We start from the raw sequence: 72,089 nt of genomic DNA, 5'->3' as shown, positions 1-72,089 counted from the left end.
TTCCGTTCGGATCATACATATACACTATGGGAGAATAAGCTATGAGATTGATTAACAGATATTGTTTGACAAATTTCTGAAACTTTAGGTGAGTGATGTTTTGGCACCCGTAGTATATGCTCCCGGTTTTTAAATTTTATTTTAAATACATTTTTAAAATATTTAAAAGTTCGAACATAAAATTTAATAGGTACATCTCGAAGTTCTACACGTTCATAAAGTGGTTCCACGGAAAACCGATATTTTTACTTTCGTGTGTAAGAAAGACAAAATTTTGGTGCAAAAAAAGGCAGTGTACGTGACGTTTTATCTTTTTCACACAAGTCATAAAAAGTGTTGGTTTTTTTTTGCAAAACTTGATGTAAGTACGTAGAATGTAGAATGTCGATAGGTAAGCGCGGAAATTTTTGTTCAATTTTTTTTGACATTTCAAAATATTTTTCCAGTGGCAAGAGCATATGCTCCTATGTGCCGAATTGAGTTTCTGAAACTTTAGTTCATATAGATTAGTAATTAAATTGTTTTACAAGGACATAACATGCAAGGATGAAGCAAGAGGAGACATGTTTATTTTGTGATGTCATTGCTATGGTAGTTTCCCAGAAACATCTTTGAGTTTAAGTTATTATTCTTATTGTGTTTAATAATAAATATTAAATCTTACTTATCAATGTCTCCGTCGCAAGGCCGTGGGGGCGATTGTTCTAGCCTAGGAGAAGGTTGTGGATGCGAACATAGAGGCAGCCATGTGGTCCATTGACTTCTAGGTTTGATGCCCTAATGGTGTTGCGAGACCATTTAAAATCAAAATAGATAAATTTAGGGTTCTTCCATGGTAATTTATTTATAGTTTTTTAATTGAATTACATTTTATTAAAAAGGTGCAACCTTATTTTATTTTTTGACATACATGTTGCTCTTGAACTATGTTTACATGTGGGGCAAGAAAAAAATTTGAGGAAACCTTATGCACCTCGGTGATGCAGATTTTTCTCCACTCCATGTAACGCACGAGCATGTTTGTTATATCTTGTAAACCAATATTATTGGTTGTTTCGCAGCAACGCGCGGGCACACTGCTAGTATTCTCTATTCATCGGATCCCAACAAACACACATGTAGCATTACAGATAGATGATCTTGATCATGATAGGCAGCTCACAAGATCAGACAATGATAGCACAATGAGGAGAAGACAACCATCTAGCTACTGCTATGGACCCATAGTCCAGGGGTGAACTACTCACACATCAATCCGGAGGCGACCATGGCGGTGTAGAGTCCTCCGGGAGATGATTCCCCTCTCCGGCAGGGTGCCGGAGGCGATCTTCCTGAATCCCCCGAGATGGGATTGGCGGCGGCGGCGTCTCAGTATGTTTTCTCGCATCGTGGCTCTTGGTACTGGGGGTTTCGCAACGGAGGCTATTTGTAGGCGGAAGGGTAGGTCAAAGGGCGTCACGAGGGGCCCACACCACAGGCCGGCGCGGCCAGGGCCTGGGCCGCGCCGCCCTGGTGTGTCGCCACCTCGTGGCCCCACTTCCTTTCCCACTCGGTCTTCTGGAAGCTTCGTGCAAAAATAGGACCCTGGGCGTTGATTTCGTCCAATTCCGAGAATATTTCCTTACTAGGATTTCTGAAACCAAAAACAGCAGAAAACAAAGAATCGGCTCTTCGGCATCTCGTTAATAGGTTAGTGCCGGAAAATGCATAATAATGACATATAATGTGTATAAAACATGTGAGTATCATCATAAAAGTAGCATGGAACATAAGAAATTATAGATACGTTTGAGACGTATCAAGCATCCCCAAGCTTAGTTCTTACTCGTCCCGAGTAGGTAAACGATAATAAAGATAATTTCTTAAGTGACAATGCTACCAACATAATCTTGATCAATACTATTGTAAGCACATGTTATGAATGCAGCGATCAAAACAATGGTAAATGACATGAGTAAACAACTGAATCATAAAGCAAAGACTTTTCATGAATAGTACTTAAAGACAAGCATCAATAAGTCTTGCATAAGAGTTAACTTATAAAGCAGTAATTCAAAGTGAAGGTATTGAAGCAACACAAAGGAAGATTAAGTTTCAGCGGTTGCTTTCAACTTGTAACATGTATATCTCATGGATATTGTCGACATAGAGTAATATAACAAGTGCAATATGCAAGTATGTAGGAATCAATGCACAGTTCACACAAGTGTTTGCTTCTTGAGGTAGAGAGAAATAGGTGAATTGACTCAACATAAAAGTAAAAGAATGGTCCTTCAAAGAGGAAAGCATCGATTGCTATATTTGTGCTAGAGCTTTTATTTTGAAAACGAGAAACAATTTTGTCAACGGTAGTAACAAAGCATATGAGTTATGTAAATTATATCCTACAAGTTGCAAGCCTCATGCATAGTATACTAATAGTGCCCGCACCTTGTCCTAATTAGCTTGGATTTACATGGATTATCATAGCATAGCACATGTTTCAACCAAGTGTCACAAAGGGGTACCTCTATGCCGCCTGTACAAAGGTCTAAGGAGAAAGCTCGCATTGGATTTCTCGCTTTTGGTTATTCTCAACTTAGACATCCATACCGGGACAACATAGACAACACATAATGGACTCCGCTTTTAATGCATAAGCATTCAACAACAGATAATATTCTCATAAGAGATTGAGGTTTGTTGTCCAAACTGAAACTTCCACCATGGATCATGGCTTTAGTTAGCGGCCCAATGTTCTTCTCTAACAATATGCATACTCAAACCATTTGATCATGATAAATCACTCTTACTTCAGACAAGACGAACATGCATAGCAACTCACATGATATTCAACAAAGAAATAGTTGATGGCGTCCCCAGGAACATGGTTATCGCACAACAAGCAACTTAATAAGAGATAAAGTGCATAAGTACATATTCAATACCACAATAGTTTTTAACCTATTTGTCCCATGAGCTATATATTGTAAAGGTAAAGAATGGAAATTTTAAAGGTAGCACTCAAGCAATGTACTTTGGAATGACGGAGAAATACCATGTGGTAGGTAGGTATGGTGGACACAAATGGCATAGTGGTTGGCTCAAGGATTTTGGATGCATGAGAAGTATTCCCTCTCGATACAAGGTTTAGGCTAGCAAGGTTATTTGAAACAAACACAAGGATGAACCGGTACAGCAAAACTCACATAAAAGATATATTGTAAACATTATAAGACTCTATACCGTCTTCCTTGTTGTTCAAACTCAATACTAGAAATTATCTAGACCTTAGAGAAACCAAACATGCAAATCAGATTTTAGCATGCTCTATGTATTTCTTCATTAATAGGTGCAAAGTATATGATGCAAGAGCTTAAACATGAGCACAACAATTGCCAAGTATCACATTATTCAAGATATTATACCAATTACCACATATATCATTTTCCAATTCCAACCATATAGCAATTTAACGAAGAAGAAACTTTCGCCATGAATACTATGAGTAAAGCCTAAGGACATATTTTTCCATATGCAATAGCGGAGCGTGTCTCTCTCCCATACAATAAATGCTAGGATCCATTTTATTCAAACAAAACAAAAACAAAAACAAACAGACGCTCCAAGTAAAGTACATAAGATGTGACGGAATAAAAATATAGTTTCAGGGGAGGAACCTGATAATGTTGTCGATGAAGAAGGGGATGCCTTGGGCATCCCCAAGCTTAGACGCTTGAGTCTTCTTGATATATGCAGGGGTGAACCACCGGGGCATCCCCAAGCTTAGATCTTTTACTCTCCTTGATCATGTTGTATCATCCTCCTCTCTTGATCCTTGAAAACTTCATCCACACCAAACTCAAAGCAAACTCATTAGAGGGTTAGTGCACAACTAAAATTCACATATTCAGAGGTGACACAATCATTCTTTATACTTCTGGACATTACACAAAACTACTGAAAGTCAATGGAACAAAGAAATCCATCTAACATAGCAAAACAGGCAATGCAAAATAAAAGGCAGAATCTGTCAAAACAGAACAGTTCGTAAAGACGAATTTTTAACAGGCACCAGACTTGCTCAGATGAGAAAACTTAAAACTAATGAAAGTTGTGTACATATCTGAGGATCACTCACGTAAATTGGCATAATTTTCTGACTTTCCTACAGAGAATTAGACCCAGATTCGTGACAGCAAAGAAAACTGTTTCTGCGCAGTAATCCAAATCTAGTATCATACTTTTATTAGAGACTTTACTTGGCACAACAATGCAATAAAACTAAGATAAGGAGAGGTTGCTACAGTAGTAAACAACTTCCAAGACTCAAATATAAAACAAAATTACTGTAGTAAAAACATGGGTTGTCTCCCATAAGCGCTTTTCTTTAACGCCTTTCAGCTAGGCGCAGAAAGTGTGTATCAAGTATTATCAAGAGATGAAGCATTGATATCATTAGCTCCCCCATCTGTAGTGGTACTAAGGGCTTTGTCAATTTTAGGCCTATAATAATATTTTTTTGGTTTAGGCACCTTAGAGACATACATAAACTTTTGCTCCTTACCCACATAAGCTTTCTCCCTATAATTAAGAGAAGAAAAAGTTGAACCCAAAATTCCCATAGCTTCTTCAAGTTTATTTATCCTATGGGTTTGATTATCATGAGTAGCACAAGTTTCTAAGATAGAAATTCTCTCATTAATTCCTCCTAGAGATTCATCAAGTTTATTAATGCTACTGAATAGTATTCCCAATTTAGTTTTAATACTCGGAAGGTTTTGCTCTATGGTCTCTATCTTTTTCATTATATCTTCAAGAGAGATTTCAGTTTTCACTTCATTAACAGGTGGTTTTCCAAATAGACTCTCAATAATGCAACTAGCTTCTAAAACAGGAGTACCTAGGAAATTACCTCCCGCGAGACAATCAAGAACATACCTATTCCAACTAGAGATACCAACATAAAAATTTCTGAGTAGGATAATAGTGGAGTGTTTCTTAGTGCACCTATTATGAGCATCACTAATTCTATACCGAGCATCTTTTAAACATTCTCCCCCTTGTTGTTTAAACGAACGAACTTCAACTTCAGGATTACTCATTTTAGTAATAGTAAATAAAGTAAACTAGATAAAGTAAATTCAAGTAACTAATTTTTTGTGTTTTTGATATAGCAAACAAGATAGTAAATAAAGTAAAACTAGCAACTAATTTTTTTGTGTTTTGATATAATGCAGCAAACAAAGTAGTAAATAAAATAAAGCAAGACAAAAACAAAGTAAAGAGATTGGATTGTGAAGACTCCCCTTGCAGCGTGTCTTGATCTCCCCGGCAACGGCGCCAGAAAAACTGCTTGATGGCGTGTAACTCACACGTTCGTTGGGAACCCCAAGAGGAAGGTATGATGTCGTATAGCAGCAGGTTTTCCCTCAGTAAGAAATCAAGGTTTATCGAACCAGTAGGAGCCAAGAAGCACGTTGAAGGTTGATGGCGGCGAGATGTAGTGCGGCGCAACACCAGAGATTCCGGCGCCAACGTGGAACCTGCACAACACAACCAAAGTACTTTGCCCCAACGAAACAGTGAGGTTGTCAATCTCACCGGCTTGCTGTAACAAAGGATTAGATGTATAGTGTGGATGATGATTGTTTGCAGAAAACAGTAGAAACGATTGCAAGAGATTGTATTCGATGTAAAAGAATGGACCGGGGTCCACAGTTCACTAGAGGTGTCTCTCCCATAAGAAATATAGCATATTGGGTAAACAAATTACAGTTGGGCAATTGACAAATAGAGAGGACATGACAATGCACATACATGACATGATGAGTATTGTGAGATTTAATTGGGCATTACGACAAAGTACATAGACCGCTATCCAGCATGCATCTATGCCTAAAAAGTCCACTTTCAGGTTATCATCCGAACCCCTTCCGGTATTAAGTTGCAAGCAACAGACAATTGCATTAAGTATGGTTCGTAATGTAATCAATAACTATATCCTCGAACATAGCATCAATGTTTTATCCCTACTGGCAACAGCACATCCACAACCTTAGAACTTTCTGTCACTGTCCCAGATTTAATGGAGGCATGAACCCACTATCGAGCATAAATACTCCCACTTGGAGTTACAAGCAATGACTTGGCCAGAGCCTCTACTAGCAACGGAGAGCATGCAAGATCATAAACAACACATAGGTAATAGATTGATAATCAACATAACATAGTATTCTCTATTCATCGGATCCCAACAAACACACATGTAGCATTACAGATAGATGATCTTGATCATGATAGGCAGCTCACAAGATCAGACAATGATAGCACAATGAGGAGAAGACAACCATCTAGCTACTGCTATGGACCCATAGTCCAGGGGTGAACTACTCACACATCAATCCCGAGGCGACCATGGCGGTGTAGAGTCCTCCGGGAGATGATTCCCCTCTCCGGCAGGGTGCCGGAGGCGATCTTCCTGAATCCCCCGAGATGGGATTGGCGGCGGCGGCGTCTCAGTATGTTTTCTCGTATCGTGGCTCTCGGTACTGGGGGTTTCGTGACGGAGGCTATTTGTAGGCGGAAGGGTAGGTCAAAGGGCGTCACGAGGGGCCCACACCACAGGCCGGCGCGGCCAGGGCCTGGGCCGCGCCGCCCTGGTGTGTCGCCACCTCGTGGCCCCACTTCCTTTCCCCCTCGGTCTTCTGGAAGCTTCGTGCAAAAATAGGACCCTGGGCGTTGATTTCGTCCAATTCCGAGAATATTTCCTTACTAGGATTTCTGAAACCAAAAACAGCAGAAACAAAGAATCGGCTCTTCGGCATCTCGTTAATAGGTTAGTGCCGGAAAATGCATAATAATGACATATAATGTGTATAAAACATGTGAGTATCATCATAAAAGTAGCATGGAACATAAGAAATTATAGATACGTTTGAGACGTATCACGCCTCCCAAGATCTCGATGCCTCCGCCGGCTGCTCCTACCGGCAAACCTGCTCCTGCTCCAATAAAGGCTTCAATGCCTCCACCGGCTGCCCCTACCGGCCAGCCTGCTTCTGCTCCCTCCTCCCTGGTGCTGCACACCAGCCGCGCCGCCTTGGTGGCCGGGGAAACGGCTTCAGCTCAGCTGGGCCGGATTACCGAGCTCCACCGCCAAGGAGCAGACCTTGGCCATCTGCTTGATTATGCTGAAAAGTGGAATCAGGCAGACCTGACGCTGGCGACGCGTGGCCTCGGCAAGGATAAGCTACCGGTGGTCGATCCTGCCGGCCCCCGCGGCACCGTGCAACATCTTGGCCGATTGCGGCGCGCTGTCAAGGAATTTGACACCGCGTGGCATGACGCCAACAACAATGTGCTAGTAAGTTGTACAAACCTCTTAACTTTTTAAATCTATGCCGGTTTTTACTCTTTCAAGATTATATATATCTTCCCAGTCCCCGAGTTTCGGGCTGAGAGCGCAGCTCGTAGCGCGAAACTTTATTGGAAACACAAGAAACCGACATAGCTAGTCCCCGAGTTTCGGGTTGAGAGCGCAGCTCTTAGCGTGAAACTCCTTTCGATACTGGCGTCTTGTTACCGGACTCTTCTTACTTTGAGCAGAGCACGCTGGACGCCCGGAATCACCTCTTTGAGGAGCTTCTATGGGAGCACCGGGAGCTCTCGGCGGCGCACAGCCAGTGCCAAGGTCAGCCTTTTCGTCTCTGGCTTTCTTTTACCGGTTTCTTCCTTCTGTAAATACTCATAAACTCTTTGTCCAACATCCGTTCCGGAAGCCACCGTGGAGGCCCTCACAGCCCAGATCGCCGTGCTCCAAGGTATCATAACCTTCCGGTTGCTTTGCATCTTTCTTTAATCTACCGGTTTCATCTTATTAACTGTCTTTCCTTCCGGTTTGTAGCTGAAAAGGAGCAGCTTGCTAAGGAGCACCAGGAAGCTCTGGACGCTCAGGCGGCTCACGCCGCCGCTGAGCTAAAGAGAAAGCTCATGGAAGCTGAGCTCCGGCATGCGCGGGAGCTGAAGGAGGCTGAGGCCAAGTTGGATGACTCCTTGAAGGATTTCACCAACTCCACCGCGGTGCTGCGGGCTGAGCTGGAGGAGCACACCAAGGCGCGGGAGGAGCAGAGCAAGGCGCGGGAGTTGGCCGAAAACCGGGTTCCGCCCTCCTCTTTGAGCAAAAGGAGTTCGACCGGCTGGTTGTGCAGACCGACGCGCTGGCCCTCAGTAAGCCTTTCTTCTTTCTCTGTTGCTTATAAGCTTGCATTTTCTGGAAACATGTCCTTATCCTCTTCTCTCTTTTCTTGTAGGGCTCTTCCCGAACTCCCAGGTCTATGCCAACAAGAAGGTGGCGGAGCACAGGGCGGAACTTCTGCAAACCAACTCGGACCTGCCCTGGGATCCATATGACCACCTGGTTGCACTTTCTGCCCGGGTTTAGCATATGCGCGCCGTGGACCGGCATCTGGTCGATCTTCCGGATCGCGCCATTGAGATCCTCAAGGAGCTGTGGCCTGGGGAGGAGATTTCGGCGAACATCACCCTCATATCTGATCGCCTCAGGGAGGCCTGCCGGAGGATCCGGGAGTGGAAATGGTCGGCAGCTCGTGCCGGAGCAGACGCAGCACTGCGCGTTGCCTGCTCCTGGTATGACGACTTGGATCTGGATGCCTTTCACACCCGTCGTGGTGATGCACCCACAGATACAGATCCAGCCAAGACTACCAAGCACCAGGACCGCGCCTACCGGATTGCGGAGTTTGCCCCCGTGCACGTCTTCATCCCCCTCCCCCCGATGTCAGAGATGCACTCTCCGACGACGAGGAAGAAGTCATCGAGGAGGAAGAGTTTGAAGGGGCCGGAGAAGGCGACACTCTTCCGGAAGAAGCCGCTGCTTCCCCGGAAGCTCCTGAGGCCGGTGCCCAGCCCCCTGCTATTTGAGTATCTCTCGTAACGTGTTTCACACCTTCTGCTCCTGTTGACTTGAAACAATGGTTATTAATTCCACCCCGGTATGCCGGGGTTCATGATGTAAGATAAAACTCAGCATCTCTTTTGCTTGCGACACAACTTTTATGCTTATACCGGTATGCTATACCGGTAAACTATCCAATTAAGCTCGTATGCTACTTTAGCACTTTGCTTATGGTTTGCTTTTTATCTTGCACTGTGAAGATTTCGAAATTGTTTCGGCATTCAATCCGTTGCACACTTGGTTCTTTTGCTTTGCCTCTGCCTACCCTCTGGGTTTTTTGGCGTATGAGTTACAAAGTTCTTTTTCCAAGCAAGCACTTTCTTGAACTTAGAAATAACTCAAAATTTTCACAAAAAACCGGCATAACCGGGGTTAGTTAAATTTTCCGGATTGTTTGTTCCCACTCCCTCTTTTCGTGGTTTACGTGCTTAGTTCCTACCGGTTTATCTTGCTTGCCATGAAGCTGGGTTTCGGACAGCAGCAGAGTCGAAGACTCCGGTAAGTTTAGCATGCTACTAAACCGGAAAGAAAAAATGTTCGGCAAGCAACCGGTAAACTGAAAAAATAAATAGATTACATGCAATTTCGATATAGGCAGTCCCCGAGATTCATTCGAGGTCCCGGCATCCTTTATTCATAGCCTATAAGGTACAAAAAAGAACTCCTTACAGCACAACTTCATGCATAGAAGGGGCGCAACAGGGCCACATTCCATGGGCGCTTAGTTTCCTCTCATGACCTGTCCGCCTTTCCCTTCTTTGGTTTCTGTGCATCAACAAGGTAGTATGCATCATTGTGTAGAGCCTTGCTCACAATGAAAGGTCCTTCCCACGGAGGTGAGAGTTTGTGGCGCCCCTCAGTGCGCTGCACTAGGCGTAGCACCAGGTCCCCTTTCTGGAACACTCTCGGTTTAACCTTGCGGCTATGGTAGCGTCTGAGGTTTTGCTGGTATATGGCTGTTCTTGCCAAAGCCAGCTCTCTTGCCTCTTCTAGCAAGTCCACATCATTTTCTCGGGCTTCTTTCACCTCTTCTTTAGTATACTGTTGAACTCTTGGCGAATCATGTATGATATCAGTTGGAATCACGGCTTCTGCATCGTAAACCATGAAGAATGGAGTGTACCCGGTAGACCGGTTCAGAGTCGTTCTTATGCTCCACAGTACTGATGGTAGTTCATCAAGCCAGCACCCCGGTGTCTTTTCAAGAGGTTCAATGAGCCTCGGTTTGATACCGGAAAGCACCAGTGCATTGGTTCTCTCCACTTGGCCATTGCCTTGCGGATGCGCAACCGAGCACAGATCCAACCGGATGTTGTTGTCCTCACAAAATCTTTTGAACTCACCTTGAGCAAAGTTTGTGCCATTGTCAGTGATAATGCTATGCGGGTACCCGTACCGCAAGATCACATCTTTTAAGAACTTCACCGACGTATGCCCATCACATTTTGCGATGGGTGATACGTCTCCGACGTATCGATAATTTCTTATGTTCCATGCTTGTTTTATGACAATACCTACATGTTTTATACATACTTTATGATGATTTTATGAGTTTTCCGGAACGAACCTATTGACGAGATGCCAACGGGCCAGTTGCTGCTTTCTGCTGTTTTTGGTTTCAGAAATCCTAGTAAGGAAATATTCTCGGAATCGGACGAAATCAACGCCCAGCATCTTAGAATTCCACGAAGCTTCCAGAACACCCGAGAGCCGCCAGAGCAGGGCCTTGTGGACCCCACACATGCAGGTGGCGCGGCCCAGGCCCTGGCCGCGCCACCCTAGCGTGTCACCGCCTCGTCAGCCCTCCGACTCCGCCTCTTCGCCTATTTAAAGGTCCCTGACCTAAAACTTCGATACGGGAAAGCCACGATACGGAAAACCTTCCAGAGCCGCCGCCATCGCAAAGCCAAGATCTGGGGGACAGGAGTCTCTGTTCCGGCACGCTGCCGGGACGGGGAAGTGCCCCCGGAAGGCATCTCCATCGACACCACCGCCATCTTCATCACCGCTGATGTCTCCCATGAGGAGGGAGTAGTTCTCCATCGAGGCTAAGGGGCTGTACCGGTAGCTATGTGGTTAATCTCTCTCCTATGTACTTCAATACAATAATCTCATGAGCTGCCTTACATGATTGAGATTCATATGATGATGCTTGTAATCTAGATGTCATTATGCTAGTCAAGTGGATTTTACTTATGTGATCTCCGGAGACTTCTTGTCCCACGTGTGTAAAGGTGATAGTGTGTGCACCGTGTGGGTCTCTTAGGCTATATTTCACAGAATACTTATTCACTGTTATGAATAGCATAGTGAAGTGCTTATTTATATCCCTTTATGATTGCAATGTGTTTTGTATCACTATTTATCTATGTGCTACTCTAGTGATGTTATTAAAGTACTCTATTCCTCCTGCACGGTGTAATGGTGACAGTGTGTGCATCGTGTAGTACTTGGCGTAGGTTATGATTGTGATCTCTTGTAGATTATGAAGTTAACTATTGCTATGATAGTATTGATGTGATCTATGCCTCCTTCATAGTGTGATGGTGACAGTGTGCATGCTATGTTAGTACTTGGTGTAGTTGTGTTGATCTATCATGCACTCTAAGGTTATTTAAACATGAATATCGAATATTGTGGAGCTTGTTAACTCCGGCATTGAGGGTTCGTGTAACCCTACACAATTAGTGGTGTTCATCATCCAACAAGAGAGTGTAGAGTATAGCATTTATCTATTCTGTTATGTGATCAATGTTGAGAGTGTCCACTAGTGAAAGTATAATCCCTAGGCCTTGTTTCCAAATACTGTAATCTCCGTTTATTTACTGTTCTGCTGCATGTTTACTTACTACACGCCAGCAAGCACTTTTCTGGTGCCGTTACTACTGCTCATATACATTCATACCACCTGTGTTTCACTATCTCTTCGCCAAACTAGTGCACCTATACATCTGACAAGTGTATTAGGTGTGTTGGGGACACAAGAGACTTCTTGTATTGTGGTTGCAGGGTTGCTTGAGAGGGATATCTTTGACCTCTTCCTCCCTGAGTTCGATAAACCTTGGGTGATCCACTTAAGGGAAACTTGCTGCTGTTCTACAAACCTCTGCTCTTGGAGGCCCAACACTGTCTACAGGAAAAGGAGGGGGCGTAGACATCAAGCACTTTTCTGGCGCCGTTGCCGGGGAGGAAAGGTAAAAGGTACTCACACGCTGGTCCCAGGTAACCAAACACTTTTCTGGTACCGTTGTGAGTGCTCGAAGCTATTTCCTTTAGATCCTGCAATTGCATCTTTTTGTTTCTTGTTTACACTAGTAAGGCATAATGGACAACAATGAGCTTCTTATTTTATTTCCTGAGTTAAGACATGGATTGTTTGATGTGAAAATTAAAAAACCTATGGAACCTTATTTGCATGCTAGTAGTAATGATATTAGTATGAACGCTTTGGACACCATTGTTGCTAATGATATGGACAATTCTAAGCTTGGGGAAGCTGGCTTTGATGAGCATGATATTTTTAGTCCCCCAAGAGGCGAAATTTTTCTTTGATGATACTTTGCCTCCTATTTATGATGATTATAATGATAGTAGTCTTTTGGTGCCACCTACTATGGAGGATAAATTTGATTATGATTACAATATGCCTCCTATATTTGATGATAGCTACTATGTTGAATTTGCTCCCACTACAATTAATAAGAATGACTATGCTTATGTTGGGAGTAGTAATTATTTTATGCATGAGACTCATGATAAGAATGTTTTACTTGATAGTTACATTGTTGAGTTTGCTCATGACACTACTGAAAGTTATTATGAGAGAGGAAAATACGGTTGTAGGAATTTTCATGTTACTAAAACACCTCTCTATATGCTGAAAATCTTGAAGCTGCACTTGTTTTATCTTTCTATGCTTGTTGCATTATGCTTCATGAACTTGTTTATTTACAAGATTCCCTTTCATAGGAAGCATGTTAGGCTTAAATTTGTTTTGAATTTGCCTCTTGATGCTCTCTTTTGCTTCAAATACTATTTCTTGCGAGTGCATCATTAAAACTGCTGAGCCCATCTTAATTGCTATAAAGAAAGAACTTCTTGAGAGATAACCCATGTGTTTATTTTACTACAGTACTTTGTTTTATATTTGAGCCTTGGAAGTTGTTACTACTGTAGCAACCTCTCCTTATCTTAGTTTTATTGCATTGTTGTGCCAAGTAAAGTCTTTGATAGTAAGGTTCATACTAGATTTGGATTACTGCGCAGAAACAGATTTCTTGCTGTCACGAATTTCGGTTGAATTCTCTGTAGGTAACTCATAAAATTCTGCCAATTTACGTGAGTGATCCTCAGATATGTACGCAACTTTCATTCAATTTGAGCATTTTCATCTGAGCAAGTCTGGTGCCTCTAAAAAATTCGTCTTTACGGACTGTTCTGTTTTGGCAGATTCTGCCTTTTATTTCACATTGCCTCTTTTGCTGTGTTGGATGGATTTCTTTGTTCCATTAACCTCCAGTAGCTTTGTGCAATGTCCAGAAGTGTTAAGAATGATTGTGTCACCTCTGAATATGTGAATTTTTAATTATGCACTAACCCTCTAATGAGTTTGTTTTGAGTTTGGTGTGGAGGAAGTTTTCAAGGGTCAAGAGAGGAGGATGATATAATATGATCAAGGAGAGTGAAAGCTCTAAGCTTGGGGATGCCCCGGTGGTTCATCCCTGCATATTTCAAGAAGACTCAAGCATCTAAGCTTGGGGATGCCCAAGGCATCCCCTTCTTCATCGACAACTTATCAGGTCACTTCTCTTGAAACTATATTTTTATTCGGTCACATCTTATGTACTTTACTTGGAGCGTATGTTTGTTTTTATTTTTGTTTTTCTTGAATAAATTCTTGTGTGGGAGAGAGACACGCTCCGCTAGTTCATATGAACACATGTGTTCTTAGCTTTACTTTTAATGTTCATGGCGAAGGTTGAAACTGCTTCGTTGATTGTTATATGGTTGGAAACGGGAAATGCTACATGTAGTAATTGGTATAATGTTTTGAACAATGTGATACTTGGCAATTGTTGTGCTCATGATTAAGCTCTAGCATCATATACTTTGCACCTATTAGTGAAGAAATAAATAGAGCTTGCTAAAATTTGGTTTGCATGATTGGTCTCTCTAAGGTCTAGATATTTTCTATTAAGGGTTTGAACAACAAGGAAGACAGTGTAGAATCTTATAATGCTTGCAATATGTTTTTATGTGAGTCTTGCTGCACTAGTTCATACTTGAGTTTGCTTCAAAATAACCTTGCTAGCCTAAGCCTTGTACTGAGAGGGAATACTTCTCGTGCATCCAAATCCTTGAGCCAAAAACTATGCCATTTGTGTCCACCATACCTACCTACTACATGGTATTTTTCCGCCATTCCAAAGTAAATTGCTTGAGTGTTACCTTTAAAATTCCGTTCTTTATCTTTGCAATATATAGCTCATGGGACAAATAGCTTAAAAACTATCGTGGTATTGAATATGTACTTATGCATCTTATCTCTTATAAGTTGCTTGTTGAGCGATAACCATGTTCATGGGGACGCCATCAACTATTTCTTTGTTGAGTATCATGTGAGTTGCTATGCATGTTCGTCTTGTCTGAAGTAAGGGTGATTTATCATGATCAAATGGTTTGAGTATACATATTGTTAGAGAAGAACATTGGGCCGCTAACTAAAGCCATGATCCATGGTGGAAGTTTCAGTTTGGACAACAAACCTCAATCTCTTATGAGAATATTATCTGCTGTTGAATGCTTATGCATTAAAGAGGAGTCCACTATCTGTTGTCTATGTTGTCCCGGTATGGATGTCTAAGTTGAGAATAATCAAAAGCGAGAAATCCAATGCGAGCTTTCTCCTTAGACCTTTGTACAGGCGGCATAGAGGTACCCCTTTGTGACACTTGGTTAAAACATATGTTATGCAATGATAATCCATGTGAATCCAAGCTAATTAGGACAAGGTGCGGGCACTATTGGTAATCTATGCATGAGGCTTGCAACTTGTAGGATATAATTTACATAACACATATGCTTTATTACTACCGTTGACAAAATTGTTTCTTGTTTTCAAAATAAAAGCTCTAGCACAAATATAGCAATCAATGCTTCCCTCTGCGAAGGGCCCTTCTTCTACTTTTATGTTGAGTCAGTTTACCTACTTCCTTCCACCTTAGAAGCAAACACTTGTGTTAACTGTGCATTGATTCTTACATGTTTACCTATTGCACTTGTTATATTACTTTATGTTGACAACTATCCATGAGATATACATGTTACAAGTTGAAAGCAACTGCTGAAACTTATATCTTCCTTTGTGTTGCTTCAATGCCTTTATTTAGAATCTATTGCTTTATGAGTTAACTCTTATGCAAGACTTATTGATGCTTGTCTTGAAAGTACTATTCATGAAAAGTCCTTGCTATATGATTCAGTTGTTTACTCATTATCTTTACCATTGCTTTGAATCACTTCATTCATGCTTTACAATAGTATGATTAAGATCATGTTGGTAGCATGTCACTTCAGAAATTATTTTTGTTATCGTTTACCTACTCGGGACGAGTAGGAACTAAGCTTGGGGATGCTGATACGTCTCCGACGTATCGATAATTTCTTATGTTCCATGCTTGTTTTATGACAATACCTACATGTTTTATACATACTTTATGATGATTTTATGCGTTTTCCGGAACTAACCTATTGACGAGATGCCAAAGGGCCAGTTGCTGTTTTCTGCTGTTTTTGGTTTCAGAAATCCTAGTAAGGAAATATTCTCAGAATCGGACGAAATCAACGCCCAGCATCTTAGAATTCCACGAAGCTTCCAGAACACCCGAGAGCCGCCAGAGGAGGGCCTTGTGGGCCCCACACATGCAGGTGGCGCGGCCCAGGCCCTGGCCCTGGCCGCGCCACCCTAGCGTGTCACCGCCTCGACAGCCCTCCGACTCCGCCTCTTCGCCTATTTAATGGTCCCTGACCTAAAACTTTGATACGGGAAAGCCACGATACGGAAAACCGTCCAGAGCCGCGGCCATCGCGAAGCCAACATCTGGGGGACAAGAGTCTCTGTTCCGGCACGCTGCCGGGACGGGGAAGTGCCCCCGGAAGGCATCTCCATCGACACCACCGCCATCTTCATCACCGCTGCTGTCTCCCATGAGGAGGGAGTAGTTCTCCATCGAGGCTAAGGGGCTGTACCGGTAGCTATGTGGTTAATCTCTCTCCTATGTACTTCAATACAATAATCTCATGAGCTGCCTTACATGATTGAGATTCATATGATGATGCTTGTAATCTAGATGTCATTATGCTAGTCAAGTGGATTTTACTTATGTGATCTCCGGAGACTCCTTGTCCCACGTGTGTAAAGGTGACAGTGTGTGCACCGTGTGGGTCTCTTAGGCTATATTTCACAGAATACTTATTCACTGTTATGAATAGCATAGTGAAGTGCTTATTTATATCCCTTTATGATTGCAATGTGTTTTGTATCACTATTTATCTATGTGCTACTCTAGTGATGTTATTAAATTACTCTATTCCTCCTGCACGGTGTAATGGTGACAGTGTGTGCATCGTGTAGTACTTGTCGTAGGTTATGATTGTGATCTCTTGTAGATTATGAAGTTAACTATTGCTATGATAGTATTGATGTGATCTATGCCTCCTTCATAGTGTGATGGTGACAGTGTGCATGCTATGTTAGTACTTGGTGTAGTTGTGTTGATCTATCATGCACTCTAAGGTTATTTAAACATGAATATCGAATATTGTGGAGCTTGTTAACTCCGGCATTGAGGGTTCGTGTAACCCTACACAATTAGTGGTGTTCATCATCCAACAAGAGAGTGTAGAGTATAGCATTTATCTATTCTGTTATGTGATCAATGTTGAGAGTGTCCACTAGTGAAAGTATAATCCCTAGGCCTTGTTTCCAAATACTGTAATCTCCGTTTATTTATTGTTCTGCTGCATGTTTACTTACTACACGCCAGCAAGCACTTTTCTGGTGCCGTTACTACTGCTCATATACATTCATACCACCTGTGTTTCACTATCTCTTCGCCGAACTAGTGCACCTATACATCTGACAAGTGTATTAGGTGTGTTGGGGACACAAGAGACTTCTTGTATTGTGGTTGCAGGGTTGCTTGAGAGGGATATCTTTGACCTCTTCCTCCCTGAGTTCGATAAACCTTGGGTTATCCACTTAAGGGAAACTTGTTGCTGTTCTACAAACCTCTGCTCTTGGAGGCCCAACACTGTCTACAGGAAAAGGAGGGGGCGTAGACATCAATGGGCTTCACCTCAAGCCACTTGGTGAACTTATCCACCATCACTAGGATGTGGGTAAAGCTGCTTCTTGCGGTTTTGAATGGGCCAACCATGTCAAGGCACCGAATAGCGAATGGCCAAGTTAATGGTATAGTTTTCAGGCCGAAAGCTAGGGTGTGGTTTTGCTTGGCGTACCTCTGGCACCCATTGCATTTTCGCACCAAACCCTCAGCATTTTCCAGCGCAGTGGGCCAGTAGAAGCCATGCCAGAACACTTTTGCGACTAGCGCCCTTGATGAAGCGTGGTGTCCACACTCTCCTTGGTGAATCTCCACCATCATTTCTTTTCCCTCTTCCGGTTCCACACATCTTTGAAGGACACCGGTAACACTTCTCTTGTACACTTCTCCATTGATGATGGTGTAGGCTTTGGACCTCCTCTGGATTCTTCTTGATTCATTTTCGTCAACCGGTAGGGTACCGTTGATCAGGAATTCCTTAATAGGGTCAACCCAAGTTGGTGCTTCCCGGACCAAGAATACCGGTAAGTCTATCTCCATATGGTCCACCAGCATAGCTTCTTCCGGCTTAGACTTTGCAGTCCCCGGGTTTACCGGAACAGTCCCCGGATTTCCTTCGTCGATGTCCATCGGCACAATGTGTGATTCCGGTACAATGTGTGACTCGGTTTAATTGATGGTGTCCTTAAGTGAGCCAAAGCTATTCCGGGAGGAATTTCTTGCCGGGAGGAGCCTAACTTTGAAAGCGTATCCGCGGCTTCATTTTCTGCACGCGGCACATGGTGAAACTCACATCCTTCAAAGAAGCCGGCAATCTTTTGCACATGGAACCGGTATGAGGCCATGTTGGCATCTTTTGCGTCCCAATCTCCGGAACATTGCTGCACCACAAGATCTGAATCACCATAGCAAATGATCCGGTGCGCACCGATTTCTTTTGCGACCTTGAGCCCATGGATCAGAGCCTCGTATTCAGCTACATTATTTGATGCTCTGAAGTGTACTTGCAGAACATACCGGAGATGATCTCCCTTTGGTGAAGTTAGGACCACGCCGGCACCTAGACCCTCTTTAAGCTTGGATCCGTCAAAGTGCATCTTCCAGTACTCTACTTTTTGTTCCGGTGGTTTGTATTGCATTTCCGCCCAATCAACCAAGAAATCAGCTAAGGCTTGCAATTTTATGGCATCTCTTCTTTCGTATTCCGGTACGTATGGTGATATTTGAATCGCCCACTTGGCAATCCTGCCGCTTGCATCCTTGTTACACATGATATCTGAAATGGGTGCCTCGCTCACCACCTTCATGGGGTGCTCCTCAAAGTAGTGCTTGAGCTTTGTGGCGGCCATGAACACGCCATAGGTCATTTTCTGGAAGTGAGGGTAGTTTTGTTTTGAGAGGGAGAGCACCTCGCTCAGGTAGTATACCGGTCGCTGCACGGCTTTACTTTCCTCTTCTCTTTCAACTACAACCACAACACTCACAACCCGGTTTGTTGCTGCTATGTATAACGACATGGGCTCCCTTTCCAAAGGCGAAGCCAGTATGGGTGCAATGGCTAGCATCGTTTTCAGCTCTTTGAACGCTGCGTCTGCCTGAGGGGTCCAGACGAAGTTATCGGATATTTTCATCAAAGCATAGAGAGGCAGAGCTTTTTCTCCCAACCTGCTTATGAACCGGCTTAGCGATGCCAAGCTTCCGGTAAACTTTTGCACATCTTTGAGATCGTGCGGTATGGTCATTCTTTCGATGGCTCGGATCTTTACCGGATTAACCTCTATTCCCCAGCTTGATACGAGAAAACCGAGCAACTTGCCGGCAGGGACACCAAAGGTGCATTTTGCCGGGTTGAGTTTCATCCGGAACCTTCTTAGGTTATCAAACGTTTGCCTCAAATCATCGATCAAGGTTTCCTTGACCTTAGTTTTTATCACGACGTCGTCCACATAGACTTGCACGTTTTTTCCGATTTGATCATACAAACACTTTTGCATACAGCGCTGGTACGTTGCACCAGCGTTGCGCAAACCGAATGGCATAGTGACATAGCAATAAGCTCCGTGCGGGGTAATAAACGCAGTCTTTATTTGGTCCTCCTTTTTCAGGGGAATTTGGTGGAAACCGGAATAAGCATCCAGAAAAGACAACAGTTCACAACCAGCTGTGGAATCAATCACTTGATCGATCCGGGGTAAAGGGAAAGGGTCTTTTGGGCAAGCCTTGTTCAGGTTGGTGTAGTCGATGCACATGTGCCACACCTTTGGAGCTTTGGCTTCAAGGTTCTCCTCTTTTTTCTTCTCGACCAACACCGGATTAGCTAGCCACTCGGTGTGCAGTACTTCCACAATGAAACCGGCAACCAGTAGCTTGGTTACTTCTTCCCCGATGATTTTTCTTCTGTCTTCAGCGAACCGGTGTAAAGGTTGTCTTACCGGCCTCGCATCTTTCCGGACATTCAGGCAGTGCTCAGCCAGCTCCCTCGGAACACCTACCAAGTCATCAGTAGACCAGGCGAAGATATTCCGATTCTCACGGAGGAAGCCGGTGAGCGCGCTTTCCTATGCCTCACTGAGGCCGGCACCGATACGAACGGTACGCTCAGGATAAGCCGGGTCCAGCACAATGTCTTTTGTTTTGTTGGTTGGCTTGAATGCCGGTGTGCCCAAGTTTCCACTCATTGCCGCTAAACTCAACTGTGAGGATTGAGCCAGTGCAACCGCAGTTTGCATTCTTTTCTTTTCCTCTGCGATTACCAGCGATTCGGCCATCCGGCGGAAGCGGTTTCCAGTGAGACTTTGTAGTTTCCCACAACGGTCAAGGGTCCACAAGGTGCCGGCATCTTCATCTTGAGATACGCCGTATGAGTTGAAGCCATAAAAACTGCCAATGCCGGTCTCCCCAGCAGTGCATGGTAAGGACTGTCCAGGTCCACTACTTCGAACAGAAGGTTTTCCACCCGGCAATTGTCACGTCCACCAAATGACACATCCACCCGGATTTTTCCCATGGGCGAACAGGACAACCCCGGAACGATTCCGTGGAAAGTTGTGTGCGTTGGCTGCAGCATGTTTTCGGTTATGCCAAGTGTGCGCATAGTGTGCCGGTACATGATGTTTATACTGCTCCCATTGTCTATCAGCACCTTGCTGAACTTGACACGAGCCGTTGGCCCATGCATGATAGGGTCCACAACAAGGGCGTAGCCACCCGGATTTGGCATTATTTTCGGGTGATCTTTGAACGACCAACTGATTTCTTGATCAGACCACAGCATGTACTTTGGTACCGCCGGCATTACCGCGTTTACCTCCATGGAACGACGTCGCAGGCTTTGCTTGTCTGTTGGCTCAGTAACGAACACAACACAGCACATGTCCGGATCCTGGTAAATGTTCCGGCCTAAAGGTGCCGGTGGAGGTGGTTGGCCATTGCCCTCTCCCACCTGATGAACTTGCTGCTGCGGCTGCCGGTTTGGCTGAGGCTGTACCGGTATGGCATTTGGCCCGGTAAGCGGGGGTGGCGGTGGTAGTCTCCCGGCATCTTTTGCCGCGCCTTGGCCCATCAATATTTTGGTCCAAGTGCAATCTTTTGTCAAATGGTTCGCGGGCCTTCCGGGGTTTGGTGTGTGCCACCGGCATGGCTGGTCCATAGCGGATTCCATGGTGTATCTCTCATCATTTTGCCATGGTTTCTTTTCAACCCATTGTTTTTTAGGACCCGCCCACGGCTGCAATCCGGTTTTTTGCCTTTGGCTACCGCTGGGGCCGGAATTTTCCTGCACCGCGGCTACTTGCTGCGGACCATACCTCCGATCCGGAAAATCTTCCCTTCGCTTGTTCTGCCGGTTATCCCAGTATTTCTCTTGGCGTTGCTGAGGCTGGTTTGTCTGTTCCGGCTCAGCTTGTACTGCCGGCTGCATTGGGTCTCCCAATGCGTAGCTATCTGCCACACGTATCATTTCGGCCAAAGTTGTTGGCATGTTTCTCTGTACCTTTTGCCACAGTGGTGAACCTCTTCTGCACCCATTGCAAAACCAAGCAATGGCTTGTGCCTCAATTACCCCTTCGCAGGAGTTTCTTGTGGAATTCCACTGGGTCAGGTAATCCCGGTCCGTTTCATTGGGGCGCTGCACGCACAGGGCGAGCTGCTGCGGCCTGTTTGGCCTCCGGTAAGTACTGCTGAAGTTACTCACAAAAGCTTCCTCAAAATCCAGCCAGCCATTTATGCTTCCTGCCGGTAGGTTGTTAAGCCAAATACGTGCCGGTCCTACCAGGAAGGATGGTACAATTCTCACGGCCCAACGCCGGTTTCCCCCACCGGTGACAGTTCCTCCGCCACCGGCAACATAGACTGCGGTTACGTAATCCGCAAGCCAATCTTCCGGCTTAGTGGTGCCATCGTATGTTTTTTGTATCACGGGGAAACGTGAAGTTGCGAACCGGTGGTTCCTCTTTCATGATTCGCGGGCCAAAGCACTTGGGACCCGGAGAACCTTCTGCCTCAACCATTTCCGATAAGTACACCCTATCCAACCTGTGCCTCGCATCCCGGTCTGGTAGGCATCTTTCTCCTAACCGGTTTCCCAGAGGACTCCGGTAGGCTGCAATTCTTTCAGTTGTTGAGTCAGCCTCGTCGTATCTTTCCGGTACCGTGGCTCTTTCCTGCCGGTACCTTGGCGGAAGCATTTCTTCCTCCACGTACGCTGCTTTTGGAGCGCGAAAATTTTGCCCACTTTACTCTCTCTAGCCGTTTCCGGCATAATCTTTTCCGGCGTGAGCCTTTCCGGCATAGCCGCCTGTTGCCCCTTGGTTTTTTCTACCGGCCTTGTATCGCCCGGCTTGTTGCTTTCCGGCAAGCACCGGATCATACACAGTCATTTGCTGCGCATTCACTTTTTCTTTTCTTTTGTCCGGATGGGGAGACGATGCCTGCCCATGGGACTTGCTTCCGGCATTCCTTGTTGAACGCACAGATTTCGAAGCTGCAGCCTTGTTTATCTTAGCTTGCTGCTTAGCGTTTTGCTGCTCAATCATATCAAGCAATTCTCTAACACGATCTTGCTGTTTTGCCAAAGCATCTTCGGTAAGCGAGTCACATAGCTCTACTGCAGCCCTAGCAGCTTTTAAGGTTTTATCCGGGCTACTGTACTTAGGTTTCTCTACAATGCTCAAAGATGCAGAGGCGCTTTTTCCGGTCAGAACTTCCTTACGCAAATCCTGATCTAGATTGCGAGCTCTAAGCCTGTTTTTTGGTTGCCTAGCCGGATGAGCGCTAACAGAAGCAAAGCCATGGGCAGCATTGTACTCACGCAAGGTTAGGTTCAGCTCGCGCTGCGCCCGTATGATGTCCACGCCGCCGGAGAGCAACTTCTGGCGCTGCGCCTTGATACGTCCAATTTGCATCACTATTTTATATCATAATTTGCTGTTATTCATTGATATATTTCATATTTGGAGATGATACTTATGTTATTTCATCTATTTTGCATGTTTCATGATTATTGGAGGATCACGCACCGGAGCCAGGATTCTGCTGGAAAAAGCACCGTCAGAATGCAATATTTCGGAAGATCAACAGCTGACGGAAATTATATGAAAAATCCTATTTTTCCAGATGACGAAGGGAGCCACAAGGGGGAGAAGAGGGGACCCGAGGTGGGCCCACCCCATAGGCCGGCGCGGCCCAAGGCCTGGCCGCGCCGCCCTGTGAGGAGGGGGCCCACAGCCCCCTCTCGCCTCCTTTTCTTCGCGTACGCCTTCGTCCCGAAAACCTAAGCCCCAGGGAAATAGTCGCAGAGCGTCACAGCCGCCTCTGCGAGGCGGAGAACACCAGAGAGAAAAGAGCTCTCCGGCAGGCTGAGTTCCGCCGGGGAAATTCCCTCCCGGAGGGGGAAATCGACGCCATCGTCACCGTCATCGAGCTGGACATCATCTCCATCACCATCATCATCATCTTCATCATCATCACCGCCGTCTCCACCGCTGCACATCGTCACCACTGTAGCAATTTGGGTTTGATCTTGATTGTTTGATAGGGGAAACTCTCCCGGTGTTGATTTCTACTTGTTATTGATGCTATTGAGTGAAACCGTTGAACCAAGGTTTATGTTCAGATTGTTATTCATCATCATATCACCTCTGATCATGTTCCATATGATGTCTCGTGAGTAGTTCGTTTAGTTCTTGAGGACATGGGTGAAGTCTAAATGTTAGTAGTGAAGTATGGTTGAGTAATATTCAATGTTATGATATTTAAGTTGTGGTGTTATTCTTCTAGTGGTGTCGTGTGAACGTCGACTACACGATACTTCACCTTTATGGGCCTAGGGGAATGCATCTTGTACTCGTTTGCCAATTGCGGGGTTGCCGGATTGACAGAAACCCGAGCCCCCGTTGGTATATCGATGCAGGAGGGATAGCAGGATCTCAGAGTTTAAGGCTGTGGTTAGATTTATCTTAATTACTTTCTTGTAGTTGCGGATGCTTGCAAGGGGTATAATTACAAGTATGTATTAGTCCTAGGAAGGGCGGTACATTAGCATAGGTTCACCCACACAACACTTATCAAAACAATGAAGATTAATTAGCCGTATGTAGCGAAAGCACTAGACTAAAATCCCGTGTGTCCTCAGGAACGTTTGGTTATTATAAGTAAACAAACCGGCTTGTCCTTTGTGCTAAAAAGGATTGGGCCACTCGCTGCAATTGTTACTCTCGCACTTTACTTACTCGTACTTTATTCATCTGTTACATCAAAACCCCCTGAATACTTGTCTGTGAGCATTTACAGTGAATCCTTCATCGAAACTGCTTGTCAACACCTTCTGCTCCTCGTTGGGATCGACATTCTTACTTATCGAAGATACTACGATACACCCCCTATACTTGTGGGTCATCAAGACTATTTTCTGGCGCCGTTGCCGGGGAGTGAAGCGCTATTGGTAAGTGGAATTGGTAAGGGAAACTTTTACTGTTAGTGCTGATTTTATTTCTTCCTGCTGCTATAATTCATTATGGAGAGATCTTCTCTCGAATGTTTGTTTGGAAAATCTACTACTACTGCAAAGGTAGTGGATAAGGCGCCAGGTGAGGAAGAGATACCATACAAAATACATATGAAAATTGTTGAACATGTAGTGGATAACCGTTATACAGGGGATGGAACTGTCCACCCTGGAGATCATTTACTGTTCTTACATGAATTATGCGGTTTATTCAAGTGTGCAGGTATTGCTATGGATGAAGTGAGGAAGAAACTATTCTCTATATCGCTGTCTGGTAAAGCGGCGCATTGGTATAAATTACTGGATAATGGGGATTCTCTTGAATGGAATGATATTGTGCCCCGGTTTTATTCTAAGTTCTATCCTCCAAGTGAAATTCATAAGGATCGGAATCGCATATATAATTTTTGGCCTCATGATGGAGAGAGTATTGCCCAAGCGTGGGGGAGATTGAAGTCTTTAATGCTCAAATGCCCCATTCATGAGCTTCCTGGTAATGTTATTATTGATAATTTCTATGCAAGACTTTCTTTTGAAAACAAGACCTTGCTGGATACTTCTTGTTCTGGATCATTCACGCGCAACAAAGAAGAGTTTAAAAGGGACCTTCTTAATCGGATCCAGGAAAATACTGAAGGATGGGAGAACGACAAAGATAGAGAATCAGGTATAAATTATGATTACAAATGCATTGAAGCTTTTATGGATACTGATAAATTTCGTAATATGAGTGCTACTTATGGTCTTGACTCTCAAGTTGCTGCAAATCTTTATAAAGCTTTTGCCTCTCATTATGAATTGCCTAAGAAGAATTTTGATAAGTTTCATGAACCGTATAAAGATAAAATTGATTCATCTATAAATAAATGTGTTGTAGTTGAAACTGTGGATCATGTTATTCCTGAAGCTTATATTGAAAAAACTCCTTTCCCTGCTAAAATGAAGGAGTACTCTGTTATAAATAGTGCGGTTCATAAAAGTGAAAAGAAACCTATAGAACCTGAAGAACAAATAAAAGTTGAACCTGCTGTTGCAATAGTTAAAGATCTTGTGACTGAAAATGTGGAGGATGGTCATATTATTTTTTGTGAAGATGCTTCTAATATTGTTTCACATCCTAATAAGTCTAAGAAAGCTAGTGTTCCTATGCTATCTGTTAGAATTGGAGATCATTGTTATTATGGTTTATGTGATATTGGTGCAAGCATTAGTGCTATTCCTTATGAGCTTTACACGGAGATTATGCACGAAATTGGTTCTTGTGAACTTGAAGATATTGATGTGGTAATTCGGCTGGCTAATAGATAGACTTTCTCTCCAATTGGTATTGTTCGAGATGTGGAAGTTTTATGCGGTAAGATTAAATATCCTGCTGACTTTTTGGTACTTGGTTCTGCTGCAAGTAAATATTGTCCTATCATTTTTGGTAGACCTTTTCTAAATACTTGTGGAGCTATTATAGATTGCAAGAAAGAGAAAATTTTGACTAAATTTGCTGGTGAATCTTATGAGTTTAACTTCTCTAAATTTACCAAAACTCCTTATAAAGCTGATTCACCTAATAATGATTTTAGAGTTGAACAGTGTGCATCTATTGCTCTCGCTCCTAATAACCCTTTGCAGCAACATTTCGAGAATTGTGAGAGTGAAGTTTTTAGGGAAGAAAGAAATGAGCTTGATGAAATTTTTCTCCGTCAACCTATTCTTAAGCATGATTTACCGGTAGAAGATCTGGGTACAACACCGCCACCAAAGGAAGATCCTATCTTTGATTTAAAACCATTACCTGATAATCTTAAATATGCTCATATTGATGATAAGAAAATATATCCTGTTATTATTAGTTCTAAGCTTACAGAGTTTGAAGAAGAAAGGTTATTGGAAATATTGAAGAAACACCGAGGTGCTATTGGTTACACTCTTGATGACTTGAAGGGGATTTCTCCCTCTATTTGCCAACACGCCATTAATATGGAAGATGATGCAAAGCCTGTTGTTGAACCTCAGCGTCGTTTAATTCCTAAGATGAAGGATGTGGTAAGAAATGAGGTATTAAGACTTCTTGAAGCTGGTATTATATATCCTATTGCTGATAGTAGATGGGTTAGTCCTGTGCATTGTGTTCCTAAAAAAGGAGGAATGACTGTTGTGCCTAATGATAATGATGAGATCATACCTCAAAGAGTAGTTGTAGGTTATAGAATGTGCATTGATTTTCGTAAAGTTAATAAAGTTACTAAGAAAGATCATTATCCTTTGCCTTTTATTGATCAAATGTTAGAAAGGTTATCCAAAAATACTCATTTTTGCTTTCTTGATGGTTATTCTGGGTTTTCACAAATTGCTGTTAAAACTAAGGATCAAGAGAAAACCACTTTCACTTGTCCCTATGGAACCTATGCTTATAGACGTATGCCTTTTGGTTTATGTAATGCTCCTGCTACTTTTCAAAGATGCATGTCTGCTATTTTTCATGGCTTTTGCGAGAGTATTGTAGAGGTATTCATGGATGATTTTTCTGTCTATGGGAATTCTTTTGATAATTGTTTGCGGAACCTTGATAAAGTTTTGCAGAGATGTGAAGAAACTAACCTTGTGCTTAATTGGGAGAAATGCCACTTTATGGTTAATGAAGGAATTGTATTGGGACATAAAATTTCCGAGAGAGGTATTGAAGTTGATAGAGCTAAAGTTGAAGCAATTGAGAAGATGCCCTATCCTAGGGATGTTAAAGGTATTCGTAGTGTTCTTGGTCATCTTTGGGTTTTATAGGAGGTTTATTAAAGACTTCTCTAAGATTTCAAAGCCTCTTACTAATCTTCTTCAAAAAGATGTACCTTTTGTTTTTGATGATGATTGTAAGGAAGCTTTTGAAACTCTAAAGAAAGCCTTAACAACTGCTCCTATAGTTGAACCTCCTGATTGGAACTTACCATTTGAAATTATGTGTGATGCTAGTGATTTTTTTGTAGGCGCTATTCTTGGACAGCGAGTAAATAAAAAATTGAATGTTATTCATTATGCTAGTAAAACTCTTGATGCTGCTCAAAGAAATTATGCTACTACTGAAAAAGAATTGTTAGCTGTAGTCTTTGCTTGTGATAAGTTTAGATCTTATATTGTTGATTCAAAAGTTACTATTCATACTAATCATGCTGCAATCAGATACCTTATGCAAAAGAAAGATGCTAAGCCAAGGCTTATTAGATGGGTGCTTTTGTTGCAAGAATTTGATTTACATATTGTAGATAGGAAAGGTGCTGATAATCCTGTTGCTGATAATTTGTCTAGATTGGAAAATATTGCTTATGATCCTGTTCCTGTCAATGATAGTTTTCCAAATGAACAATTGGCTGTAATAAAGGTGAGCTCGCGAGACAGTCCTTGGTATGCTGATTATGCTAACTTTATTGTTTCCAAGTACTTGCCTCCGACCTTTTCAGCTCAACAAAGGAGGAAATTCTTTTATGACTTGAGGCATTATTTCTGGGATGACCCACACTTATATAAAGAAGGAGTGGATGGTATTCTGCGAAGATGTGTTCCCGAATATGAACAGCAGGAGATATTGAGTAAATGTCATGGGAGTGCTTATGGAGGACATCACGCCGGAGATAGAACCGCGCAAAAGGTTCTACAATCAGGTTTTTATTGGCCAACTCTCTTCAAACATGCAAGGAAGTTTATTTTATCTTGTGATGAATGCCAAAGGGTTGGTAATATCTCCAGACGCAATGAAATGCCTATGAATTATACTCTTGTTATTGAACCGTTCGACTGTTGGGGATTTGACTTCATGAGACCTTTTCCCTCTTCACAAGGTAACACTCATATACTTGTTGCTGTTGATTATGTTACTAAATGGGTGGAAGCCATACCTACAAAAAGTGCTGATGGTGAGACCTCTTTAAGAATACTTTTAGATATTATTTTTCCTCGATTTGGAGTTCCTAGATATATTATGACTGATGGAGGTTCTCATTTTATTCATGGTGGTTTTAGAAAAACTCTTGCTAAATATGGCATTAATCATAGAATTGCTTCCGCTTATCATCCTCAAACTAGTGGGCAAGTAGAACTATCAAATAGAGAAATTACATCTATCTTGCAAAAGACTGTTAATAAAACTAGAAAGAATTGGGCTAGTAAATTGAAGGAAGCACTATGGGCTTATAGAACTGCTTATAAAAATCCCATGGGAATGTCACCTTATAAAATGGTTTATGGAAAAGCTTGTCATTTACCTTTAGAACTAGAGCACAAAGCTTATTGGGCTGTTAGAGAATTAAATAAAGATCCTAAACTAGCTAGTAATAAGAGGTTGCTGCAATTGAGTTCTCTAGATGAATGGAGAAGTGAAGCTTATGAAAATGCTAAACTCTTTAAAGAGAAAGTTAAAAAATGGCATGATAGAAGGATTATCAAAAGAGAATTTAATATTGGGGTTAAATTCCTACTGTATCGGTCTCGTCTCAGATTCTTTGCAGCGAAATTGCTCTCGAAATGGGAAGGACCATATGTTGTTGAGGAGGTGTATCGTTCAGGAGCAATAAAAATTAGCTCTCTCCAAGGCAATGTCACACAAGTGGTAAATGGACAAAGACTCAAGCATTATATCTCAGGTGATTCTTACAATGTAGATGTTGATGTTATTCGAGTGGAAACACCGGAGGCTTTCATCAAAGGACAAATTGACAGTCCGCCAGAACTCGACTTTGAATAGGTAACAGTACTGGTAATAAAAAGTTCGCGATTTACTTTCCAAACAATGTTTTTGCTGTTTTTGGAAAATATGAAAAATTACGAGATCGAAACGGAGTGGAGGAGACGCACGAGGGCGTGCCCCCATAGGCCGGCGCGGGCCCCAGCCAGGCTGCGCCGCCCTATGAGCTGGCCACCTCGTCGCCTCTTTCCGACTCTGGTTCGACCTGGTACTTTCCTTATGACATAAAAATTTATTCTATATAATCCCCCGGACCCCTGGAGGTTCGTATATCGTTTTATCGATGTGTTTTGTTTCGAGCTGTTTCTGCCAGGATCTGTTTTCAATCTAGAAGCACCATGGTCTCCAACAACAAAGGCAAGGGGCTTTCGGATGAAGATATTCAAGATCCCGAGTGGAAAGAGGTGGACGAGAGCGTCAAGGAAGAAGATGAAGAAGAAGTGGAGGAAGACTCGCGTGCGCACCCGCGTGCTACCATCGCAAGCATCAGGGTGGTGGAGAACCCTTTCAGTGCAAAGAGGAACGCAAGAATTCGCACCGGAGGAAAGGTTCCACGTCACTACCTAGCTCCAAAGACATCTCCTCCAGGCACCTACAACCCCTTCCGCAATCTAATTTACAATAATCAAATTGAAAGGACTCCCAAGGCAGCATTGCCTAGCAATTGGGATATAGATCGTTCTAACACTGCAGGAAGGATGAAGCCTGAAGCTGAAGAGTGGGGAAATAACTCCAAGAGTTGGGACTCGCCGTCGGACATACTTCTTAACCGCGTCGAGCATAATTCGGAGATGATCCGCAATCTCATGTACAAGATTGATGAGCTTCAGGAGCTTGTTGAGAAGCTTGTCAAGAATTCATCACCACCACCGCCGAAGGAGTAACTCATCATCGGTATTGGCATCCCCTTGGTTTGTTCCAAGCTTGGGGGAGTGCCGCGGTATCACATCATCACTATCTTTTACTTTTTACTATCAAGTAGTGTCATATCATGAGTAGGGAAGTTATCATATAAGATGGGTTGCAGTGTGGAAGTATCTCTCCTTTAGTTGGTTGTCTATGTATCCCTTGGTGTGAGTTATCGTTATGGAATATTAATGAGAAGTCTTATCATTTACATATTGCCCATATTATTTTAGTTTGCAATCCTTATTATATGATTGATCTTGTTATTAGTATTGGTACCACTTTGGGAGCACTAAATAAATCTATTTGGTTTTGGCAAACTTAGCATTGGTCAATAGCAACAAAACTTTGAGGTTTAAGTAGAAAAGAGAAATACATGTAGTTGTTTCATTATCTTTCTTTCTTGTTAGCTCATAGCTTATTATTTTGAAGTTAAAATTGTTGGTGCTTACAAGGAAGCTGCATGATTGTTTCTATCACATGTATATTTGTTTGTTTCCCTCGACTCTCATGCTTGCTAATTAACCTTGCTAGCAAAAGACCTGTACTGAGAGGGAATACTTCTCGTGCATACAAACCTTAACCCAAAACCTATGCCATTTGTGTCCACCATAACTACCTACTACATGGTATTTCCTGCCATTCCAAGTAAATACTTCGTGTGCTACCTTTAAAACAATTCAAAAATTTATTACCTCTTATTTGTGTCAATGTTTTATAGCTCATGAGGAAGTATGTGGTGTTTTATCTTTCAATCTTGTTGGGCAACTTTCACCAACGGACTAGTGGCTTCATCCGCTTATCCAATAATTTTGCAAAAAGAGCTGGCAATGGGATTCCCAGTCCCAAGTTAATTAACCTAAATAGACACTCCTCCATGGTATGTGATTGATGGACGGCACCCGAAGGATTCGGTTAGCCATGGCTTGTGTAAGCAAAGGTTGGGGGGAGTGTCATCATAATAAAACTAAAATAAAAAGGCACTCCTTCATGGTATGAGATTGTTGGCAGGCACCCGAGGATTCGGTTAGCCATGGTTTGTGTAAGCAAAGGTTGGAAGGAGTGCCAACCAAGAATAAAACTTTATGGGAGCCGCTCTTCGGGAATTTGTCTGGCAAGGGGGTTAGAGTACCCGCTACCAGTCGTTGACAACAACAAACACCTCTCAAAATGTTACTTTCATTCTCTTTATATGATTTCAAAACTGAAAAAACTCTAGCACATGATTTAATCCCTGCTTCCCTCTGCGAAGGGCCTGTCTTTTACTCTATGTTGAGTCAGTAAACCTATTTCCCTCCATCTTAAGCAAGCATTTGAGTTGTTGTGATCAAACCATTATATTGTGATTTGCTTCATCATGTCTTTTATTCTTCCTTGTTTAGTACAAGTTTTATCTGAATGAATATAGCTTTGCAAGTTATCAATGATCATGAGGAGGTTATTATGATTGAGTATGCAAGTTGTGCCATATAAACTTTAACATGAGATCGCTGCTCAATAGATAAGTATAATCTGTTAACTGTTCTTTGACCAAGAACGAAGTTTGCCATCACCAACTATGATTTCTTATGCACCTTTATTTGTGATTACCTTATACTTGTTTCAAGTTGAATTATATGAGAAAGTTGTTTACTAAAATATCTTGTGTGAATGAATGTGAAGCTTCTTGTCCGTATTTTATTTATCGACTCCTCACTCCATAAACATGTGGTCCTGTTTACCGAGTTCAGTTTCGCTTGGGGACAAGCGAAGTCTAAGCTTGGGGGGAGTTGATACGTCCAATTTGCATCACTATTTTATATCATAATTTGCTGTTATTCATTGATATATTTCATATTTGGAGATGATACTTATGTTATTTCATCTATTTTGCATGTTTCATGATTATTGGAGGATCACGCACCGGAGCCAGGATTCTGCTGGAAAAAGCACCGTCAGAATGCAATATTTCGGAAGATCAACAGCTGACGGAAATTATATGAAAAATCCTATTTTTCCAGATGACGAAGGGAGCCAGAAGGGGGAGAAGAGGGGACCCGAGGTGGGCCCACCCCATAGGCCGGCGCGGCCCAAGGCCTGGCCGCGCCGCCCTTTGAGGAGGGGGCCCACAGCCCCCTCTCGCCTCCTTTTCTTCGCGTACGCCTTCGTCCCGAAAACCTAAGCCCCAGGGAAATAGTCGCAGAGCGTCACAGCCGCCTCTGCGAGGCGGAGAACACCAGAGAGAAAAGAGCTCTCCGGCAGGCTGAGTTCCACCGGGGAAATTCCCTCCCGGAGGGGGAAATCGACGCCATCGTCACCGTCATCGAGCTGGACATCATCTCGATCACCATCATCATCATCTTCATCATCATCACCGCCGTCTCCACCGCTGCACATCGTCACCGCTGTAGCAATTTGGGTTTGATCTTGATTGTTTGATAGGGGAAACTCTCCCGGTGTTGATTTCTACTTGTTATTGATGCTATTGAGTGAAACCGTTGAACCAAGGTTTATGTTCAGATTGTTATTCATCATCATATCACCTCTGATCATGTTCCATATGATGTCTCGTGAGTAGTTCGTTTAGTTCTTGAGGACATGGGGGAAGTCTAAATGTTAGTAGTGAAGTATGGTTGAGTAATATTCAATGTTATGATATTTAAGTTGTGGTGTTATTCTTCTAGTGGTGTCGTGTGAACGTCGACTACACGATACTTCACCTTTATGGGCCTAGGGGAATGCATCTTGTACTCGTTTGCCAATTGCGGGGTTGCGGAGTGTGACAGAAACTGAGCCCGTTGGTATATCGATGCAGGAGGGATAGCAGGATCTCAGAGTTTAAGGCTGTGGTTAGATTTATCTTAATTACTTTCTTGTAGTTGCGGATGCTTGCAAGGGGTATAATCACAAGTATGTATTAGTCCTAGGAAGGGCGGTACATTAGCATAGGTTCACCCACACAACACTTATCAAAACAATGAAGATTAATTAGCCGTATGTAGCGAAAGCACTAGACTAAAATCCCTTGTGTCCTCGGGAACGTTTGGTTATTATAAGTAAACAAACCGGCTTGTCCTTTATGCTAAAAAGGATTGGGCCACTCGCTGCAATTGTTACTCTAGCACTTTACTTACTCGTACTTTATTCATCTGTTACATCAAAACCCCCTGAATACTTGTCTGTGAGCATTTACAGTGAATCCTTCATCGAAACTGCTTGTCAACACCTTCTGCTCCTCGTTGGTATCGACATTCTTACTTATCGAAGATACTACGATACACCCCCTATACTTGTGGGTCATCACGCCTCCAGCTCCGCCTGAGCCGTTGCCGGTTCGATGTTCTGCGCGATGGGCGTTGCCAGCACGTTCATGGCCGCTTGGAGAGGAGTTTCTGGTGGCGCTGTGGATGGACCCGGAGCCACCTGGTCGCGCTCGGTCGGCGGCTTGGCCGTGCGCGTGGACTTCGTCTGTCCAGCGGCTTCCGCCGCAGCTCCCTTGCCGGCGTCAGCCGCACCTACCATCAGCACCTCGACGCTGCCGGCGGTGTGGCCGCTGGGAAGCGCAGATCTTGGCGGGTCCGGAGCCACCAGCACCGGCGAGAGGCACTGGCGCTCGGGGACGGTGCCGTAGTAGACGCGGAAGCTCCCAAACTCGACGATGTTCTTCCTCTTGGGGTACTTACCTCCGTTGGCGAAGTAGCCCGTGTTGTCGTTGATGAAGTCCATGGAGAAGACGTTGTCGACGAGCGCGGTGACAACACGCTCGCCGTCGATGGTGAGGAGGCCCGCCCGAATATGAACTCCAGCAAGCGCGGCAGCTGGTCCCACGGTGGGCGCCAACTGTCGTCGTGGTGAACAGACAGATGCCATGGGATGGCTTATGTTGGGGCCGAATGTGCGCTACAGGATTCGGGGGAGGGTTTTGGTAAAGATGGATGGATTTCCGGATGAGTTTCTCAAGAACAGGGCCTTGGCCCGAGGAAGAAGAAGAACAGTGGGATTATTTCCTCCTCAGATCTTTCTATTGCTTGCTTGAACGATGTTACAGGTTTTCACTTACAGGACTCCGTCTTTTTTACCTGCCCGCGTAATGGGTGTGCCCCTCTCCTTTTACAGGGGAGAGGATGGCTTACAGGGGAAGAAAACCCTTGGAAACCCTAATGGCATCTTTGACTAGACAAACTACTTTATAAAGCTACTTTAGCTTCTAATGGCGGCGCCGATATCTTTAATCAGGGAGGCTGACGTCCTCCGGCACCTTTTACGTCATCATCTGCTTTTGGCGTCAGGGCTTCGATTAAAGCTGAAGTGCTTCGCTCATCTTTGTCTTCTAGCTCCACAGAGAATCTTTGACCAGCTTGGCCGACGTGCTACAGTGCAGCTTGTACCGGTGCTCCGGTAGCTTCTTAGCTGGTTCCGGTATACCCCTCCTGGGATACCGGTATGTTTTACCTTGCCGGCTCAAACCATCCGGAATAACCTTTAAACCGGTACTTTGATGGCTCAAACCATCCGGTTTGGCATGCCTTTGGCATACCGGGGGTCATTCCCCCAACATTATTGTTAACAGTAATGCGAACATTATCAATCCTCCCCAAAGGTTTCTTCATAGAATTATCAGCAAGATTAACATCCAAATAACAATTTTTCAATGGTGGCAAGTCAAGCATATTATAGATTTTCTTAGGCATAATAGAAATACTTGCACCAAGATCACATAAAGCATTACAATCAAAATCATTGACCTTCATCTTAATGATGGGCTCCCAACCATCTTCCAACTTCCTAGGAATAGAAGTTTCAAGTTCTAATTTATCTTCTCTAGCTTTAATGAGAGCATTTGTAATATGTTTTGTAAAGGCCAAATTTATAGCACTAGCATTAGGACTTCTAGCAAGTTTTTGTAAGAACTTTATAACTTCAGAGATGTGACAATCATCAAAATATAAACCATTATGATCTACAGCAATGGGATCACTGTCCCCAATGTTTTGAAAAATTTCAGCAGTTTTATCACAGACAGTTTCAGCAGTTTTAGCAGTTTCAGGCAGTTTTGCACGCTTTGCATTAGGAGTAGAAACATTGCCAAAACCAATTATTTTACCATTGATAGTAGGAGGTGTAGCAACATGTGAAGCATCAACATTACTAGTGGTGGTAATAGTCCAAACTTTAGCTACATCATTCTCTTTAGCATTTTCTTCTTTTTCCCACCTAGCATGCAATTCAGCCATCAATCTAATATTCTCATTAATTCGAAATTGGATGGAGTTTGCTGTAGCAAATGACTTAATATCTTTAGTTTCATTAGGCATAACTTTCAATTTTAAAAGATCAACATCAGCAGCAAGACTATCAACTTTAGAAGCAAGAATATCAATTTTACCAAGCTTTTCTTCAACAGTTTTGTTAAAAGCAGTTTGTGTACTAATAAATTCTTTAAGCATGGCTTCAAGACCAGAGGGTACACTCCTATTATTGTTGTAAGAATTACCATAAGAATTACCATAACCGTTACCATTATTAGAAGGATATGGCCTATAGTTGTTACCAGAGTTATTCCTATAAGCATTGTTGTTGAAATTATTATTTTTAATGAAGTTCACATCAACATGCTCTTCTTGAGCAACCAATGAAGCTAAAGGAACATTATTAGGATCAACATTAGATCTACCATTAACAAGCATAGACATAATAGCATCAATCTTATCACTCAAGGAGGACGTTTCTTCAACAGAATTTACCTTCTTACCTTGTGGAGCTCTTTCCGTGTGCCATTTAGAGTAATTAATCATCATATCATCAAGAAGCTTTGTTGCGGCGCCTAGAGTGATGGACATAAAAGTACCTCCAGCAGCTGAATCCAATAGGTTCCGCGAAGAAAAATTCAATCCTGCATAAAAGGTTTGGATGATCATCCAAGTAGTCAGTCCATGGGTAGGGCAATTTTTAACCAAAGACTTCATTCTTTCCCATGCTTGAGCAACATGCTCATTATCCAATTGCTTAAAATTCATTATGCTACTTCTTAAAGATATAATTTTAGCAGGAGGATAATATCTACCAATGAAAGCATCCTTACATTTAGTCCATGAATCAATACTATTCTTAGGCAAAGATAGCAACCAATCTTTAGCTCTTCCTCTCAAGGAGAAAGGAAACAATTTTAATTTTATAATGTCACCATCTACATCCTTATATTTTTGCATTTCACAAAGTTCAAAAAAATTATTAAGATGGGCAGCAGCATCATCAGAACTAACACCAGAAAATTGCTCTCTCATAACAAGATTCAGGAAAGCAGGTTTAATTTCAAAAAATTCTGTTGTAGTAGCAGGTGGAGCAATAGGTGTGCATATGAAATCATTATTATTTGTGTTAGTGAAGTCACACAACTTAGTATTTTCAGGAGTACCCATTTTAGCAATAGTAAATAAAGCAAACTAAATAAAGTAAATGCAAGTATCTAATTTTTTTTGTGTTCTTGATATAGAGAACGCAAACAAGACAGTAAATAAAGTAAAGCAAGTAACTAATTTTTTTTGTATTTTGATATAAGAAAGCAAACAAAGCAGTAAATAAAATAAAGTAAAGCAAGACAAAAACAAAGTAAAGAGATTGGAAGTGGGAGACTCCCCTTGCAGCGTGTCTTGATCTCCCCGGCAACGGCGCCAGAAATTTAGCTTGTTGATGCATAAAGCACACGCCCGTTGGGAACCCCAAGTGGAAGGTGTGATGCGTACAGCAGCAAGTTTCCCTCAGTAAGAAACCAAGTTTTATCGAACCAGTAGGAGTCAAGGAGCACGTGAAGGTTGTTGGTGACGGAGTGTAGTGCGGCGCAACACCAGGGATTCCGGCGCCAATGTGGAACCTGCACAACACAATCCAAATACTTTGCCCCAACTTAACAGTGAGGTTGTCAATCTCACCGGCTTGCTGTAAACAAAGGATTAAATGTATGGTGTGGAAAATGATGTTTGTTTGTGAAGAACAGTAAAGAACAATGTTTGCAGTAGATTGTATTCAGATGTAAAAGAATGGACCGGGGTCCACAGTTCACTAGTGGTGTCTCTCCAATAAGAAATAGCATGTTGGGTGAACAAATTACAGTTGGGCAATTGACAAATAGAGAGGGCATAACAATGCACATACATATCATGATGAGTAAAGTGAGATTCAATTGGGCATTATGACAAAGTACATAGACCGCTATCCAGCATGCATCTATGCCTAAAAAGTCCACCATCGGGTTAGCATCCGCACCCCTTCCAGTATTAAGTTACAAACAACAGCCAATTGCATTAAGTATGGTGCGTAATGTAATCAACACAAATATCCTTAGACAAAGCATTGATGTTTTATCCCTAGTGGCAACAGCACATCCACAACCTTAGAACTTTCTGTCACTATCCCAGATTTAATGGAGGCATGAACCCACTATCGAGCATAAATACTCCCTCTTGGAGTTACAAGTATATACTTGGCCAGAGCCTCTACTAGCAAAGGAGAGCATGCAAGATCATAAACAAAACATATATGATAGATTGATAATCAACTTGACATAGTATTCCATATTCATCGGATCCCAACAAATACAACATGTAGCATTACAAATAGATGATCTTGATCATGATAGGCAGCTCACAAGATCTAACATGATAGCACAATGAGGAGAAGACAACCATCTAGCTACTGCTATGGACCCATAGTCCAGGGGTAAACTACTCACACATCAATCCGGAGGCGATCATGGCGATGAAGAGTCCTCCGGCAGATGATTCCCCTCTCCGGCAGGGTGCCGGAGGCGATCTCCTGAATCCCCCGAGATGGGATTGGCGGCGCGCCGGCGGCATCTCCGGAAGGTTTTCCGTATCGTGGCTCTCAGTACAGGGGTTTTCGCAATGAAGGCTTTAAGTAGGCGGAAGGGCAGGGTTGGAGGCGGCGCAGGGGCCCCACACCATAGGCCGGCGCGGGCCCCATGCAGGCCGCCCGCCCTATGGGTACGGGCCCTCGTGGCCCCACTTCGTATGCTCTTCGGTCTTCTGGAAGCTTCGTGGAAAAATAAGACCCTGGGCGTTGATTTCGTCCAATTCCGAGAATATTTCCTTTGTAGGATTTCTGAAACCAAAAATAGCAGAAAACAGCAACTGGCTCTTCGGCATCTCGTCAATAGGTTAGTGCCGGAAAATGCATAATAATGACATAAAGTGTGTATAAAACATGTGAGTATCATCATAAAAGTAGCATGTAACATAAGAAATTATAGATACGTTTGAGACGTATCACCTATCATGATCAAGATCATCTTATTGTAATTCTACATGTTGTGTTTGTTGGGATCCAATGAATATGGAATACTATGTCAAGTTGATTATTGATCTATCATATATGTGTTGTTTATGATCTTGCATGCTCTCCGTTGCTAGTAGAGGCTCTGGCCAAGTTGATACTTGTAACTCCAAGAGGGGGTATTTATGCTCGATAGTGGGTTCATGCCTCCATTGAATCTGGGACAGTGACAGAAATTTCTAAGGTATGGATGTGCTGTTGCCACTAGGGATAAAACATCAATGCTTTGTCTAAGGGTATTTGTATTGTTTACATTACGCACAGTACTTAATGCAATTGTCTGTTGTTTGCAACTTAATACTGGAAGGGGTGCGGATGCTAACCCGAAGGTGGACTTTTTAGGCATAGATGTATGCTGGATAGCGGTCTATGTTCTTTGTCGTAATGCCCTAAGTAAAACTCATAGTAGTCATCATGATATTTATGTGCATTGCTATGCCCTCTCTATTTGTCAATTGCCCAACTGTAATTTGTTCACCCAACATGCTATTTATCTTATTGGAGAGACACCACTAGTGTACTGTGGACCCCGGTCCATTCTTTTACATCTGAAATACAATCTACTGCAATCATTGTTCTCTGTTTTTCTTTGCAAACAAATATCATTCTCCACACCATACGTTTAATCCTTTGTTTACAGCAAGCCGGTGAGATTGACAACCTCAGTGTTAAGTTGGGGCAAAGTATTTTGATTGTGTTGTGCAGGTTCCACGTTGGCGCCGGAATCCCTGGTGTTGCGCCGCACTACACTCCTCCACCAACAACCTTCATGTGGCATTCATCTCCTACTGGTTCGATAACTTTGGTTTCTTTCTGAGGGAAAACTTGCTGCTGTACGCATCACACCTTCCTCTTGGGGTTCCCAACGGACGTGTGCTTTACCGTCACAAGCAGCTCTTTTTCTGGCGCCGTTGCCGGGGAGATCAAGACACGCTGCAAGGGGAGTCTCTCACACCCAATCTCTTTACTTTGTTTATTGTCTTGCTTTATTTATTTTATTTTCTATCTTGTTTGCTTTCTTTATATCAAAAACACAAAAAAATTAGTTACTTGTTTTACTTTACTTAATTTAGTTTGCTTTACTTATTTTTATTACTATTAAAATGAGTACTCCTGAGAACACCAAGTTGTGTGATTTCACTAGCACGAATAATAATGATTTCATATGCACTCCTATTGCTCCACCTGCTACTACAGCAGAATTTTATGAAATTAAACCTGCTTTACTAAATCTTGTTATGAGAGAGCAATTTTCTGGTGTTAGTACTGATGATGCTGCTGCCGATCTTAATAATTTTGTTGAACATTGTGAAATGCAAAAGTATAAGGATGTAGATGGGGACATTATAAAACTGAAATTGTTTCCTTTCTCCTTAAGAGGAAGAGCTAAAGATTGGTTGCTATCTTTGCCTAAGAATAGTATTGATTCATGGACTCAATGTAAAGATGCTTTCATTGGAAGATATTATCCTCCTGCTAAAATTATATCTTTGAGAAGTAGCATTATGAATTTTAAGCAATTGGATAATGAACATGTTGCCCAAGCATGGGAAAGAATGAAATCCTTGCTAAAGAATTGCCCTACCCATGTACTGACTACTTGGATGATCATCCAAACCTTTTATGCAGGATTGAATTTTTCTTCGAGGAACCTATTGGATTCAGCTGCTGGAGGTACTTTTATGTCCATCACTTTGGGTGCTGCAACAAAGCTTCTTGATGATATGATGATCAACTACTCTGAATGGCACACTGAAAGGACTCCACAAGGTAAGAAGGTAAATTCTGTTGAAGAAACTTCCTCCTTGAGTGATAAGATTGATGTTATTATGGCTATGCTTGTTAATGGTAGATCTCATGCTGATCCTAATAATGTTCCTTTAGCTTCATTGGTTTCTCAAGAAGAGCATGTTGATGTGAACTTCATTAAAAGTAATAATTTCAACAACAATTCTTATAGGAATAATTTTGGTAACAACTATAGGCCATATCCTTCTAATAATGGTAATGGTTATGGTAATTCTGATGGTAATTCTTACAATAATAATAGGAGTGTACCCTCTGGTCTTGAAGTCATGCTTAAAGAATTTATTAGTACACAAACTGCTTTTAACAAATTTGTTGAAGAAAAGCTTGGTAAAATTGATGTTCTTGCTTCTAAGGTTGATAGTCTTGCTGCTGATGTTGATCTTTTAAAATTGAAAGTTATGCCTAATGAAGATAAAGATATTAACTCATTTGCTACAGCAAACGCTATCCAAGTTCGAATTAATGACAGTATTAGAATGATGGCTGAATTGCATGCTAGGTGGGAAAGAGAAGAAAAACTAGCTAAAGAGAATAATGTAGCTAAAGTTTGGACTATTACCACCACTAGTAATGTTGATGCTTCACATGTTGCTAAACCTCCTACTATCAATGGTAAAATAATTGGTGTTGGCAATGTTTCTACTTCTAATACAAAGCATGCAAAATTGCCTGAAACTATTTGTGATAAAAGTGCTGAAATTTTTCGGAGTATTGGGGACAATCCCATTGCTTTAGATCATAATGGTTTTGATTTTGATAATTGTCATACCTCTGAAGTTATTAAGTTCTTGCAAAAACTTGCCAGAAGTCCTAATGCTAGTGCTATAAATTTGGCCTTTACAAAACATATTACAAATGCTCTCATAAAAGCTAGAGAAGAGAAATTAGAACTTGAAGCTTCTATTCCTAGGAAGTTGGAAGATGGTTGGGAGCCCATCATTAATATGAAGGTCAATGATTTCGATTGTAACGCTTTATGTGATCTTGGTGCAAGTATTTCTGTTATGCCTAAGAAACTTTATGATATGCTTGACTTGCCACCTTTGAAATATTGTTATTTGGATGTTAATCTTGCTGATAATTCTATAAAGAAACCTTTGGGGAGGATTGATAATTTTCACATTACGGTTAACAATAACCTTGTCCCCATTGATTTTGTTGTCTTGGATATTGAATGCAATGCATCTTGTCCTATTATTTTGGGAAGACCATTTCTTCGAACTGTTGGTGCTATTATTGATATGAAAGAAGGAAATATTAAATATCAATTCCCTCTTAAGAAAGGTATGGAACACTTCCCTAGAAAGAGAATGAAGTTGCCTTTTGATTCTATAATTAGAACAAATTATGATGTTGATGCTTCTTCTCTTGATAATACTTGATTTACACTTTATGCGCCTAGCTGAAAGGCGTTAAAGAAAAGCGCTTATGGGAGACAACCCATTATTTTATTTCTGCTATTTTTGTTTTATATTTGAGTCAAGGTGCTTGTTACTACTGTAGCATTACCTTTGTATCTTTATTTTACCGCATTGTTGTGCCAAGTAAAGTCTTTGATACTAAGGTTGATACTGGATTGGGATTTCTGCGCGGAAACAGATTTCTAGCTGTCACGAATTTGAGTAGATCCCTCTGTAGGTAACTCAGAAAAATCTGTGAAAATTCGTGAGTAATCCTCAGATATGTACGCAACTTTCATTCAATTTGAGCTTCTTCATCTGAGCATGTTAAGTGCCTCTAAAAAATTCGTCTTTACGGACTGTTCTGTTTTGACAGATTCTGCCTTTTATTTCACATTGCCTCTTTTACTGTGTTGAGTGGATTTCTTTGCTCCATTAACTTTCAGTAGCCTTGTGTAATGTCCAGAAGTGTTGGGAATGATTGTATCCTCTCTGAACATGTGAATTTTTGATATGCACTAACCCTCTAATGAGATTGTTTTGAGGTTGGTGTGGAATAAGTTTTCAAGGGTCAAGAGAGGAGGATGATATAATACGATCAAGAAGAGTGAAAAGTCTAAGCTTGGGGATGCCCCCGTGGATCATCCTTGCATATTTCAAGAAGACTCAAGCATCTAAACTTGGGGATGCCCAAGGCATCCGCTTCTTCATCAACAACTTATCAGGTCACCTCTAGTGAAACTATATTTTTATTCCGTCACATCTTATGTGCTTTACTTGGAGCGTCTGTATGTTTTTATTTTTGTTTATGTTTGAATAAAATCGGATCCTAGCATTCCTTGTGTGGGAGAAAGACACGCTCCGCTGTTTCATATGAACACTGGTGTTCTTAGCTTTACTCTTAATGTTCATGGCGAAGGTTGAAAACCGCTTCGTTTATTGCTATTTGGTTGGAAACAGAAAATGCTTCATGTGGTAATTGGTATATGGTCTTGAATAATTTGGTACTTGGCAATTGTTTTGAGCTCTCAAATAGATCATGTTTAAGCTCTTGCATCATGTAGTTTGAACCTATTAGTGGAGAATTACTGTAGAGCTTGTTGAAATTTGGTTTGCATGATTGGTCTCTCTAAAGTCTAGATATTTTCTGGTAAAAGTATTTGAACAACAAGGAAGACAGTGTAGAGTCTTATAATGCTTGCTATATGTTCTTATGTAAGTTTTGCTGTACCGGTTCATACTTGTGTTTGCTTCAAACAACCTTGCTAGCCAAAGCCTTGTACTGAGAGGGAATGCTTCTCGTGCATCCAAAACCTTGAGCCAAAACTTATGCCATTTGTGTCCACCATAACTACCTACTATGTGGTATTTCTCTGCCATTCCAAAGTAAATTGCTTGCGTGCTACCGTTAAAACTTCATTCCTTGTCTTTGCAATATATAGCTCATGGGAAAGTAGCCTTAAAAACTATTGTGGTAAAGAATACGTCGCTTATGTATTTTAGTTCTTATAAGTTGCTTGTTGAGCGGTAACCATGTTTCTGGGGACGCCATCAACTGTTACACTTTTGTTGAATATCATGTGAGTTGCTATGCATGTTCGTCTTGTCTGAAGTAAGGGTGATTTTCCATGAGTTGAATGGTTTGAGTATGCATATTGTTAGAGAAGAACATTGGGCCGCCAACCAAAGCCATGTATCATGGTGGAAGTTTCAGCTTGGACATTAATCCTCAATCTCTTATAAGAATATTATCTGTTGTTGAATGCTTAAGCATTAAAGAGGCGTCCATTATCTATTTTCTATGTTGTCCCGGTATGGATGTCCTCAAGTTGAGATCTATCAAAAACGAGAAATCAAATGCGATCTATCTCCTTGGACCTTTGTACAGGTGACATAGAGGTACCCCTTTGTGACACTTGGTTGAAACATATGTAATGCAATGATAATCCATGGAAATCCGAGCTAATTAGGACAAGGTGCGAGCACTATTGGTATTCGATGCATGAGGCTTGCAACTTATAGGAGGTTTTATGCATAACACATATGAATTATTACTACCGTTGACAAAATTGTTTCTATGTTTTCAAAATAAAAAGCTCTAGCACATGAGTAATCCCTGCTTCCCTCTGCGAAGGGCCTTTCTTTTACTTTATGTTGAGTCAGTTTACCTACTTCTTTCTATCTTAGAAGCAAACACTTGTGTCAACTGTGTGCATTGATTCTTACATACTTGCTTATTTGCACTCATCATATTACTTTGTGTTGACAATTATCCATGAGATATACATGTTGAAAGTTGAAGCAACTGCTGAAACTTTTATCTTCCTTTGTGTTGCTTCAAAACCTTCTATTAAGAATTTATTGCTTTATGAGTTAACTCTTATGCAAGACTTATTGATGCTTGTCTTGAAAGTACTATTCATGAAAAGTCTTTGCTATATGATTCAGTTTTTTAGTCATTATCTTTACCATTGCTTTGAATCACTTCATTCATCTCATATGCTTTACAATAGTATTGATCAAGATTATGATAGTAGCATGTCACTTCATAAATTATCATTGTTATCATTTACCTACTCGAGGGCGAGTAGGAACTAAGCTTGGGGATGCTTGATACGTCTCAAACGTATCTATAATTTCTTATGTTCCATGCTAGTTTTATGACAATACTCACATGTTTTATATACACTTTATATCATTTTGATGCATTTTCCGGCACTAACCTATTAACAAGATGCCGAAGCGCCAGTTCCTGTTTTCTGCTGTTTTTGGTTTCAGAAATCCTACACAGGAAATATTCTTGGAATTGGACGAAACAAAAGCCCACGGTCTTATTTTCCACGGAGTGTTCCAGAACACCGAAGGAGAGACGGAGAGGGGCCACGAGGTGGCCACCCCACCTGGCGGCGCAGCCAAGAGGAGGGGCGTGCCGCCCTATGGGGGTGGGCCCCTCGTGCCTCCCCCGACTCTGCCCCTTCGCCTATTTAATCTCTCCGTCGCGAAAACCCTAGTACCGAGAGCCACGATACGAGAAAAGTTACTGGGACGCCGTCGCCGCCAATCCCATCTCGGGGGATTCTGAAGATCGCCTCCGGCACCCTGCCGGAGAGGGGAATCATCACCGGAGGGCTCTACACCACCATGCCCGCCTCCGGATTGATGCATGAGTAGTTCATCCTTGGACTATGGGTCCATAGCAGTAGCTAGATGGTTGTCTTCTCCTCTTGTGCTATCATGTTTAGATCTTGTGAGCTTCCTATCATGATCAAGATCATCTTATTGTAATGCTACATGTTGTGTTTGTTGGGATCCGATGAATATGGAATACTATGTCAAGTTGATTATTGATCTATCATATATGTGTTGTTTATGATCTTGCATGCTCTCCGTTGCTAGTAGAGGCTCTGGCCAAGTTGATACTTGTAACTCCAAGAGGGGGTATTTATACTCGATAGTGGGTTCATGCCTCCATTGAATCTGGGACAGTGACAGAAAGTTCTAAGGTTATGGATGTGCTGTTGCCACTAGGGATAAAACATCGATGCTTTGTCTAAGGATATTTGTATTGTTTACATTACGCACAGTACTTAATGCAATTGTCTGTTGTTTGCAACTTAATATTGGAAGGGGTGCGGATGCTAACCCGAAGGTGGACTTTTTAGGCCTAGATGTATGCTGGATAGCGGTCTATGTTCTTTGTCGTAATGCTCTAAGTAAAACTCATAGTAGTCATCATGGTATGTATGTGCATTGCTATGCCCTCTCTATTTGTCAATTTCCCAACTGTAATTTGTTCACCCAACATGCTAGTTATCTTATTGGAGAGACACCACTAGTGAACTGTGGACCCCGGTCCATTCTTTTACATCTGAAATACAATCTACTGCAATCATTGTTCTATGTTGTTCTTTCCAAACAAACATCATTCTCCACACCATACGTTTAATCCTTTGTTTACAGCAAGCCGGTGAGATTGACAACCTCACTGTTAAGTTGGGGCAAAGTATTTTGATTGTGTTGTGCAGGTTCCACGTTGGCGCCGGTATCCCTGGTGTTGCGTCGCACTACACTCCTCCACCAACAACCTTCACGTGGCCTTCATCTCCTACTGGTTCGATAACCTTGGTTTCTTTCTGAGGGAAAACTTGCTGTTGTACGCATCACACCTTCCTCTTGGGGTTCCCAACGGACGTGTGCTTTACCGTCACAAGAAACGGTGGTACGCGAGTTACCCAGCTTCGGAACACCTGCACGATGACAGGGCCTACTGCTACTTGTTTGGAATTATCTGGGCGCTTTCGCGTTGTTACAATGAGTTGTGGTTGTGCCCCTCAGGGCTCCCGGGATCCGGCTTATAAAGGCGTCCGGATCTAGGGTTTACACGAAGAATCCTAGCCGGAATACAAGATGCCTAACTACGGAATATTACATTGCCGTGCACGTCAAGGATCCACCTTTCCTTATGTGGTGTATTGGATCCAGATACTTCATGGGCCATCACGGATCCGACTTCCTGCAAGGTCGGTTGAGATCCGACTCCTGTTCCTGGGCTGGACTTCATCCATCTCCTATCAACAGCAACTGGGCCGCCCGACGGGCCATATGCCTCCATCACCATCTGTGGGACACCCGGGCTTGCCGGATCTACACCACGTCGTTGATATACCCATAAAGTATACCTAGAACAGTAGCCCCCGAAGTTCTTCAAGATTCATCATTCCTCCGCCTAACTTTGTCCAGATCCGAAGAGAATCTCGAAGAGCTTCCAAAACTTCATCGTTTTCGACTCCATTCAAACGAAAATCATTTGTTCTTCTGTAATGGTAACTTAGCAGATTTCTCGCCCACGTCACGCACAACTTCCGCTTTTCCCGCGCTAAATTTTCGGATCCGCGAATCTTCGGCCGGAAATTTCAGAGGCGCTCAGTTAGGTCACCACTGCGTTCATTTCACCGCTTTTGACCTAAGACACGTGGCAACTATCCAACGGTGTGACCGTTCCGTTTCCACCGTTGGATCCGGCTCACGAATCTCAGCGTGAAGTTTATAAGTACCCCCGCGCGCATGGGCACTTCCATTCTTTCACCGCCTGCACCACTTCGTCTTCCTCCTCCCGCCAGCGCCGCCCGGTAAATCTCAGTTCCGGTGAACTACTCCCCGAAAAACTTCAAGCGCCGCCGCTCCAAGGCCTCCCTCGATCTGAGTTGCTCACGGTTGATCGGGAAATCATCTCCGCCGCTGTTTCGTGGTCTCACCGGAGTCCTGTGCGTCACTTCCGCAGCCTTCACCTTCGCCGGTGTCACGGGGAACCGCGACGCCATTGCCGGTAAGTCCACCGGACTTGTAGAAGACAACTTAGCTTAGTTCCGGCTACTTAAACGTTTCACCATATGCATGCAGCCGGAAATATGTCCAGTAGCTCACCTAGGTTCACCGATAGTTCTCCGAATATCCCACAACCAAACTCCACAGAACCAAAGTTCATTGAGCCTATAACATTCCTTCTGCCCAACATTTCCGATATTAGATTAGCTTAACCTTTCTCCGCCTCTTCCAGCAATTTTCTCTGTCGGATCCCAACAGTAGAGGAGATCCATGCAGAGATAGAAGGGCAAGCTAGGATGGCTGCTAAGGTTCAGGAAGCTGAGCAGAAAAAGGGTTCGAAGGCCCGGATCTGCGAAGGTGAGAAGGGTCAGTGGTGGCCGAGTGAAGTCACTGATTCGGAGCTCAAAGCCTTCGACAAAGAATGGTTCATTGCTCCGGGCTCATGGAGTTTCCAAAAGGATTCAAGCACTCCGACCTTAGACTCCAACGAACACATCTTCACCAAAGCCTGGGTGGAGCGCGGCCTTTCTCTTCCCCCCTCCGAGTTCTTTTTATTAGTGCTTAGCACTTACAGCCTCCAGCCTCACAACATATGCCCCAATTCCTTTCTCCTTCTCTCCAATTTCGTGACTCTTTGCGAGGGTCACCTCGGCATCCGTCCAGATATCCGCCTTTGGAAATTCTTCTATCGAGTCAAAAAAGAGACCAAGGATAATTTCATGGTGAACTGCATGACATAGGCATCCCCAATGGGCCTGCGTAGCGTGGTATCGCCCATGAATGCGCTTTGCTACTTTTTTCCATATCAACAGATGCGAAGAAAAATCCTAACGGACGCGTTAGGTACCCGATAAAATATGACTGGAGTTCGGCATACAATACGACCTTAAGCGGCACATGTCGAATTACACCAGTATACCGGGGTCAAGTCCAGGGACTTGACCTTGAAGTAGGTTTTTGCGGGATTGCCACAAGAGTAGTTAACTCGTACCTGATCCGTCAGATGAACCAGACCCATTTACCATTATCCCTACACAATATATGACTGTTCTATGAAAATTATTTAGTAGCTCGAAGAAATTATGTGTTAATTGTAATGATGGAGATTTTACTCGATTCTACGATTCAAGCAAAATCTCGGGGGCTACTAACATAGGCATCCCCAATGGGCCTGCCGAAGAAGGTACCCGAGATTTATGGAAGGCCCATGACCCGAAGAATACAAAGCCCAGAAGCCCAATAAGGTGTTGATATGGAAGATAGAGATATATTAGGAATAAAGACTTGTAACTATATGGGACGAACTCAAAGAGTCTCCCGCTTTTTGTAACTTGTGCATTACGAAACCCTCGGCTCCGCCTCCTATGTAAGGGGGAGTCGAGGGAGAAAGAAAGGATCGATTCATCGTCAACACAACCCTAGCTTTTAGCAGTCGAGTACCTTTCCGGCTGAAACCTTCGAGATCTACTTGCCCTCTACTTTCCACGAAACCCTAGTCTACAGCTTGTAGGCATTGACAAGTCGATACCTTGTCAATTGGTGTTGACCGTGGGGATAAGAGGCGACAAGGAGCCGATCTCGATGGCACGTTCAACATCGTCGACATCTTTGGTGGCAAGCAATGCGGTGGACGGAGGTAAACATATCAAAACTAGTCTCGTTGATTTTGTTCCTCACTCTCCCGCCCGTATGGATGCATATGCCTATCTGGAGGAGCCATTGGAGATGACGTTCGGAAGTTTCCACTTCCGCGTTGGGAGAGAAGGATCACATCGCTTAGCGGCACCGATTCGTTCGGGACCGTTAGCGGTTGTTTCTGATCTCTCGGGATCATCCTCAACAACCAAGTCAAGCGACAACAAAATTTCATCGGCAAACTACGTCATTCCCGCCGCCGGCGAAAGCCTCGCCAACCTGTTCGGCGGGATATCTTTTGGGTCGTTCACGGACTCCGATCTGGACAGCGACTCGGAAAGCGTCGACAGCTTCAACTTCGTCGACAAATCTACCCCTATTCCGTGAAGTTTCTCCTTTTTTCTGGATACATGCTTGCATGTCGATTGTTGTGGCAGGTCTCTTGTAGGTGCCCCTGAAGTGTTTCTCGAAGGCAATCTTCAGGTCGAAGCAGCAAAAGATGGAGTTTTCCGGGAGGTCACTCAGCTAGGTATGAGCTGGACCAATAAGGTACAACTGAAGCATGCGGCAGGCTATTTTTTGGTTCCCTCGGGCCTTTTCGCTGCCATCATAGTGCTTCAGATTTTTGGGTAGCTTAAGGTTCAAAACTTTTGTCGTTGGTTCCTCTCGGATCATCCTGCCAAAGCATTTTGGGCCAATGTATTCGGATCTGTATTCGTTGAGACGTTCCCTTGTGTCATGCGGGCTGTTGCAGGGGGATTTCGAACGGGAGCGAGATCTCCGGCCTCCGCCTCCACCTCCTCCACTAGGTGGTGGGGAGGGAGATCTGCGAGGGGGCCGGTGGGACCGTTTGCTTCCGCCTTCAGATTCTCCGCGCCCTTCTTGATGCTGACTCCTGCTTCGGTGGCTACCTTCTCCATGATGGCGGTCGCCTCCCTCGTTCCGGCTTCTGCGGAGCTCAGGCTCACGTTCTTCGTTCCGGCTCCGACGAGGTTCCGGCGTGCGCTCCGTGTTCCGATTCCTCCAAGGAGGCACGTTGTCGCGGATATTGATTCCACCAGGCCCATGGGTTCTGGTGTTTCCGACTGGACTACGACGGCGAGGTGACGGGGGAGGACGCGGGTTCCGCGGTGGAGGTGATGAGTTCCGGTACTTGTCCCTACTAGTGTACATTGGATCCTTTCCCATATTTGGGTCCGTCAGAGGTGTCTTGGAGGGTACGGGGATCGGATTAGGATGTTCTTTGGTTCTCCTTCTGCGCTCCGTGGATCCAGTGCGCGATTCATCATCACGATGCTGCCTTCCGGAAGCGTCCTTCTGCACGGTGGATACACATAATTCCGGCTTGGATTCCAACCCGCGTGAAGTGTCTGCCTTACTATGTTGCTTCATTGCTGAAGCCACAAGTGTGCGGAGGTGAGCGATGTCGATTTCCTCATCTTTCTTGGCCAGGATCTCCGTGAAAGAATTTGAGGCTAGGGAAGAGACTGGGAAGGATTGCACACCTCATACGGGTGGCTTCATATCCATATGTATATATGCCAAAGATTTACAATGTACAAGGAAGGTTAGGTAGGATATTACCTTGATTAGCAAGGCACCTAAACCGGTCATAGAATCAATCTAAACAAGGCTAGACATATGAACGTATCTAAACTATCCAAAGTCTATCACCCTCCCTCAATCTCAACCGGCTCAATGAGGCTGAGATTGTGCTTACAATGCTGATATAAAGGCAAAGGCAAAGGCTTGGTGAAGATGTCCGCCAACTAATCCGTCGAGGAGATGAAGCGAATCTGAAGTTGCTTCCGAGACACACGTTCTCGAACAAAATGAAAGTCCACTTTGATGTACTTGGTCCTTGCATGAAAAACTGGATTCGACGGGAGATATGTTGCGCCAATGTTATCACACCACAAAATCGGAGATTGATCTTGTGACACACGGAGTTCCCGTAACAGGGACTAGATCCAGATGATCTCAGTTGTCGCATTAGCAAGAGCTTTGTACTCAGACTCCGTACTCGAGCGAGAAACTGTGGCTTGCTTGCGAGCACTCCAAGCGTTCAGATTACCCCCATAGAATATAGCATGTCCCCCGGTTGATCGCCGATCTTCCACACTGCCAGCCCAGTCAGCATCAGAGAAGGCAGAAAGTAATGTGGAGGGAGAAGCCTGGAGCCGAAGACCACCATCAATAGTGTGATGCACATAACGGAGGATCTGTTTCACCGCGGACCAATGAGGACTGCGAGGCTCATGCAGGAACTAGCACACCTTATTGACAACAAAGGAGAGATCAGGACGTGTAAGGGTGAGGTACTGAACACCACCAACTAAATTGTGATATCTGGTAGCCTCATCCGGAGAAAGGACATCACCATCAGTACTGGAGAGACACTCAGAAGCTGCCATGAGAGTATGAGCTGGACTACACTTGAGCATACCGGCACGAGCAAGAAGATCAAGAGCATACTTGCGCTGCCGAAGAAGGAGAGTCCCAGAAGTGCGAGAATCAACCTCAATGCCCAGAAAGTAGTGTAGAAGGCCAAGGTCTTGAACAGAGAACTCAGACCGTAGCTCACCAATCAAATTTGGGATAGCAGCCGCAGACGAACTGATGACTATGATATCATCTACATAGACCAGCAGGTAGACTGTAATATATGGTCGATGAAGAATGACCAAGAAAGTATCATCCGTCGAAGGAGAGAAGCCAAGTGTCCCAAGAACAGAGCTAAGACGTGCATGCCAAGCACGAGGCGCCTCTTTGAGGCCATAGAGAGACTTGACCAGTCAACAGTAATGCGAAGGATGAGCAGAATCCGTGAAACCAGGTGGTTGCTTCATATGACCTCTTCATCAAGAACCCCATTAAGAAATGCATTCTGGATGTCGAGCTGTCAAAGATGCCAACCACGAGCAAGAGCCAAGGACAGTAGCAGACGAATGGTGGCTGGCTTGACCACAGGGATGAATGTCTCATCAAAGTCAAGACCGTGCGGCTGCTTAAAGCCCTTGGCGACGAGACACGCATTGTAGCGCTCCACTGTACCATCAGAATGCATCTTGACTTTGAATACCAGCGAGAGTCGATCAGATTTACACCAGGGACAGGGGGACCAACTGCCATGTATCGTTGCGCAACACGGCAGAATACTCTTCCTCCATGGCTGCTCTCCAATGAGGAACATGAAATGCTGCATGGTGATCACGTGGGACAGCAGTAGCAGCAGATGCCAAGCAGACAACGATCCAGGAAATTGTTCCATCCATCCGCTGCTTCGGCTGAGAGATACCACGGCGAAGCCGTGTGACTAGGCCGGCGGGAGGAGTTGCCTCGACCGCAGGCGGCCCAGCAGCAGGAGGCGTGGATGAGCCTGGGTGGGCCGACTCGGAGGAGCCTGGCGCGGGGTCGTGGCTCGGAAAGCCTGGCTCGGGCCGGGCCGATGCGGAGCCGGGCGACGCAGAGCCCGGGGCGGAGCCGGGAGCCGCTGCATGGCCCATGCGCGCTACGTGAGGGCTCCCGTGATCGACGTGATCGTCGTGATCGCTGCCATTGTCCTGTTCGGGAGTTAAAATCTCCAACCGAGCAGCACGCCCATGACATTTACCATGATTAGCCAACAAAGGAGGAGCATATGCAATATCCACAAATTGGTCAGCAGAAAGTAAAGATGATTATGTGGGTATGTGAGATGATGTGGTGGGCATGTTGGCAAATGGAAAAGAAGACTCATCAAAGACAACGTCACGCGAGATGTACACCCTATTAGAGGGAACATGGAGACACTTGTACCCCTTGTGTAACGAACTATAACCCAAGAACACACATTTTTTTAGATCAAAATTCGAGCTTATGATTGCTGTAGGGACGAAGATGGGGCCAACATGCGCGACCAAAGACCTTAAAGAAGGTGTAGTCTAGAGTTACATGCAACAAATGTTCTATAGGTGGCCGCATATTAGTGGTGCGACTAGGGAGTCTATTGATGCGAAAACATGCAGTCGAGAAGGCATCACTCCAAAAGTGTAGAGGCAAGGATGCATGAGCAAGTAAAGTAAGCCCGATTTCGACAATGTGTTGATGTTTGCGCTCAGCAGTACCGTTTTGTTGGTGTGTGTAGGGGCAAGAGACTCAATGTGATATGCCAAGTCTCTGAAAGAAAGGGTGGAGTTTCTCATACTCGCCGCCCCAATCTGTTTGTACATGCACAATTTTCCGATCAAGAAGACGCTCAACAGGCTTTTGAAACTGATAAACACATTGTAGACATCAGATTTATGTTTGAGTAGATAGAGCCAAGTAAAGCGACTGTAAGCATCAATGAAACTCACATAAATTTTATGACCACTAATAGAGGTTCGGGCAGGACCCCATACATCCAAAAAAATGAGCTCTAAAGGTGTTGTGGTTACACGATTTGATAAAGGAAATGGCAATTGGTGACTTTTGCCTTGCTGACAAGCATCACAAATGGCTTTATTTGAACTTGACTCTAATGGTAACTCATGCTTATGGAGAACATGCTTGACAACAGGGGATGTAAGGTGGCCTAAGCGAGCATGCCACTGATCATGGGAGACGCGAATACTGCTGAGTGCTTGCTTGATGATAGCAGCATGAATTTGGTAGAGACCACCACGGCAACGACCTCTAAGCAGAATTTCCCTCGTGCCCCGGTGACATAGGAACCCCCAATGGGCCTGCCAAAGATGGTACCCGGGGTTTACTGAAGGCCCACGACTCGAAGAATATGAAGTTCGGAAGCCCAAGATAGTGTTAAGGAAAGCTAGAGTTGTATTAGGAAATATAGAATTGTAATCTTACGAGATGGGTTAGAAACCCTCCCGGACTCTGTAAGTTGTGTATTGTGAATCCCTCGGCTTCGCCTCCTATATAAGGGGGAGTCGAGGGACAAAGAAAGCATCGATTCATTGTCTCACGAAACCCTAGTTTTCATAATCGTCGAGTACTTTTCGGCTGAAACCTTCGAGATCTACTTGCCCTCTACTTCCAACTAAACCCTAGTCTACAATCTGTAGGCATTGATAAGTTAATCCCTTGTCATATGGCGCCTGATACGTCTCAAACGTATCTATAATTTCTTATGTTCCATGCTACTTTTATGATGATACTCACATGTTTTATACACATTATATGTCATTATTATGCATTTTCCGGCACTAACCTATTAACGAGATGCCGAAGAGCCAGTTGCTGTTTTCTGCTGTTTTTGGTTTCAGAAATCCTAGTAAGGAAATATTCTCAGAATTGGACGAAATCAACGCCCAGGGTCCTATTTTTGGACGAAGCTTCCAGAAGACCGAGGGGGAAAGGAAGTGGGGCCACGAGGTGGCCACACACCAGGGCGGCGCGGCCCAGGCCCTGGCCGCGCCGACCTATGGTGTGGGCCCCTCGTGACGCCCCCTGACCTACCCTTCCGCCTACAAATAGCCTTCGTCGCGAAACCCCCAGTACCGAGAGCCACGATACGAGAAAACATAGTGAGACGCCACCGCCGCCAATCCCATCTCGGGGGATTCTGGAGATCACCTCCGGCACCCTGCCGGAGAGGGGAATCATCTCCCGGAGGACTCTACACCGCCATGGTCGCCTCCGGATTGATGTGTGAGTAGTTCACCCCTGGACTATGGGTCCATAGCAGTAGCTAGATGGTTGTCTTCTCCCCATTGTGCTATCATTGTCTGATCTTGTGAGCTGCCTATCATGATCAAGATCATCTATCTGTAATGCTACATGTGTGTTTGTTGGGATCCGATGAATAGAGAATACTATGTTATGTTGATTATCAATCTATGTGTTGTTTATGATCTTGCATGCTCTCCGTTGTTAGTAGAGGCTCTGGCCAAGTCATTGCTAGTAACTCCAAGAGGGAGTATTTATGCTCGATAGTGGGTTCATGCCTCCATTAAATCTGGGACAGTGACAGAAAGTTCTAAGGTTGTGGATGTGATGTTGCTACTAGGGATAAAACATTGATGCTATGTTCGAGGATATAGTTATTGATTACATTACGCACCATACTTAATGCAATTGTCTGTTGCTTGCAACTTAATACCGGAAGGGGTTCGGATGATAACCTGAAAGTGGACTTTTTAGGCATAGATGCATGCTGGATAGCGGTCTATGTACTTTGTCATAATGCCCAATTGAATCTCACAATACTCATCATGTCATGTATGTGCATTGTCATGCCCTCTCTATTTGTCAATTGCCCAACTGTAATTTGTTTACCCAATATGCTATTTCTTATGGGAGAGACACCTCTAGTGAACTGTGGACCCCGGTCCATTCTTTTACATCGAATACAATCTACTGCAATACTGTTTCTACTGTTTTCTGCAAACAATCATCATCCACACTATACATCTAATCCTTTGTTACAGCAAGCCGGTGAGATTGACAACCTCACTGTTTCGTTGGGGCAAAGTACTTTGGTTGTGTTGTGCAGGTTCCACGTTGGCGCCGGAATCCCTGGTGTTGCGCCGCACTACATCTCGCCGCCATCAACCTTCAACGTGCTTCTTGGCTCCTACTGGTTCGATAACCTTGGTTTCTTACTGAGGGAAAACTTGCTACTGTGTGCAACATACCTTCCTCTTGGGGTTCCCAACGAACGTGTGTGTTACACGCCATCAAGCTCTTTTTCTGGCGCCGTTGCCGGGGAGATCAAGACACGCTGCAAGGGGAGTCTTCACAATCCAATCTCTTTACTTTGTTTTTGTCTTGCTTTATTTTATTTACTACTTTGTTTGCTGCATTATATCAAAATACAAAAAAATTAGTTGCTAGTTTTACTTTATTTACTGTCTTGCACTCTATATCAAAAACACAAAAAAATTAGTTACTTGCGTTTACTTTATCTAGTTTACTTTATTTACTGTTGCTAAAATGAATACTGCTGAGAATACTAAGTTGTGTGACTTCACAACTACAAATAATAATGATTTCTTATGCACACCTATTGCTCCACCCGCTACTACAGCGGAATTCTTTGAAATAAAACCTGCTTTACTGAATCTTGTTATGCGAGAGCAATTTTCTGGTGTTAGTTCTGATGATGCTGCTGCCCATCTCAATAATTTTGTTGAACTTTGTGAAATGCAAAAGTATAAAGCTGTAGATGGTGACATAATAAAATTAAAATTGTTCCCTTTCTCATTAAGAGGAAGAGCTAAAGATTGGTTGCTATCTCTGCCTAAGAATAGTATTGATTCATGGACTAAATGCAAGGATGCTTTTATTGGTAGATATTATCCCCCTGCTAAAATTATATCTTTGAGGAGTAGCATAATGAATTTTAAACAATTGGATACTGAGCATGTTGCACAAGCATGGGAAAGAATGTAATCTTTGGTTAAAAATTGCCCAACCCATGGACTGACTACTTGGATGATCATCCAAACCTTGTATGCAGGACTGAATTTTTCTTCGCGGAACCTATTGGATTCAGCTGCTGGAGGTACCTTTATGTCCATCACTCTTGGTGAAGCAACAAAGCTTCTTGATAATATGATGATTAATTACTCTGAATGGCACACGGAAAGAGCTCCACAAGGTAAGAAGGTAAATTCTGTCGAAGAAACCTCTTCCTTGAATGATAAGATTGATGCTATTATGTCTATGCTTGTGAATGATAGGACAAATATTGATCCTAATAATGTTCCATTAGCTTCATTGGTTGCACAAGAAGAACATGTTGATGTAAACTACATTAAAAATAATAATTTCAACAACAATGCTTACCGGAACAATTCTAGTAACAACTATAGGCCATATCCTTATAATAATGGCAACGGCTATAGTAATTCTTATGGGAATTCTTATAACAATAATAGGAATACACCCTCTGGTCTTGAAGCCATGCTTAAAGAATTTATTAGTACACAAACTGCTTTTAACAAATCTGTTGAAGAAAAGCTTGGGAAAATTGATATACTTGCTTCTAAAGTTGATAGTCTTGCTGCTGATGTTGATCTTTTGAAATTGAAAGTTATGCCTAATAGGGATAATGAAAATAAAATTGTTACTACAGCAAATGCCATCCAAGTTAGAATTAATGAGAATATAAGATTAATGGCTGAACTGCATGCTAGGTGGGAAAGAGAAGAAAATGAAAAACTAGCTAAAGAGAATAATGTAGCTAAAGTTTGGACTATTACCACCACTAGTAATGCTAATGCTCCACATGTTGCTGCACCTCCTACTATCAATGGTAAAATAATGGGTGTTGGCAATGTTTCTACTCCTAATGCAAAGCGAGCAAAACTGCCTGAAACTGCTAAAACTGCTGAAACTGCCTGTGATAAAACTGCTGAAATTTTTTCCAACATTGGGGATAATGATCCCATTGCTTTAGATCATAATGGTTTGGATTTTGATGATTGTCATATCTCTGAAGTTATAAAGTTCTTAAACTTGCTAAAAGTCCTAATGCTAGTGCTATAAATTTGGCTTTCACAAAACATATTACAAATGCTCTCATAAAAACTAGAGAAGAGAAATTAGAACGCGAAACTTCTATTCCTAGGAAGCTAGATGATGGTTGGGAGCCCATCATTAAGATGAAGGTCAATGACTTTGGTTGTAATGCTTTATGTGATCTTGGTGCAAGTATTTCTGTTATGCCTAAGAAAATTTATGATATGCTTGACTTGCCACCATTGAAAAATTGTTATTTGGATATTAATCTTGTTGATAATGCTATAAAGAAACCTTTGGGGAGAGTTGATAATGTTCACATTACCGTTAACAATAACCTTGTCCCCGTTGATTTTGTTGTCTTGGATATTGAATGCAATGCATCTTGTCCCATTATATTGGGAAGACCTTTTCTTCGAACTGTTGGTGCTACCATTGATATGAAGGAAGGTAATATTAAATATCAATTTCCTCTCAAGAAAGGTATGGAACACTTCCCTAGAAAGAGAATGAAGTTACCTTTTGATTCTATTATTAGAACAAATTATGATATTGATGCTTCATCTCTTGATAATACTTGATATACACTTTCTGCGCCTAGCTGAAAGGCGTTAAAGAAAAGCGCTTATGGGAGACAACCCATGTTTTTACTACAGTAATTTTGTTTTATATTTGAGTCTTGGAAGTTTTTTACTACTGTAGCAACCTCTCCTTATCTTAGTTTTATTGCATTGTTGTGCCAAGTAAAGTCTCTAATAGAAGTATGATACTAGATTTGGATTACTGCGCAGAAACAGTTTTCTTTGCTGTCACGAATTTGGGTCTAATTCTCTGTAGGTAATACATAAAATTATGCCAATTTACGTGAGTGATCCTCAGATATGTACGCAACTTTCATTAGTTTTAAGTTTTTTCATCTGAGCAAGTCTGGTGCATGTTAAAAATTCGTCTTTACGAACTGTTCTGTTTTGACAGATTCTGCCTTTTATTTTGCATTGCCTGTTTTATCATGCTTGATGGATTTTTCGATTCCATTGACTTTCAGTAGCTTTGTGCAATGTCCAGAAGTATAAAGAATGATTGTGTCACCTCTGAATATGTGAATTTTAATTGTGCACTAACCCTCTAATGAGTTGCTTTGAGTTTGGTGTGGAGGAAGTTTTCAAGGATCAAGAGAGGAGGATGATACAACATGATCAAGGAGAGTGAAAGCTCTAAGCTTGGGGATGCCCCGGTGGTTCACCCCTGCATATATCAAGAAGACTCAAGCGTCTAAGCTTGGGGATGCCCAAGGCATCCCCTTCTTCATCGACAACATTATCAGGTTCCTCCCCTGAAACTATATTTTTATTCCGTCACATCTTATGTACTTTGCTTGGAGCGTCTGTTTGTTTTCGTTTTTGTTTTGTTTGAATAAAATGGATCCTAGCATTCATTGTATGGGAGAGAGACACGCTCCGCTGTTGCATATGGACAAATATGTCCTTAGGCTTTACTCATAGTATTCATGGCAAAAGTTTCTTCTTCGTTAAATTGTTATATGGTTGGAATTGGAAAATGATATATGTGGTAATTGGTATAACATCTTGAATAATGTGATACTTGGCAATTGTTGTGCTCATGTTTAAGCTCTTGCATCATATACTTTGCACCCATTAATGAAGAAATACATAGAGCATGCTAAAATCTGATTTGCATGTTTGGTTTCTCTAAGGTCTAGATAATTTCTAGTATTGAGTTTGAACAACAAGGAAGACGGTATAGGGTCTTATAATGTTTACAATATGTCTTTTATGTGAGTTTTGCTGTACCGCTTCATCCTTGTGTTTGTTTCAAATAACCTTGCTAGCCTAAACCTTGTATCGAGAGGGAATACTTCTCATGCATCCAAAATCCTTGAGCCAACCACTATGCCATTTGTGTCCACCATACCTACCTACCACATGGTATTTCTCCGCCATTCCAAAGTAAATTGCTTGAGTGCTACCTTTAAAATTTCTATCCTCTACCTTTGCAATATATAGCTCATGGGACAAATAGCTTAAAAAACTATTGTAGTATTGAATATGTACTTATGCACTTTATCTCTTATTAAGTTGCTTGTTGTGCGATAACCATGTTCCTGGGGACGCCATCAACTATTTCTTTGTTGAATATCATGTGAGTTGCTATGCATGTTCATCTTGTCTGAAGTAAGAGTGATTTATCATGATCAAATGGTTTGAGTATGCATATTGTTAGAGAAGAACATTGGGCCACTAACTAAAGCCATGATCCATGGTGAAAGTTTCAGTTTGGACAACAAACCTCAATCTCTTATGAGAATATTATCTGTTGTTGAATGCTTATGCATTAAAAGAGGAGTCCATTATCTGTTATCTATGTTGTCCCGGTATGGATGTCTAAGTTGAGAATAACCAAAAGCGAGAAATCCAATGCGAGCTTTCTCCTTAGACCTTTGTACAGGCGGCATAGAGGTACCCCATTGTGACACTTGGTTGAAACATGTGCTATGCTATGATAATCCATGTAAATCCAAGCTAATTAGGACAAGGTGCGGGCACTATTAGTATACTATGCATGAGACTTGCAACTTGTAGGATATAATTTACATAACTCATATGCTTTATTACTACCGTTGACAAAATTGTTTCTTGTTTTCAAAATAAAAGCTCTAGCACAAATATAGCAATAGATGCTTTCCTCTTTGAAGGACCATTCTTTTACTTTTATGTTGAGTCAGTTCACCTATTTCTCTCCACCTTAAGAAGCAAACACTTGTGTGAACTGTGCATTGATTCCTACATACTTGCATATTGCACTTGTTATATTACTCTACATTGATAATATCCATGAGATATACATGTTACAAGTTGAAAGCAACCGCTGAAACTTAATCTTCCTTTGTGTTGCTTCAATGCTTTCTACTTTGAATTATTGCTTTATGAGTTAACTCTTATGCAAGACCTATTGATGCTTGTCTTTAAGTACTATTCATGAAAAGTCTTTGATTTATGATTCAGTTGTTTACTCATGTCATTTACCATTGTTTTGATCGCTGCATTCATTACATGTGCTTACAATAGTATGATCAAGATTATGTTGGTAGCATTATCACTTAAGAAATTATCTTTATTATCGTTTACCTACTCGGGACGAGTAGGAACTAAGCTTGGGGATGCTTGATACGTCTCAAACGTATCTATAATTTCTTATGTTCCATGCTACTTTTATGATGATACTCACATGTTTTATACACATTATATGTCATTATTATGCATTTTCCGGCACTAACCTATTAACGAGATGCCGAAGAGCCAGTTGCTATTTTCTGCTGTTTTTGGTTTCAGAAATCCTAGTAAGGAAATATTCTCGGAATTGGACGAAATCAACGGCCAGGGTCCTATTTTTGGACGAAGCTTCCAGAAGACCGAGGGGGAAAGGAAGTGGGGCCACGAGGTGGCCACACACCAGGGCGGCGCGGCCCTGGCCCTGGCTGCGCCGACCTATGGTGTGGGCCCCTCGTGACGCCCCCTGACCTACCCTTCCGCCTACAAATAGCCTTCGTCGCGAAACCCCCAGTACCGAGAGCCACGATACGAGAAAACATACTGAGACGCCGCCGCTGCCAATCCCATCTCGGGGGATTCTAGAGATCACCTCCGGCACCCTGCCGGAGAGGGGAATCATCTCCCGGAGGACTCTACACCGCCATGGTCGCCTCCGGATTGATGTGTGAGTAGTTCACCCCTGGACTATGGGTCCATAGCAGTAGCTAGATGGTTGTCTTCTCCCCATTGTGCTATCATTGTCTGATCTTGTGAGCTGCCTATCATGATCAAGATCATCTATCTGTAATGCTACATGTGTGTTTGTTGGGATCCGATGAATAGAGAATACTATGTTATGTTGATTATCAATCTATGTGTTGTTTATGATCTTGCATGCTCTCCGTTGTTAGTAGAGGCTCTGGCCAAGTCATTGCTAGTAACTCCAAGAGGGAGTATTTATGCTCGATAGTGGGTTCATGCCTCCATTAAATGCAGGACAGTGTGAGAAAGTTCTAAGGTTGTGGATGTGCTGTTGCTACTAGGGATAAAACATTGATGCTATGTTCGAGGATATAGTTATTGATTACATTACGCACCATACTTAATGCAATTGTCTGTTGCTTGCAACTTAATACCGGAAGGGGTTCGGATGATAACCTGAAAGTGGACTTTTTAGGCATAGATGCATGCTGGATAGCGGTCTATGTACTTTGTCGTAATGCCCAATTGAATCTCACAATACTCATCATGTCATGTATGTGCATTGTCATGCCCTCTCTATTTGTCAATTGCCCAACTGTAATTTGTTACCCAATATGCTATTTATTATGGGAGAGACACCTCTAGTGAACTGTGGACCCCGGTCCATTCTTTTACATCGAATACAATCTACTGCAATACTGTTTCTACTGTTTTCTGCAAACAATCATCATCCACACTATACATCTAATCCTTTGTTACAGCAAGCCGGTGAGATTGACAACCTCACTGTTTCGTTGGGGCAAAGTACTTTGGTTGTGTTGTGCAGGTTCCACGTTGGCGCCGGAATCCCTGGTGTTGCACCGCACTACATCTCGCCGCCATCAACCTTCAACGTGCTTCTTGGCTCCTACTGGTTCGATAACCTTGGTTTCTTACTGAGGGAAAACTTACTACTGTGTGCAACATACCTTCCTCTTGGGGTTCCCAACGAACGTGTGTGTTACACGCCATCAGCGCCGTCTGTGGGAATTAGAGGTGTCAAGGAGCTGATCTCGATGGCACGTTCAAGATCGTCGACTTCGTCAACTGCAAGCAACGCGATGGACAGAGGTAAACAGATCAAAACTGGTCTAGTCGATTTTGTTCCTCACCCGCCCTCCCGTTTGGATGCATATGCGTATCTGGAGGAGCCCATGGAGATGACGTTCGGAAAGTTCCACTTCCGCGTTGAGAAGGAAGGAGCGTATCGTCTCGAAATTCCGATCTCGTCGGGATTACCAGCGGTCGATCCCGATTTTTCAAGCTCGACATCGTATATCGAGTCAGGCGACGAGGAAACTTCATCGCCACGCTTCATCAGCACCAGGGCAAGTGAAAAACTCGCCAAGATCTTCAGCGACATGTCCTTCGAGTCGTCTGCGGACTCCAATATAAGCAGCGATTCTAATAGTGTCGACAGTTTCGACTTCAACGACAAATCCACCACTGTTGGAGAGGTCTTCGCCGGTCTATATGACGGTGTCACCAATCTCGATAAAATACAAAAAATAAAGTACCATCAGATCTATGCGATCGGGGAAACAAGCCGATCTCAGGAGGAGACGTCAGAGAACTTCGACGATGCGGGAAATCCGTATGTCGACCCTGCAGATCTCACGAGAGGTCTAGGAACAAAATATATCGGACCAGGAACACGAGAGATGGTACGATTTCCGCAGGCAGTGTGGGATCGAGTTGCAAGAGCTATTAATGGTACATAGCCAATGACCGTAACAGTGACACCTGAGGAGCTACAAGCATATCAATATAGGCTGGCACGCACCAGGCGAGAGCTCGAGAAACAGAAGATCGAGTTGGATAGAAGGCAAGAAGCAGCCTCAGCATCGAGCAGGGGAAGAGCGGAGCTGAGTCGACAATGAGGAACTTCGGGAAGCAGTCACAGGGAAGCTCGCAATAGAGCAAGGTCTCGACTAAACAACATACCCGAAGGAGAGAGGGAAAATCTAGTTCAAAACCTCGACATGTCCTTTATGTCGATAGACACAAGGGGGAACATTATCCCTAAGACACCAGAAGCTGGGTACATGGCGACGCAAGCTTTCATCCTCGCATCCAAGCCACCTCCCGGAGATCTAAGGGAAGCACTGTACAATATGGCTATGGCAGGAGATGGAGCCATGGGAACGGCGTTCATAAATTCGCCTCCCGAAGGATCAGCAAGGCAAAATAGTCCACGACCTACTGCAGTAGCACCAGGTCCCGAGAGGACAAGTGGAGCAAGAGACGCAGAAATTCAAGCAAGGGTAGATAGAGCACGACAAAATAGAAGGGAGCATCGGCATTCTCCAGAGATAGCAGAAGAGGATATGTGCGGGTTACCATGCTTTACAAGGAGGGTCCGAAAAACTCGAGTTCCTTCAGGGTTTAAGCTACCCGATAATTTCAAAAAATTCGATGGCCTGCAAGATCCCGAGGATTGGCTAGTCGATTATCTCGAGACGGTCAAGCTGATAGGCGGAACCAGAGCAACAGCCATGCAGAGCATCCAAGTACACCTGAGTGGAGCCGCAAGATCTTGGATAAAGAAGCTTCCTCCGGGTTCCATCGACAGTTGGGAGAGTTTTGAGGACATCTTCGTCAAGAATTTCCGATCCACCTGCGAAAAACTGCCTCACTAGAAGAGTTGAGGTCGTGTAGGCAAAAGCATGATGAATCAATGAGAAAGTACATCCAAAGGTGGAACATAATTAAAAACTCGGCGGAGAATATATCTGACGAGAGGGCAATAGATGCGTTCATGGTAGGAATTCGACGAGGAGATTTTGTCGAAGAATTGGGGAGAACCAACCCAAAAACAGTGTCCGCATTAATGGAGATAGCAAACAGATGGGCAGATGGAGAAGATGCTATCCACAACAAACGACATAGGTCACCGGAGGAGGACCGCAGTCGAAATTTTCAAAATAGACGATGATTTTCTCGACAGTTCTGGAGTTATGATGCTCCTGGCCAAATATCGGCTGGCTTTCGAGGAAGCGCTGGAGGAAACAATAGAGATGAATATCAAAGGAGTAGCGAGCAGCGAGGCGACAATAGAGATGACTCCCGAAATAACAGGCAAAATAGTGGATCAAGGTTCCAGAGACCGTATGTATCTCCCGAGGATATGATGAACGGGCCGTGTCAAATGCATTTCTATCTCGACAATAACGGGAAGAGGCAGTCAGGACATCTGCAGAAGGATTGTCGAAACTTTCAAGCAATGTTGAGGTTCGCAGGGCAAGCCAATGCTCAGGCAGCAAGTAGAAATCCTCAGGGACCTAGGAGTGAGATCCACTTACCACCTCCTCCCGCAATTACGGACGAAAATCGGCACCAGCTCAGAATTGCGGCAGCACCACACCCACCTCCATATGTCGACCCCAACTCCAATGGTGCGGTCTCGATGATTCAGAAAGCTAGGCCATCTAACAGGGCTCAGAAAGTAATCTCGCGACAAGTGTTCATGGCGGGAGAAGATGCCTCCACCAACGATTGAGTACCTAAATTGGTCGGGACAGGACATTGGTTTCACAATAGCGGATCACCCGCAGCAAGTTCCTCGACCAGGACAGTCAGCACTTATCTTACCAGCAGTGATCGCAGGATTCGACGTATCTCGAGTATTCATAGATGGAGGCAGCAGTCTAAACCTTATGTATGCAGATACACTAAGGAAGATGAACATATCCCTGGCAAACCTAAAACCTACGGACACACGTTTCCATGGTATCACGCCAGATAAGCCAAGCTATCCGCTGGGGAAGATCAATCTCGACGTTCAGTTTGGAACCCGAGAAAATTACAGAATAGAAAGGCTGGAGTTCGAAGTTGTGGATTTCCCGTCGCAATACCACGCTTTGTTGGGACGACCAGCGTATGCCAGGTTTATGGCGGTACCACACTACACGTACTTGTTATGGAGGTTACCTGGACCTAAGGGACCAATTACAGTCAAAGGCAGTTTTGCGTTAGCTGATAAGTGCGACAAGGATTTCCATCGACTGTCAGAAACTTTCGGGATGCAGGCAGAATATATGGCGTCAAGGCTAACAACTGATTATGATGTGTTGCCAGATGCAGGAAGGCCACTCAGGGAGCCAACCTTTAGCACCACCAAGAATTCTAAGGAAGTGCAGATTCACCCGACAGATCCAAAGAAAACAACGTCCATTGCAACAGATATGGACCTCGCATAGGAAAGCACGCTCGTTGAGTTCCTCCGTGAGAACTGGAAATCTTTGCATGGTGTCCAGCTGACATGCCAGGAGTACCCAGGGAACTTGCCGAGCACCACCTAAATTTGGTCCCAATAGCGAGACCAATTAAACAACCTTTGCGGCGTTTCTCGGAACCAAACCGCAAAGCTATGCTGTCGGAGATTGATCGACTCAGAGAAGCTGGTTTCATCAAAGAGCTACATACAGAGGCCACGTGGGTGGCTAACCCAGTGCTGGTCCCGAAGAAAAACACGAAAGTCCTTCGCATGTGCGTCGACTTCACGTGTCTCAATAAACATTATCCAAAGGATCACTTTCCCCTCCCAAGGATCGATCAAATTATCGACTCCACGGCAGGATGCGAACGTCTTTCCTTCCTGGACGCATATTCTGGTTATAACCAGATCAGATTAAAGAAGACGATGAGGTTAAGACAGCGTTCATAACACCTTATGGCGTGTTTTGCTACAAAACAATGCCCTTTGGTTTGAAAAACGCGGGAGCAACATATCAGCGGATGATGCAGAAGTTCCTTGCAACACAGATTGGGAAAAACGTACAAGTGTACATCGACGATGTCGTCATAACAACAAATAAGGGATCAACATTGATCGAGGACCTAAAGGAAACTTTCGACAACCTAGACAAATTCTGCCTCAAGCTGAACCTGACAAAGTGCTCCTTTGGCGTTCCTGCGGGAGAACTTCTCGGGTTCCTATTATCAGCAAGAGGGATCAAAGCCAATCCAGAAAAAATTCAAGCTATCGTAACAATGAGGAAGCCGACAAAGTTGAAAGAAATACAACAACTAACTGGGCGAGTTGCAGCTTTAAGCAGATTCGTCGCCAGGTTAGGAGAAAAGGCATTGCCGTTCTACGCGTTGATCAAGCAGGGAGAGAAGTTTCAATGGAACGACGAGGCAGACAGAGCTTTCGAGGATCTCAAGCGCACAATCTCGACACCACCAATCTTGGTGGCGCCTAAGGAGAAGGAACCCCTGTTGTTATACATTGTAGCCACGCCTCAGGTGGTCAGCACAGCACTCGTAGTCAAAAGAGAGGAAGAAGGAAAACTCCATGGAGTTCAGAGGCCGGTATATTTCATCAGTGAGGTTCTATCGCCTTCAAAACAGTGGTATCCGCAGTACCAAAAGCTAGCATATGGAGTGTTTACAATCGCAAGAAAATTGAGGCACTATTTTTCGGCACACCCGATAATAGTGGTCAATGAGGCGCCCTTATCCAATATATTAAACAATCCAGAAGCTACAGGTCATGTCTCCCTTTGGGGAATAGAACTTTCCCCTCGGGACATCACGTATGAAAAAAGAAAAGCAATAAAGTCGGAGATTCTACCAGACTTCATCGCAGAGTGGATGGAGCTGCAAAATACGGGACCCCCGAATTTATCGAGAACCTGGACTATCAACTTTGACGGGTCCAAGAGATTAGAGGGAGCTGGAGCAGGCGTGATATTAATATCGCCTGAATGCGACAAATTAAAGTATGTCTTGCGGATGACGTTTCCAAACGCGTCTAACAATGGGGCAAAATACGAAGCTCTCATACACGGGATGAAGATGGCGAAAGCTTGTGGCGCAACTCGACTAAAAATCTTTGGCGACTCACAATCAGCAAGTCATGAATCAATGTGATGCAGTCAATGATAGTATGATAGCGTACAAGGAAGTATATAACGAGCTAGAGAAGCTGTTTGATGGATGCGAGGTAAATCACATCAGCAGGTTGAGTAATGATGAAGCCGATGTTCTTGCAAACATTGGGTCGCAGTGTCTCGCAATTCCACCAGGCGTATTCTGGGAGGAGATAGCTGAGAGATCTACAAAGTCGAAGAAACCAAAAAAGAAGGAGAAGGACAAGAAACCCTGGGGGCTACAAAAGAAGCACCGGAAGAAGAAGAGCAATCAGACCTAGTAATGATGGTGCAAGTTCCATGGATGCAAACATACATATCATACATCTTAAGAAAAGAGATACCCGACGATCCAGTTGAAGCAAGGTGAGTTATCAGACGTTCTAAAGCCTTTACTGTGGTCAAAGGGAAGTTATACAAACAAAGTATTTCGGGAGTGTTACAAAGGTGCGTCACACCCGAAGAAGGGAGGATAATTCTGAAGGATGTACACGAAGGAATATGTGGTCATCACGCGAGCAGTAGAGCTATAGCAGCCAAGGTTTTCAGAGCAGGATTTTATTGGTTGACAGCAATCGAGGATGCGAAAGAAATAGTTCGTACCTGCGACGCGTGCCAGAGATTTGCCGCAAAACCTCATTCTCCGGCATCAGAACTAATGCCAATACCACTGTCTTGGCCCTTTGCTCAGTGGGGTCTTGATATGGTGGGAAAGTTACACAAAGCCTCGCCAGGAGGATATGAGTATATGCTCGTCGCTGTCGACAAGTTCACAAAGTGGATAGAAACAAAGCCGATAAATTCACCAGACGGAGCATCTATGGTTAAGTTCGTGAAAAGTATTGTCTTCAGGTTTGGAGTACCTCATAGCATCGTCACAGACAATGGTAGCAATTTCACATCCAAGGAGTTCAAAGACTATTGTGCAGAAGTAGGCATCAAACTACACTTTGCGTTGGTTGCGCACCCGCACCAATGGCCAAGTCGAGAAAGCCAACGGTATCATCTGCAATGGTATCAAGAAGCGCCTGTTAGCACCATTGGAAAAAGCTCGACATACTTGGCCAGAGGAGTTGCCTAGTATGTTATGAAGTATCCGAACAACACCAAATACAACGACACAGGAAACTCCGTTTTTTCTGGTCCATGGAGCTGAAGCAGTACTGCCAATAGAAATAGAGCACGATTCTCCAAGAGTCACGGAATATGATGAAGAAACTTCGAGGAAAGCTTTAGAGGATGATGTCGACGCACTTGATGAAGCTCGAGATGAAGTATTATCACGGGTCACCAAGTACCAGCAAAACCTGAAGAATTACCATAGTCGACGTTTGCGACCAAGATCCTTTCAGGTGGGCGACTTAGTTCTTCGGCTCACACAAAAAAGCCATGAAAAACTCGAGTCGCCATGGCTTGGCCCTTACATCATCACAGAAGTAATCGAAGGAGGAGCATACAGGATAAAGGACAAGAATACAGAGGTTGCCGAGCAAAACCCTTGGAACGTGGCGCAACTCAGGCGGTTCTACGCTTAGAGTCAAAATATAGTTCCTCCTTTGTAAAAAAACAATGTACTGAAACGCCCGCGAGCTATCAGACGCACTCTTTTCCTTTTCAGGGCACCGAGTGGGGCTGGAAAGGTTTTTAATGAGGCGGGCTCGCGGTGCTGCAATATAGTAAATATACTGATGACTTACATCTTCTTTTTCGACATGCTCGGGGGCTCACGCCCAGCAAATTACAAAAAGATAGTTTCGCCTTGGTGCACAGCACCTTGCAAATCAATGAAGATACAAAATCGTGATCAACAAAAAGCTCGGGGGCTCATACCCGCAAATACAGTATACTCCACAAAAAATATTTGCCTTGGTTCAACCTCGTAAACACAATAAAGAAAATCGCCACCGAAACACTCGGGGGCTAGGGAAAAAATATATATATCTTTCTCACAACATATATACAGCAAGTTATAGTTCCTTTCGACAAAGAAGTTATCTACCGAAGAAATAAATTTAGTCGTGCCTTAATATATCGTCAATGTTAACTTTGTCTTCTGCGGCAGAGGCACCCAGAAAATCGGCATAGTGGCCGTCTGCAAAAAAGTCGGCATCCATTCGAAGAAGATCACCAATTATTTCTTCAGCTACTGGCGTAACTACTGCATCAATTTTATCGACATCCATCCTCCGTCGCCTTAGCCTGGCGTGAACTTTTTCAACCACTTTGGTCATATCAAGTTTTGAGTGACATATCTGAAGCATGATAAGGGAAAACCTGGCGCCAGCTACTAGTTGAGCAATTACAAAACCATGGATTTTGTGCGAGTCCTCAAATTTATCCATCAGCTCAGGAAGGGTCTTAGGCTGAACATTCCGAGGAAACATAGAGTTGTAAACCATGGACAACATCTTGGTACAGAATTCGAGGAATTCACGAACTTGGCATGAGCGGTCTTGAAATCTGACGATTTGTCGGGTGCGTTCAGGGGTAGCCCAAAAAAGGATGCCATGATCAAGTGCAAGGTTAATAAGGAAATTTGATCTTGTGTCAACGCGTTGATCTTCGGCATCAGCGTCTAAAAAGGGACCTATTTGGTGACAGTACACCAGTTAAAGACAAAAAATAGGCAAAGAAAAAGAGGAAGGTTAAGTTTGAGGAATATACCCGCCATCTCTTGGCTTGCTTCAATCATCAACTCAAGCATGCAGTTTTCTCGGGAAGCAGCCTGCGTAGCTTCAGCAACTGCAGCTTCTTTTGAAGCTATAGCTTCCTGAGCCTGATGTAGCGCAATTTTTTCCCTCTCAGAAGACTTTCGAGATTGTTCCATTACCACGAGAGCTTGTTTTTCCCTCTCAGAAGACTTTCGCAATTGTTGACGGAGTTCGTCCAAGTCTTCAGTATGTGCAGCACTCGAAGAACCTTCAATAAACTCGCCAACAGAGGACTTTTTCGAGCAAGATGGAGTAGGCAAGATAGTTGATGAAGGCACCACGGTATAGTTGTCAAAAATCAACTGGAAGGAAAAAACTTCGATATCAATAACTCGACAACATAGCTTTTCATTAATAAGGTCAAATATTTACACGGCTATTACAAAAGAAGGTTCCCAGTGAACTAAGGGGGTACTTGTCGTCAAAGCTATTATGGCGGCAGCATCAAAAGAAAAAAAATAGAGAAAAGGTGGTCTACTTGACCTCCGGCTTCGATGAACTAGGAGCTGGAGTTGGCTTGCATCCAAGGAAGGCAAGGATTTTCTTCGAGTTTGGCTTGGCAGCCTTGATCAAAGATTGCCATCTCTTCGTCTCCATCTTTTGCACATCGCCAACTTTGGCCCAGTCGACGTCTTGTTGGCTGTCAGCAACCAAGGCGATGGTGCCTTCAACACCAATCTTCAAACCTTCTTATCGAAGACCGTGCCCAAGATCTTCTTGAGAGTTGAAGCACTTGGCCAGCGCAGCAAAAGTGTTAGGTTCTTCTTTCTTCGAGAAGAAGTATGGAAAAAGCCGCGACAGGCTCGATTCGGCATCAGTAATGCCTTGGCGTGCCTCATCTCCATGAATCTCAAGGAGGGAGAGTGCGTCGAGAAGGCGATCACCTTCAGGACTTTCGAGTTCATAATCTTGATGCGTCCTCCCTGATGATGCAAAATACAGCTTGTCACAAAAGCACGCCAAGAAAAGCATGGGTACCCGAAGAACAAGAAATGGTCAGAGTACTTACTAACAAAACGTCGACTCTGCGACTCTAAGCGAGATATAATTTCCTCCTCGTGGGTGGTTTGTTGAGTGATGTTTTCACTCAAAGAGGTTTCCGCGTCGTGAAGTCTTTTTCAAAGATCTTCAACAACGGCTTGCATCTGATTCAGCTTTCTTGCGGGCTTTTTCACTTTGCTCCAATTTGAGAGCGAGAGTATCAACATGTTTGTTAGCTTCCGCAAGATTGGCTGGCAAAATAATTGACATTAGCAAATGTCATGGCAAAAAAGATGGCGAATTTATTCACAAAGGAAAAATAGCAAAACTGGTACCTTCAAGCTTGTTGGCAAGGTCACGGTACCTGACGAATTGGGTACCGAGATGGATAAACTCTTTCATAAGAGGCTGAAAAGAAAAACAGAGGAAGAGAAATCAATATAGAAAGTGAAAGTTCGACAGCAACAAGCAAATGAGAGGCAAAATACAAAAAAAGAGTTGAAAACATAGAAATGTTCAAAACAAAGGAAAACTTACGTCATCCAGTGAAGGAGTTGTGGAACCACCAATTACTAGGGTGGGCTCCTTGTCTGGCTCAACCCTAGCTCTCTTCGGTGAAGAGGCACGGGGGCTCACAACCGGAGCAGTGAGCTCGATGTCTTGCTGAGGAGTCGAGGTTTCATCCCCATCAGGTTGAGCCTCAGAGATAACCAAAGTACGAGACGTACTCGTTCGAGCAGTCACGTCAATGGGGGGATTCTCATCCTCGTCGCCACTACAAAAAAAATAAGGCGACAATATAAGAAACAACATAGACAAAATATCGAGAGCAAAACAACAAAGAACAATAGAAAACTTATGAGCTGACAACGGCATCCTCGTAAGGGTTGAAAGTTGTCCTTTCTTCAGTAGGAACAACTTCTTCGGCAGGAGGTGCGCCGGATTTGGAGGGCCCATAGTCGACGACTTCATCCCTTTTTCTTTTGTTCCTTGGAGAAACAGCAGATGGGAGAGAACGGGTCGACTCGCTGGCTTCGTATTCAACTTCTTTTTCAGAAGAAGCCGCGGATTTTGGAGAACCCGCGACTTCACTCTCAGGGCGAGAAGTACTCTGGTTGTCGTCAGTGACAACAGCCTGTTCTTCGACTTCTCCACCTTCAGGAAGAGGAGGAAGAGAAGCTAGAACTGGATGATTCTATAAAGACAAAAATGTTGACAAGAAAGTTATGCAGGGGATGTCAGCAAAAATAGTAGTCGACAAATGGTAAAATATTCGGGAAGACAAAAGAGTCGAGGGGACAAAATACTAGAAGAAAATACCTTGGGGAGAGGGTTGGAGACACTATATGGCTCTACACGGCAACAAGATGGAATATGATCTTTCTTGCTGAGCGATGAAATTCTTCGGATAAGTTTCTGCAAGTCCTTTACAGGAAGGTCCTTGGAGAGCCTGTTAGCATCTTTCTCGCCAGCATACGTCCAAAGGGGATTTTTGCGAGCTTGCAGAGGCTGCACCCTAATCCTAAGGAAGTACGCCGTGATCTGGATGCCCGACAATTCCTTGCCGCGGGTGTTCTGAAGCTCGTGGATACGGGACATCAGTGCCTCTGTCGCCCTTTTTTCTTCTTCAGTGGCTTCAGCGTCCCAGGATCGGCGGCGAAGAATCTTGGCGCTTCCATCAAAAGGAGCTATGTTGTACTCCACAGAGTTAGCGCTTTCTTCACGTGCATAGAGCCATCTTTTGCGCCACCCTTGGACAGAGTCGGGGAATTTGACGTCAAAGTACTCTACGTCAGGGCAAACGCAAATAACAACACCGCCTATGTTGTAGGCGATGTTGTGGGAGCCATTGCGGCGG

At 43.4% G+C, this 72,089-nt stretch overlaps 1 protein-coding gene across 1 annotated transcript; it reads right to left on the bottom strand.

Moving 5' to 3' along the window:
• Positions 1-50,394: 50,394 nt before the first annotated feature.
• Positions 50,395-51,497, bottom strand: LOC139834703 (uncharacterized mitochondrial protein AtMg00810-like). Its single transcript, XM_071824847.1, has 3 exons — positions 51,347-51,497; positions 50,707-51,086; positions 50,395-50,604 (listed from the first exon to the last, which is right to left on the bottom strand). The coding sequence occupies exons 1-3, from the start codon at positions 51,495-51,497 to the stop codon at positions 50,395-50,397; spliced, it is 741 nt and encodes a 246-aa protein (XP_071680948.1).
• Between the last annotated feature and the right edge of the window lie 20,592 nt (positions 51,498-72,089).

Source organism: Lolium perenne, chromosome 1 (genome assembly GCF_019359855.2).
Source record: "Lolium perenne isolate Kyuss_39 chromosome 1, Kyuss_2.0, whole genome shotgun sequence".
Lineage (NCBI taxonomy): Eukaryota > Viridiplantae > Streptophyta > Magnoliopsida > Poales > Poaceae > Lolium > Lolium perenne.
Note: the sequence above shows the minus strand (reverse complement) of the source record. Positions and strands in the feature narration are given on the sequence as shown.

What these genes read in the sequence shown, in the direction of transcription:
- LOC139834703 (XM_071824847.1), bottom strand. Translation starts at nt 51,497, where the DNA reads ATGCATTCTGATGGTACAGTGGAGCGCTACAATGCGTGTCTCGTCGCC. An exon ending in GTCCTTGGCTCTTGCTCGTG is followed by an intron (nt 51,087 to 51,346) that starts GTTGGCATCTTT and finishes CATATATTACAG; the next exon opens with TCTACCTGCTGGTCTATGTA. An exon ending in TCTCCTTTGTTGTCAATAAG is followed by an intron (nt 50,605 to 50,706) that starts GTGTGCTAGTTC and finishes CTTCGGCTCCAG; the next exon opens with GCTTCTCCCTCCACATTACT.